The sequence below is a fragment of the Nomascus leucogenys genome, chromosome 22a (genome assembly GCF_006542625.1).
Source record: "Nomascus leucogenys isolate Asia chromosome 22a, Asia_NLE_v1, whole genome shotgun sequence".
Lineage (NCBI taxonomy): Eukaryota > Metazoa > Chordata > Mammalia > Primates > Hylobatidae > Nomascus > Nomascus leucogenys.
In genome coordinates, this window is record NC_044402.1 from 50,762,067 (window position 1) to 50,826,546 (window position 64,480).

The 64,480-nt window shown below is 45.6% G+C and overlaps 2 protein-coding genes across 3 annotated transcripts; one reads left to right on the top strand and one right to left on the bottom strand.

Moving 5' to 3' along the window:
• Window positions 1-11,909: 11,909 nt before the first annotated feature.
• Window positions 11,910-14,581, top strand: LOC100594394 (olfactory receptor 2H2). Its single transcript, XM_030803058.1, is given in 3 exon segments — window positions 11,910-13,927; window positions 13,929-13,994; window positions 13,996-14,581. Coding segments are annotated over 3 exon segments (933 nt in total). The 5' UTR covers window positions 11,910-13,304; the 3' UTR covers window positions 14,240-14,581.
• A 13,620-nt stretch (window positions 14,582-28,201) lies between these two features.
• Window positions 28,202-59,122, bottom strand: GABBR1 (gamma-aminobutyric acid type B receptor subunit 1). Of its 2 annotated transcripts, none has more exons than XM_030802338.1 (23): window positions 58,801-59,122; window positions 58,254-58,338; window positions 57,343-57,546; window positions 56,406-56,591; window positions 55,035-55,055; window positions 53,431-53,591; window positions 49,835-49,969; window positions 49,250-49,420; window positions 48,049-48,150; window positions 47,697-47,762; window positions 47,046-47,237; window positions 39,185-39,427; window positions 38,493-38,556; window positions 36,874-36,951; window positions 35,176-35,326; window positions 34,548-34,680; window positions 33,068-33,184; window positions 32,863-32,970; window positions 32,356-32,449; window positions 31,543-31,670; window positions 30,833-30,961; window positions 30,467-30,610; window positions 28,202-29,681 (listed from the first exon to the last, which is right to left on the bottom strand). In XM_030802338.1, the coding sequence occupies exons 2-23, from the start codon at window positions 58,336-58,338 to the stop codon at window positions 29,508-29,510; spliced, it is 2,886 nt and encodes a 961-aa protein (XP_030658198.1). In that variant the 5' UTR covers window positions 58,801-59,122; the 3' UTR covers window positions 28,202-29,507. The 2 variants fall into 2 exon arrangements, with proteins under 2 accessions (XP_030658198.1, XP_030658197.1); XM_030802337.1 differs by lacking the exon at window positions 58,801-59,122 and adding an exon at window positions 58,633-58,726.
• Window positions 59,123-64,480: the final 5,358 nt, after the last annotated feature.

A 64,480-nucleotide genomic window follows, 5' to 3' on the forward strand; every position in this document is an offset into this window, starting at 1 on the left:
CGTGTTTACTACTGAAGTGTGAAATATCTCATTTAAGTTATTAAATACTGTACTGAAAGTGAAAAGCACAATGATTTTATGGGAACTTGAAGTAGGTTTCTACTGAGTATGTATTGGTTTGGCATCACTATTAAATAAAAAATCATAAGTGGAATCATTGTAAGGAATCACCTGTATTAGTACCCCTGTTAATAAGTAAGAAGCTACCTCATCCACAATCATATTAGAAGTAGCTGGTAAGCAAGGGTTCAAATGCTAATCTGTATTTCTATAGTCCTTGTATTCTTCCTATATTATTATGTTATTTCAGTGGGAAAAGGCGGGGAGAAAAGTGCTACTGGAGTTGGGTATTTCCAGCATGGGGTTACTGTGAGGGCAAACCTAATATACTCTCAGAAAAAACTAATTCAGGGGATTCCCTACCCAGAGAGGACCTGGATTCTGGGAAATAGTGCCCTTTCAAGAAAACATATGAACAACCAACCTGGACTCTGACCTCTCTCTCTCTCTTTATTCTTCCCGTCCTATGGGAAATTCCCTCCCTGCCCAAAGCCAGGGCCAGGACTGTCCCAGACACCTTGGTGCCCCTTTGCTGACCACAGGCAGGATTTCATCTTGGGACCTGACCTCCTTGCTTCTTACCCAGTGTCAATCTGACTTTTTTTTCTCTCTCTCTATGTCACAATAAGTTCTTTCAGAGACAGATCTCTTTTCATTTGCTGTATTAGTCTCTTTTGCATACTATAAAGGAATACTTGAGGCTATGTAATTTATAAGAAGAAAAGTTTAATTGATTCATAGTTCTGCCAACTGTACAAGAAGTATGGCACCAGCATCTGCTTCTGGTGAGGCCTCAAGAAGCTTTTACTCATGGCGGAAGGTGAAGGAGAGCAGGTGTGTCACATGGCAAGAGAGGGAGGTAAGAGACAGTGGGAAAAATGCCAGGTTCTTTTAAACAACCAGCTCTCATGTGAGCTAATGGAGTGAGAACTCATTCATTACGATGATGACAGCCCCAAGCCATTCATGAGGGATCTGCCACCACACCCCAAACACCTCCCAGTAGGCCCATTTCCAACACTGGGGGTCACATTTCAACATGAGATCTGGAGAGTACAAACATCCAAACTACATCATTTACCCCTCTGACAAATTCAGAAAACCAGCTAAAGTGTCAGAGGTGTTTGAGCCAGAGCAACTCCATCTTGAATAGGGGCTGGGTAAAATAAGGTTGACACCTACTAGGCAGCATTCCCAGGAAGTTAGGCATTCTAAGTCACGGGATGAGAGAGGAGATCAGCACAAAGTGCAGGTTATAAAGACCTTGCAAATAAAAGGAAGCAGTAAAGAAGCCAGCCAAAACCCACCAAAACCAAGATGGCAACGAGAGTGACCTCTGGTCATTCTCACTGCTCATTATATGCTAAATAAAACATCAGCATGCTAAAAAATATTCCCACCAGGGCCATGGCAGTTTACAGATGCCATGGCAATGTCCAGAAGTTACTCTATATGGTCTAAAAAAAGGAGGAACCGTCAGTTCCAGGAATTGCCCACTTCTTTCCTGGAAAACTCGTGAATAAGCCACCCCTTGTTTAGTATGTAATCAAGAAATAACCATAAAAATAGTCAACCAGCAGCCCTCAGGGCTTCTCTGCCTGTAAAACAGCCATTCTTTTTTTCCTTTACTTTCTGAATATGCTTGCTTTCAGTTTACTCTATGGATTCACCCTGAATTCTTTCTTGTGCAAGATCCAATAACACTCTCTTGGGGGCTGGATCAGGATCCCTTTCCAGTAACAAAAGTAAAAGATGATGGTATGGAGATCTTGCCAAGTTATAAAACAATTGTTGCAGTTATCTGCGAGTGTCCCAATGTGGCCCTGGCTGACGGGATGCTCTTGGGCCTGTCACTGCCCCCATTGAGGCCTACTTGGAACAGATGTCTCTTTCTAGTCTCTTTAATAATGTCCATGAAAGAGTTTCTAAACTGCTTTGAGATTTAGAATATTGCTTCAAAAATGCCAACCAAACTCAGTCAGAAAGTTACTGTGAATTCTCATTTATTGGTGATTGGGAAAACAGTCTACACTCAAAGAACAGTTTGAAAATACCTATCAAAATTTAAAATGGACATACCAAACCAAGACAACCAAATACCTATCAGTATTAGGGAGATAGGTAATCAAATTGTAGAATATCATAAGTGGCATAAATAGAAGGATCATACCTGCAAACAACAATGCGGATGAATGTGCTAGAACCTATTAAGTGAAAACAGTGTTAGAAACAAATTCTTATTCCGTGGTGCTGCAAAGAAATAGCACTCAGACAAAAATTTAATTTTCTCAGCAAGGAATTTTTACTTCTATAGAAGGGTGCGATTCACGGATGGAGTAATGGCAAGAGCACACCTGGACAAGGGAGGGGAGGAGTTCTTATTCCTGAGGGAGGTAGCCCCTACTGCTGTGTCGTTCTGGTATTGGCTAGGTTTGGACCGCACAGTCTAAGCTAATTCCGTTTGGCTATTTTAAAGAGAGCAGGGGTATGAGCCGGAGTGGCAGGGTGGGTAGTCGGGCTGGAAGGGCAGTTACAGAACAGGTGACTCAGGATGATTCAAGTCAAAGCAGGTGGCCAGAGGTGACTCAGGATGGAGCAGGTGACCAGGGGAGCAGATATGAACTACTGATTAGAACTGACAGGAAAGCTGTTTACTGAAACTAGAGGCAAGAGGGTGAAGAGAACCCGGAAGCTCAACTTTCAAATGGAGAATCAAAGAATAAGAGAGATGAATATACTGACATACTGATTCTTTGAAGAGAAACTTGGAGTTCACTATATCTAACAAAAGCAAGATGAGTAAGACTACATAAAGTATGATACTCTCCATAAATCTCAAAAGCAAGCAAAACTACATAGTGAGACAGAGAAAAAGAGGAACTGGCCGGGCGCGGTGGCTCACGTCTATAATCCCAGTACTTTGGGAGGCCGAGGCGGACGGATCACAAGGTCAGGAGATCGAGACCATCCTGGCTAACACGGTGAAACCCCGTCTCTACTAAAAATACAAAAAGTTAGCCTGGCGCGGTGGCGGGCGCCTGTAGTCCCTGCTGCTCGGGAGGCTGAGGCAGGAGAATGGCGTGAACCCGGGAGGCGGAGCTTGCAGGGAGCCGAGATCGCGCCACTGCACTCCAGCCTGGGCGACAGAGTGAGACTCCATCTCAAAAAAAAAAAAAAAAAAAAAAAAGAGGAACTACTTTGAAATTCAGGATATGTCTGCTTTTTAACGAAAATGAAGCCCAATCTAAATGCTGATATAAGCTACTTGAAGGAGATTTTCAACAGGAAGAGGGCATTAGAAGCCCTCATATTATTTCATCTTGCCATATTCAGAATCTGAAGTTTAACCAAGAGAATTTAATGTTTGTTAAAGCAATTTATTTCTTGAGAGACACACTGTATATTCACTTTATTAAAGGTAAAGTAATATTATCTAAAACAAATGTCCCAAAGAAAAATAAACATAAGCAAAACTAAATATAGTATCTAGAACTACGTATGTAAGCAATAAGACTGTTATAAAAATGTAAAAACCATGAGTGTTCATTATGCTACTATTACGCTTTATAGTGTTACATTATATTATTCTATATGGGTTACATTTATTTGTCTGTAGTATCAAAGATTATAATAAAAATATAATTTAAAATTTTTCATGTTAATATCCTCTAGCTCAGCAATTCTGCTTCTAGGAACTTATCCTACTAGTACACTTTTTTTTTTTTTTTAAAGGAGTTTCACTCTTGCCTCCCAGCCTGGAGTGCAATGGCACAATCTGGGCTTGCTGTAACCTCCATCTCCTGGGTTCAAGCAATTCTCCTTCCTCAGCCTTCTGAGTAGCTGGGATTGCAGTCATGGGCCACCATGCCTGGCTATTATTTATTTATTTATTTATTATTTTTATTTTTAGTAGAGATGGGGTTTCAGCATGTTGGCCAGGCTGGTGTCGAACTCCTGACCTCAGGTGATCCGCCTGCCTCAGCCTCCCAAAGTGCTGGCATTACAGGTATGAGCCACCATGCCCGGCCCTATTAGTACACTTATATATGTGTGAAATAAGCCGTGTACAAGAATATTCATGTGAAATAATTATTTGCAACCGAAATAAATGGGAACAGCACTTATCAATAGACAACTAAATAAATGCTGGTGTATACAGTTGAATTAAATTTAAAAGCCAAGTTGCAATATATATGTATAATATTTTGTTATTTAGAAAGGAAGAAAATATACACATATGCTAAAATGTGCATGCAACATCTCTGTGAGGAGACACTGACTCTGCGAGTTGCCTGAGGAGCAGGAATGAGAGGTGGACTATTCATTATATGTCTTATCTTATTATTTTTGTTACTTTTTAGTTTTGCAACTGTGCGTGTTTTACACATTCAGATAGGCAGCTAGTATGGGAAGGGATAGTATATTTTTTATATAGTCACCAGCTCAGAATGGAGCTGGCTATAAGCTATGCACCAATGGGAACCAGTTTCAGTGCTCATCACTAGTTGACAGGCAAAGGGCCATGAAAAGTTGGTGGCTATAGTAGGTTAACTATTGTGATTCTGTGCCTTCCCTACTCCCCAAAATTTATTTTCCACTAATATTTTACATACTGCAAAACTTAGAAACATTGATAATATAGCCCATAATATATCTGAAAGCAAAGAAATTTATAATTAGCTAAAATCAGAGACCAAACTTAACCAAAAAAAAAAAAGTAATTCTGAGACAATTGCTGAACCTGATACTTGGGACTGATGTCAATGTGCAAAAATTGTCCGACCTGACAAAGCAACTGGAATAACTAATGCAGTCACAGGTGCAGGATGATGTGTTGACCAATGGCCCATTTCCACTTTGTAACAGTCAGGCCATCTTGGAGTGAATCCAGGCTCTGCCTCCTACTTCTCATGCAAGTTATTTGGTACTTTTTTCTGTCAGCTGGGGATTTCGGGTTTCACTTAGGATTGGGCTCTGCTACCATTAACAGACACCTGAAAATAATGTGGCTTTAACTGAAACCCCAGAAGGGCCAGACCTTAGAAGTCAAAATGACAACCAAGGCTTAAGGAGTTCACCCTAGAACCAAGAAAAAACTGCAATGATCCACTCCAGCAAAATGTAAAGCCAGTTTTTCAGAAGTTCAAAGTGATCAGTGGGTAATATATCTGCTTATTAAACAAGATTCAATACACTTCAGAGAAAGATAATAGAATACGAAATAGATAAAGATAATAGAATTCAAAATCTCTGTAACATATTACTCACATCATCAAGTTTAAAACAGGAAATTACCAATTATGTAAAGAAACAGAAATATTAGACAAATGGTTTTAAATCCTCAATAAAAACAAACCCAAACGCCACCCAAATGTTAGAATTATCAGATGGACACTTTAAAATCACTATAGTATTTTAAAGAATCCACAGGGAAAGATTTATACAATGGGTAAAGAAATGATGAATTTTAGGAGAGAGATGTAGAAACTGCCATTTTAAAAAGCCAAACGGAAATGCTGGAACTGAAAAATACAATATAGTTGACCCTTGAACAACAAGGGTTTGAACTGCATGGGTCCATTAAATGTAGATTTTTTTCAATAAATATACTGGAAAATTTGTTGTACATTTGTGACAATTTGAAAAAACTCGCAAACTTTATAGCTTAGAAACATCAAAATAATTAAGAAACAATTAGGTATATCATAAATGCATAAAATATATGTAGATACTAGCATACTTTATCATTTACTATAAAATATACACAAATCTATTATAAAAAGTTAAAACTTATTAAAGCACACAAATACGTATAAACAATCATAAAATACAGTATTAAATCATAACTGCATAAATTAGTCACAGTACATACTGTCCTACTATAATAATTGTGTAGCCACCTCCGATTACTATTGGGTGAGCTCAAGTGTTGGGAGTATGGGATTAAAATGCCATGTAATACTAATCATTCCCATGTAAACAGTTCATCTTCTCTTTAGGAAAAAGAGAAGTTCATGGTTCTTGCAGTTGTTCTGTTTTTGTTTTGCTTGTTTGTTTATTACAGAGTTTTGCTCTGTCATCCAGGCTGGAGTACAGTGGCACGATCTCAGCTCACTGCAACCTCTGCCTCCTGGGTCCGAGTGATTATCCTGCCTCAGCCTCCCAAGTAGCTGGGATTAGAGGCGTGCACCATCACTCCTGGCTAATTTTTTTATTTTTAGTAGAGACGGGGTTTCACGATGTTGGCCAGGCTGGTCCTGACCTCAAGTGATCCACCCCCCTCGGCCTCCCAAAGTGCTGGGATTACAGGTGTGAGCCACCGTGCCCAGGATCTTGTGTATTTTTAATTGTGTTTAGTGGAATTCCATAAAGCCTGAATAACACCATGAGACCCATATAGTGATGCTGGAAGTTTTCCCAGGAGACGGAGAAAAGCCATAACATTACAGGAAAAAGCTGAATTGCTTGATATGTGCTGTAGATTGAGGTCTGCTCCGGCAGTTTCCTGCCATTTCTGACTGATGATTCATCTTCTTAACAGATGGCACAAACTTACATAATCGATAAATACAGTATTATACTGTCAGTGTATTTTCTCTTCCTTATAATTTTCTTAATAACATTTTCTTTTCTCTGGCTCACGTTATTGTAAGAATACAGTATATAATACATACAACATACAAAATATGTGTTGGTCAACTGTTTATATGATCAGTAAGGCTTCTGGTCAACAGTAGGTTATTAGTAGTTAAGGTTTAGGGGAGTCAAAAGTTATTCATGGATTTCCAAATGTATGAGGAGGTCAGCACCTCTAACCCACGCATTGTTCAAGGGTCAACTGTATACAATTTTCTGGTAAAAAGAACCAGGAGTCCTTGGAGATATGGTTGATCCCAGAGAGAGGAAAGAGAACATACAAGATAACACTGGAATACTGTATGGTGCCAGAAACTAAAGAAGTGATTTTTAAAAAAAAATGAGGACATATCAAAAAACTCACAGTAATCAAGTTAAAGGATTTCCCCATAGCCAAATCTGGGAAAAGGTAAGCAGCAAAGCAAATAATGAGAATAACGAAGAAAGAATAAAATAAACATCCAGGAATCATTACTGGATATGAATAAAGAAAATAAACAGTAAACGAATAGGAGGAGAGGAACAGCTCTTACAGAATTCAAAATAACAAACAGAAGAGAAATGATGAAAGTTATCATTAGGCAAAGAGCCCAGTAGTAATTGTTACAGTCAAAACTCATTTGTGGATGCTAAAATTAGTAGGCAAAGCTATAATAAGAAAAAGATACTTGCATAATCTCAAAGTATTACCATAAATACTTATTATATTACTTTATTATATTATTATAAGATATGACTACAGTTTTAATAAGACAAATAACACAGTAAAAAAAATGAAAAATAATTTGAATAAAAGACATGTAAGGACCAATAAAGCACATGATAAGATGTTTAACACCATTAACCATCACAGAGCAAACTGAAACGACTTGAGGGAGCACTTCACAGCCGATAGAATGCCTAAAACCAAGAGATTGACAATTACCAAGGATGTGGAACATCTGGAACTCTCATTGCTGTAGGGAGTGTAAATTGCACAATCACTCTGGAAAGCAGTTTAGCAGTTTCTTATAAAGACATCAAATGACTCAGAAATTCCAATTCTAGGTATTTACCCAAAATAAAGAACGCATGTGTTCACACAAAGAACAAAGAACTATATACATCACAACTAACTGTTCACTTCTTCTTCTTCTTTTTTTGTGACCCAGGCTGTTGTGCAGTGGCAGGATCATGGCTCACTGTAGCCTCAACTTCCTGGGCTCAAGTGATCCTCCCACCTCAGCCCCCCAAGTAGCTGAGCCTACAGGATGCACCACCATGCCCGGCCAATATTTTCTATTTTTTTGTAGAGACAGGGTTATATCATGTTTCCCAGACTGGTCTCAAACTCCTGGGCTCAAGTGTCCTCCCACCTTGGCCTCCCAAAGTTCTGGGATTACAGGTGTGAGCCACCACACCCAACAATTGTGGCTTCTTTCATAGCAGCCCAAAACTAGAAACAACCCAAATGCCCATCAATGCATGAATGGATAAAGTGTGGTATATTTATACAGTGAAATAATAATAGCAATAAAAAGGAGCAAATTACTAATATATGAAACACTATGAATGAATTTTCATAACAAGCTGGATAACAGAAGCCAGAAATAAGGCATGAAGCCAGGCATGGTGGCTCATACCTGTAATTCTAGCATTTTGGGAGTCCAAGGTGGGTGAATCACTTGAGCCCAAGAGTTCGAGACCAGTCTGGGCAACACAGTGAGACCCTGTCTCTACAAAAAGTACAAAACTTAGCCGTGTGTGGTGGCCTGCACCTGTAGTCCCAGCTGCTTGGGGGGTTGAGCCCAGGAGCTTGAGGCTGCAGTGAACTGTGATCATACCACTGCACTCTAGCCTGGGTGACAGAGTAACACCTTGTCTCAAAAAACATAAAAAAAGTAAACTTCATTGAAGTACAAATTACAGGTAATAAAATGCACACATTTTAAGTATATTGTTCAATAAGTTTTGACAAGTGTATATACCTGGATAACCATTACTGCATTCAAGATATAGAGCATGCATTTTCATTATTCTAGAAAGTTATCCTATGCTCTGTGCCAGACAACCAATAATCTGATTCCTATCTTGCTAGATTTGTTTTTCCTGTTGTAGGAAAGTTATGTCAATGAAATCAGCTGGTATGAATGTATGAATGCTTGCTTGCTTGCTTGCTTCCTTCCTTTTTTTTTTTTTTTTTTTTTTTGAGACAGGGTCTCACTCTGTCACCCAGGCTGGAGTGCAGTAGTGCAGTGGTGCAATCGCGGCTCCCTACAGCCTTGACCTCCTAAGTATATTGAACAATATACTTAAAATGTGTGCATTTTATTACATGTAAATTGTACTTTAAAGAAGTTTATTTTATTTTATGTTTTTTTGAGACAAGGTCTGACTCTGTCACCCAGGCTAGAGTGCAGTGGCATGATCACAGCTCACTGCAGCCTCAACCTCCTAGGCTCAGGTTATCTTCCCAGCTCAGCCCCCCGAGGAGCTGGTACTACAGGTGCAGGCCACCACACCTGGCTAAGTTTTTGTACTTTTTATAGAGACAAGGTCTCACTGTGTTGCCCAGACTGGTCTCGAACTCCTGGGCTCAAGTGATCCATTCCTCTTGGCCTTTCAAAGTGCTGGGATTACAGATGTGAGCCACCATGCCCAGACTGAAGTTGATTTTAAAAGCAGAAATGAGCTACTGATACATGAAACAACATTAATAAATTGCAAAAGAATTACTCCTAGTGAAAGAGTTCTTACTCAAAGGAGTATATATTGTATTATTCCATTTGTATGAAGTCCTAGAAGAGGCAAAACTAAGTAACAAGGAAAGAGGCAAAGGGAAGGTTTGTAGGACAATGGAAATCTTCTGTTTCTTCATTGAAGTCATCAAAATTCATCAAAGCATATATTTCAAATCTGTGCATTTTATTGAATGTAAATTATATCCAAAGGTCAACAAGTAGAGAAGAAACAAGAAATAATGAAGTCTTACATGGGTTCAAATGAGACTTGAGAGAAAAGAATGGGACACACTCAGGAGAGGTGGCAATGAGAAAACATGACCTTGTGCTCCTCAATGATACAGAGGAGCACAAGTGACCTTTTTACTTACCACAGGGAGCACCAATGCTGGCACGTTTCCTCTGAATCATCTCCTTCTTTCTTAATCATCATTAGCACCAGAGGCTAATTAATTGTCTGTGGGCTGTGAGGCTCTGGAGTCTTGGGAGAATTAACAAGCTATTTCTCTCCATGGGATGGGAGTCTCGGGATCCCTCCCTCCATCACTTCACCACGTTTCCTTTTCTATCTCCACTACCACTAAAAGAGAGGTTAACTTACTAGGCTAAAGAGGAGAGGTTGTGGGCAAAGAGCAACCTTCAGCCTTACAGGTCCAGAAGAAGGATGGTGGTGGGGTATAGTTTGTGCTTGACTCTAGAGCCAGCCCACCTGGGTTCAAGTCTCAGCTCTGGCTATATAATTCTGAGCTAATAATTTAACCTGTCTATGTTTTTGTTTCTTCATCTGAGAATAAAGATAGAATATAGAAATAACATCTGTGTCATACAGAGGTTGTGAAGTGCTTTGAAAGATGTGGCAGAAGCATTAGAAGTCAACATTACTACCTGAGCCCTAATCCACCACCCTTTCAAAGATACCCAACACTCCTGACTTTGCTTGTAGATTTCACTGTGAGGATTAAGTAGAGGTTCATTCAGTCTAGAAGCTCGTTGTCAAGGAGAAGCTCTGGCAGCAGGCAATGGGGAGATTCTGACATGATTGAGGAAAAGTTATAAGTTTATTCTTCTCCTACTGCCCATTAATGTCCACATATCGTCAATGGTAGAGCTACCCCAGGAGCACCAGATTTGGAATCAAACAGGACTCAGACTCCAGGCCTGGTCTTTATTGGCTATGTAACCTTGGGCAAGCTACTTAACCTCTCTGCGACCGTTTCTTCTTCTGTAAAAGGAAGATGATACTAACTACCTCAAAGAGTTATGAAAACCAGGTATTCAGGAAATGTTTAGCACGGTGCTCGGTGTATAGGAAGCACACAACAGATGGTAGCTGCCAAAGTATTAACGTAGTTTTCACTAATGAATTAGAGAAAAGAATTGATATTTCATTCCCTTGTAGCACCTAATACACAACAAGGTCTTTGGTGATTAATAAAGAAATAAATACATCCGTGAATATGAAATTAATAGGAAGAGAGTAAAGTTGTAATGGACTTTGGTGTCCAAGAAAAAGTTGGTGTCCAAGAAAAATTAAAAACGCTAGAAGAAAGAGAGTGAGAATAAAGATATGTTGTGAAACACAGAACAAGAGAGAACAGAGAGTCAAAGAATTACGTAAATTAAAGAGACTGGAAAATGACATAGAGTTAAGCAATGAATTACCAAGAGTATAAGAGTGTAAGAGAGGGATGCAGAAAGTGTATTAGAATGATGGTTGACAGATAAATAAGGAGCAGTTGGCTGTTTTTTACCAATACAAAGGGTGTAATGTTATAAGACAATATAGGAATGATTTTGTAAAAGTAATAATCGAAACAGTCATTGCCTCTTCAGAAGTAGGTAGTGGGTATGATTAGGGAAGGGCATGCAGAAAGCTTTTAAGATTTAAACGATCTTTTGTTAAAATATTTAACAATATTTTAAAGGAAAAATTTTTCTCAGAGTAAAAAGAATATAGGAGGAAGGAAAAGAAAAAAGAGGCAAATATAAACAGATTGAACAAATAAAAAGATGAGATGGAGCTTTTAAACACACAAAAAAGAGACATTGCAATGGGGAGATGCTGCCAACCTATAGCCTCTCCAGCCACCTCCCCATCAACTTGCCCAGTTCCTGCCTCTCAACTGCCAGACTGGCTGCCACCGTCCACCCACATCTGAGTTGGCCCTGTGTGCTGCAACTCTCTTCACCTTCTCAAAAACACAGTCCTGTCCTCCAGGAAGCATTCCCTGATTCACTCAACCACCCTGCTCATTTTCTTTACAGATCTCTCTCTCACCTCTAGTCCCCTACCCCAATATTTTTGCCTTATTTGCCTGCAATGTTTCAAGTTTTCTGCTGATGTTGAATGAACTACCCAGGGTTTTTCAAAGCCATGAGACTACTCTTTCTTCCAGCCCATAAGCTCCTCCACCTTGAATGACCACATTGTTCAATAATTTGAAGTAAACTCCTTACTTCAGTGACTTAGGATAGGCTACTAAAGAGGACAAAGTCAGACCTGACATCTAAGTACAATATGTGACTCTCAACTGGATCCTACGTGAAAAAAAAAAAAAAATCCTACAAAGAACATTATTGGGCCATAGAGAAAATAAGAATATGGACTGTATGTTATATAACAATACTGTATCAATTTTAAGTTTATTGAATTTAATTGCTGTACAGTGTTAATTAAGATCATCTTGTTGTAGAAAACGAATACTAAGACAATAAGGAGAAAGAGGCATGATGTCCACAAGTTATTCCCAAGTGACTCAGAGTAAAAATGATAATACATAAACATATTGAGCACAATGATAGTGAAAATGAGTAAAAACACTAAAAATTGATGAATTTGATAAAGGTTATATGGAAGTTCTTGGAACTACACTTGTAACTTTTCTGTAAGTTTCAACTTATTTCAAAATCAAAGGTTTTTAACTTCATGTGAATAAAATTAACCGAGCATTTTCAAAAGCAAAATTCTACTTACATGTCCCAAACTCAACATGGTATGTTTTTACTACTATATTTTATCTTACATGAAAAGGAGAGGATATTGAAATCTATTTCAGCTTTCTATCACCAAACATCAATTCTTCAGGATTTTTTTGCAGTTATAGAACCAGAAAATAATCTTTCTAACTGACATTATATTTTTTCTTATTTTTATATATCACACATAATGGAAAATTTAGGCAGGACATTTCATTTGCAGGAGAAATGTTTGTTCTTAGTTTAATAAGTCATAATTTTTTCTGAAAGACCTAAATCACCTGACTGATCTTTCTAGCGGTTGAGTCATTTCACATACAGAAGAAATCTCCACAGTCCACATTTCTATCACTGGTCAAATCTCTTGCAAAAGTGTAAAGTAGATAGAATGTGAATGATTTGAGAAAATTTATGCCCACCACTAGAAAACATGATGAATTCTCTAGTAATGTTTACAATCAGGAAACTCACTGAACACACATTTCTTTGTATTTCCTTCCACACATAACAAAGGGAAAATTCAGTAGTAGCATAGCGATCAGAACTTAATAGGTACTTAATAAATTTTTGCAAAATTAATAGAAACTAACTAGTTAGCTGATCTATGCTTCACATCAGGCATTTTGCATTCAACCAGGAAGTCAGAGGCACCAGTGTGAGGCTCAATCCGTTGCTGAGCACATTAATGGTTTCCTCACTCCCACTAGACAATGTTTGATTAGAAGGAACAGGGGATGAAAAGGAGCTGCTGGATGGTGATGAGACTGGGAAAGGAAGGCTGGGCGAGCAGAGACAGAAGAGAAACACCCACCTACCGTGACCTCACAAACACCCAGGCTGAGTTTTAATAAGACAGGTTGAATCACACTGGGGTGACAGCCTCATCCTTCCAGATACAGACAGGAACAGGCCATGGTTAACCAAAGCGCCACACCAGGCTTCCTCCTTCTGGGCTTCTCTGAACACCCAGGGCTGGAAAGGACTCTTTTCATGGTTGTCTTCACTTCCTACCTCCTAACCCTAGTGGGCAACACACTCATCATCCTGCTGTCTGTGCTGGACCCCAGGCTCCACTCTCCAATGTACTTTTTCCTCTCCAACCTCTCCTTCTTGGACCTCTGTTTCACCATGAGTTGTGTTCCCCAGATGCTGGTCAACCTCTAGGAGCCAAAGAAGACCATCATTTTACTGGGCTGCTCTGTCCAGTTCTTCATCTTTCTGTCCCTGGGGACCACTGAGTGCAAACTCCTGACAGTGATGGCCTTTGACCACTACATGGCTATCTTCAAGCCCCTCCACCATGCCACCATCATCCACCTCTACCTGTGTTGGCAGCTGGCATCTGTGGCCTGGGTCATTGGGCTAGTGGAGTCAGTGGTCCAGACACCATCCACCCTGCGCCTGTCCTTCTGCCCCCATCGGCAGGTGGATGATTTTGTCTGTGAGGTCCCAGCTCTAATTTGACTCTCCTATGAAGACACCTCCTACAATGAGATCCAGATGGCTGTTGCCAGTGTCTTCATCTTGGCTGTGCCTCAGCCTCATCCTTGTCTCTTATGGAGTCATTGCCTGGGCAGTGCTAAGGACTAACTGCAAAAGGGCGGAGGAAAGCTTTTGGGACCTGCTCCTCCCATCTCACTGTGGTCACCCTGTTCTACAGCTCAGTCATTGCTGTCTACCTCCAGCCCAAAAATCTGTATGCCCAAGAGAGGAGCAAGTTCTTTGGTCTCTTCTATGCAGTGGGCACTCCTTCACTTAACCCTCTCATATATGCCCTGAGGAACAAGGAGGTAACCAGGGCATTCAGGAAATTGCTGGGGAAGGAAATGGGGCTCACACAAAGCTGAGGGAGAGCTGCTTAATGTGCTTTAAAAGAGAGGAGATTCTATGTGCTTTTATCAGAAAGTTTGAGTTCCCTGCCCCTCTGCCTTCCTCACACCCATTACATTGTGAGAATGGATGAAAGCCACATGTCTGTGTGTGTGCATGTATGTGTGCAAGAGACAGCGTCTGAAATGTAGTAAAGGGAGGTATCTTTATGCGAAAAATTATAGGCATCAAGTATAATATTTTACATTTTTTTCTATTTTAAGTCTTCGCCTCCATAGTCATGTTCCTACTTTTATCACTTCCATTTTTAATTCCCCTCCCTTGCCATATCCCCACTATTCTTTTTTTTTTTTTTTTTTTTTTTTGAGACGGAGTCTCGCTCTGTCACCCAGGCTGGAGTGCAGTGGCGCGATCTCGGCTCGCTGCAAGCTCCGCCTCCCGGGTTCACGCCATTCTCCTGCCTCAGCCTCTCCGAGTAGCTGGGACTACAGGCGCCCGCCACCACGCCCAGCTAATTTTTTTGTATTTTTAGTAGAGACGGGGTTTCACCGTGGTCTCGATCTCCTGACCTTGTGATCCGCCCCCCTCGGCCTCCCAAAGTGCTGGGATTACAAGCATGAGCCACCGCGCCCGGCCTTTCCCACTATTCCTTCACCTCCAATTCTAATTCCTACCATATCTTCTTTGCTTCTCCCTCATGTTTTTCCCACTTTGCTATATGTCTGTTTTGTATTCTTATTCTATTTTATTCTTCAAATAACAGCAAAAGAGAAGGGGAAGCTGAAGCCCAGATAAGTTCAGAAACTCACCCAGGAACACACAGTGTCCACAGCATCAGAACTAAAATCCAGGCCCCATAATTTTCAGTCAGGCAACTCTCAAATACACACTGTTGCTTTCACACTATAATCAAATATCCCAGTATTTCAGGCTTGAGCCTTACAAAGGAAACTTAGCTTCTTCAGTCCTATTTCTTCTTTTACAATGCCCACAAATCGCAGGTAAAGGAGCAGCCAAAAAGACACAAAAATATCTTCTTGTTTAGGCTGGCACATTGTGGACCTTGGTGTCATCTACCGGCCAAATATGGTATTGCATGTGACATCCCAGACTTCTGCTCAAGGGTTATCCGAACTGTACTTTGCTCAAAGACATAGATATTGTTATGATACTATAAAGCATTTATGTAATTGTTATGTTAACCCAAGTACCACTTAAACTACAGATGCTCCTTGACTCATGATGATGTTACCTCCCGAAAAACCTATCATATACTGAAAATATTGTAAGTTGAATATGCATTTCATACACCTAACCTACCAAACATCATAGCTTAGCCTAGCCTACCTTAAACATACTCAGAACACTTACATTAGCCTACAGTTCAGCAAAATCCTCAATACAAAGTCTATTTTATAATAGAGTTTTGAATATCTCATGTAATTTACTGAATACTGTACTGAAAGTGAAAAACAGAATGGTTATATTGGTACTCAAGGTACGGTTTCTACTGAATGTATCTCTTTTGCATTATCATAAAGTCAAAAAATGGTCAAAGTCAGGAACCCCCTGCAATTTACACATATTGACTCATTTAATCCTTATAACAACACTATGAAGCAGATAATATTATTCTTTTTCAAAAGTAAAAACTAAAACACAGAATTTATGTTACCACTTGAAAATGTGCAAGCCAGGATTTGAACGCAGGAAAACTGGCTCCAGACTCTATGCTCTTAACCTTGCCTTTTGGTAAAAATAATGCCTCCCGAGCCCAGGTGAAAAGCTTCAACTTCTCAACAAGCTTTGAAGAAATCATTTCAATCTAAAACTGTATCTAAATGATCCCCCAGCCAAAGGGGTTTTGCTTCCTTAAAATAAGAGTTTTACAAATACTTCAAAGCATAAGAAACAATAGTACAATAAAACTTTTGGAAAAAGTTGTGTTACAGTTCATTGTGTGTGTGTTTCTGGCTTAGTTCACCCACTAGATTTCAGGCTCTCAGAAGGCAAGGACCAGAATTTTGCAAAAAAATTGGCACCCAGTTTTATAAATGTATAAATGAACGAATGAATGAATGAATGAATCCTACTCTCCAAAGAGAATATATAAAAGGTTCTGGGGTTCCAATCCCACATATGCTGTTTCCCAGCTTTTCCCTGGCAAGGGCAGCAATACCAAATTCCCTTTTGAGTACACGCTGATAAAATAAGAAAAAGGAACTAGTTCCAACATAAAATGATTTTGATTCAACATTTATCCTGGCATCAGCACAGAACAGCAACATTAATTCTATTATAATCCTAATCTTTATCCTAGCCATCCTTGTGTTAATCTTATTGTCTCCTTGACCTCATTATTAGAGCATATCCTAATCTTAATGTGGAGCCCCCATTTTATATTTAATAATCCTAATCAGTCGGGCGCAGTGGCTCACACCTATAATCCCAGCACTTTGGGAGGCCAAGGCGGGCGGATCACGAGGTCAGGAGTTCGAGACCAGCCTGACCAACATGGTGAAACCCCGTCTCTACTAAAAATACAAAAAAAACTAGCCGGGCTTGGTGGCGCGCCTGTAATCCCAGCTACTTAGGAGGCTGAGGCAGGAGAACCTGGGAGGCGGAGGTTGCAGGGAGCCGAGATCATGCACTCCAGCCGGGGCGACACAGTGAGACTCTGTCTCAAATAATCATAATCATAATCATAATCTAAGCCCTATAGGTAAGGCTAAGCTTAATTCCACTTTTCTTTTTTTTTTTTTTTGAGATGGAGTTTTGCTCTGTCCCCCAGGCTGGAGTGCAGTGGCGTGATCTCGGCTCACTGCAAGCTCCGCCTCCCGGGTTCACGCCATTCTCCTGCCTCAGCCTCCTGAGTAGCTGGGACTACAGGCGCCAGCCAACACGCCCGGCTAATTTTTTGTATTTTTAGTAAAGACGGGGTTTCACCATGTTAGCCAGGATGGTCTCGATCTCCTGACCTCGTGATCCGCCCCCCTCGGCCTCCCAAAGTGCTGGGATTACAGGCTTGAGCCACCACGCCCGGCCTCCACTTTTCAAATCACTGTAGTAAGACCTTTTTTCATGACCCCCTCTATCTGCTTTCTCTTACTGTCACCTAGAAATGTCTACAATTTTCCCCTGTTTATCAGCTCCCTACAGCCAGAGGCTGTAATGTTTGTGTATAGTAAAATCGTTTCTAGGCAGACTCTAGGGGAAATGCAACAGAGAATTAAATAAAGCAGTCTAAAAGAATCTGCTTTGTTGAATAAATGGTTTAACATAGGACTTAGGACTAACATCTCTTATCCCAAATTCATTTAATTTCCATATGACAGTCATCTATTGGATACTCTGTGAGAAAATCCAATATAAAGTTACTCAATCGCAACCCCCACAATGTCCAATGAAAATAGGGATGGTCAGACACATAGTTCCAGCATACGTGACAGTTACACAACTGAATTGGAGCAAATAAGAGTCTACAGGAATACAGAATTAAAGAATAAAGCGTGTGAGTGCTTGGAGCGGCAGTGATCATGGAAGCTTCTTAGAGGTTTGAACCACAGAAGAGTAAACAAAATAAGAAATATTTGCTGTGTAGAAATGAGATGATGCAAAGACCCCCTTTTTAGGGGCTTGTGGACTCCCAAGCATGGAAATAAAGCAAAATCCTGAATTTCTTCAAGGAAAATTCCAGGCACCTAGCTAGCTCTGAGAAGTAAGTAGCAACTTGAAAAGCAAGAAGGTAATAGCAGCCTAAGACAATAGCCAAGGAAGTTAAGCGTTCTGAATAGGTTCGCTTTCCTCATAGAAACTAAAGATAACCTCTTAACATATGTCTCTGAGTTGTCTCTCAGAAACTCGGAACCCCGCCAAATGAATCTGCTGGCATAGACCTCAGAGGACAGGAAAATGACTGAACTTTAACCATCATTCTTTGTTCTAAGTTTCTTCCTGAGGATCCTGGAGAAAGTAACACCTCCTAGTCAGTTAACATTTTTCTACTGGACCCCAAATTTTTAAACAAAGTTTCTCTTCCTTAACTAATTGCAAATTTTGGGGTGTTTTTGTTTTTGTTTGAGACAAGCTTTTGCTCTGTTACCTAGGCCAGAATGCAGTTGCAATCGTAGTTCACTGCAGCTCAGCCTCCCAGGCTCAAGCAATTCTCCTACCTCAGCCTCTAATTAAAAAAAAAATTTGTGTGTGTAGATACAGAGTCTTGTTTTGTTTCCCAGGCTGGTCTCAAACTCTTGGCCTTAAGGGATCCTCTCTCCTTGGCCTCCCAAAGCGCTGGGATTACAAGCATGACCCACCACACCTGGCCAGAAAAATCTTTGAATCTACCTATAACCTGTAAGCCCCTGATTCAAGATATCCCACCCTTTTAGATCAAAACCAATGTGGAGGCTGGACGCGGTGGCTCACGGCTGTAATCCCAGCCCTTTGGGAGGCAATGTGGGCAGATCAAGAGGTCAGGAGATCAAGACCATCCTGGCTAACACGGTGAAACCCCATCTCTACAAAAAATACAAAAAAAAAAAAAAAAAATTAGCCAGGCGTGGTGGTGGGCGCCTGTAGTCCCAGCTACTCAGAAGGCTGAGGCAGGAGAATGGCGTGATCCTGGGAGGCAGAGCTTGCAGTGAGCCAAGATCACACCACTGCACTCCATCCTGGGCAACCGAGCAAGACTCCATCTCAAAAAAAAAAAAAAAAAATGTGGAACCTCCATGCACTGATTTCCAATGTTCCTTGTAGCTTCTACCTTTCTGAAATTTACCCCTGCCTTTTTTTGTTTCCTGTTTTTTGAGACAGAGTCTTGCCGTGTTGTCCAGGCTGGAGTGCAGTGGCATAATCATGGCTCAGTGAAGCCTCAACCTCCTGGGCTCAAGGGATCCTCTCACTTCAGCCTTCTGAGTGGCTGGGAGTACAGGCATATGCCACTAAATTTGGCTAATTTTTTGATTTCTTGTAGAGTTGGGGTCTCACTTTGTTGCCCAGGCTGTTCTTGAATTCCTAGGTTCAAGTGATCTTCCTGCCTCAGGCTCTCAAAGTGTTGGGATTACAGGTGTGAGCCACTGCACACTGCCTTACCCCTGCCTTAAAAAACCCATGTTACAACAGTCAGACACGAGCAGGGCAGGAAAGGGCCTCCTTCCCTACCAGGAATGTCAGGCAACCATCAGGTGATAGGTGGTTGTCAAGCTGTCACTCTAAAATAATCATTGGTCACAGCCTGTGCCAGGGAAAAACAGTCTCTCAATAAATAGAAAAACCTGAAACTGGTAAGATCTCAGGAGTTGGGCAAGTGTACTCATGCATGGGTACTAAGAGGGGAAATGGCAGCATTTAACTGGTTTATAACCTTATAGGAACACTCCCTGGTAAGGGAAGAATGCCTCAAGGGAGCATGCGTACTACTCCAGTAAACACACCGTGCATGTGGCCCCTCCCAAGCACTAGCAGGCCACTGTACATGCAGACAGCCCACGCCAAGGGAAGATTCAGGGGAGAAGGGACCCTGGAAGCACGACAACATATAAAACCCTAAGTCAAGGTCAAAACCATGCACTTGATCTCTCAAGTTGCCTGCTTGGCCCCCTTCCCAGTGGGCTTTATTTTGTTCCTGCTGTAAAGCTTTTTAATAAACTTTTACTCCTGTTCTAAAATTTGCATCAGTCTCTTACTCTGCCTTATGCCCCTCAGTCAGATTCTTTCTTCTGAGGAGGCAAAAATTGAGGTTGCTGCAGACCTGTACAGATTGGCAGCTGCTAACATATTTTTATGCCATGTAACTCTGATACATTCTGCCGCTAACACCCTTGACTGCAAGACATCAGGGAGGCCAGGACTTGACCATTTAGCTGCCTGGTCCTCCCTGCATGGTGTCCTGCAATCAATGCCTTTCTTTCTATTGGTGCAATCCTTGGTGTAGGTATCTGGTTTTATTGCACCAGGCAAGCAGACCCCAGTTTGGTTCTATAACAGAAAAGGCTAAAGACAGAAATAAGCATGTTGTGCATTAAGATAGGGAGATGTTGGGGAAGAGTTATACCGGGGAGCAAAATGATTAAGGAGGAAGGTAGAGATTATTTCAGAAAGATACAGAAGCTACTGAATTGAATACAACCAGAAAAAAAAAAAAAAGGATCCCTTACAGATGTTTCAAACCTACATGATTTAGGTCTCCTGAGGGCAGGCACTTAACTATTCATTCTAACATGACATGTGAGTTGGAAGCCTTAAAGGAACATTATTCAAGAAACTCGTCTCTACTGAAAGTATGAAGTCTCTAATAAAAATAAAAAAGCCTCTACTAAAAATAACAAATAATAATAATAATAGCCAGGGCTGGTGGCAGGTGCCTGTAATCCCCTTGCTTGGGAGGCTGAGGTAGGAGAACCACTTGAACCCAGGAGGTGGAGGTTTTGGTGAACCAAGATCACGCCACTGCATTCCAGCCTGGGAGTTAGAGTGAGACTGCATCTCAAAAAAAATAAATAAATAAATAAATAAACCTCAAACGTCTGAAGGCTCACTGAATCATGAATAGATACTTATGTGTAGCGCCCAGCCCTGTCTTATCCTTCTATCTCCCAGGGAAGGGGAAACCTTCTGGCTCCTCCTATGCAGAATTAATCGCTCACCCTTGAAGGGTACCAGTATATGCCACCTCAAACTATCTTTAGCATATGGATTATTTTGAGCTAACAATTGAAAATCATCAGACTAGGGAATGATGTAAAACAGGGTACAAGTTTTCCTTTTGTAAATAAATTTACATCTGTAAAGGTACAACTCTTACTAATGGAGAAGACATCAGTTTAAATCTACATAACAAACCTTTCCTATCTGTAAAGGTACAACTGTACTAATGGAGAAGACAGTTTAAATCCGCATAACAAACCTTACTAAACCACTTTGTTCCATATTTTCCTAGTCACTTTCCCATAACTTGCCTGCCCATCTACCACTCACCCAGAAGTCCCAAACTCCTTTTCCTTTACCTAGCCAAGATGGTATACAGTTGCTAAGAACAACACGATTTGAACTCCATGGATTCACTCACACAGATTTTTTTCAGTAAGTATACTGAAAATTTTTGGAGATTTGTGACAATTCGAAAAAACTCACAGACAAACCACATAGCTTAGAAGCACTGGAAAAATTAACAGGCCAGGTGCTGTGGCACATGCCTGTAATCCCAGAACTTTGGGAGGCCAAGATGGATGCATTGCTTGAGCTCAGGAGTTGGAGACCAGCCTGGGTAACATGGGAAACCCCATCTCTGCAAAAAAAAAAAAAAAAAAAAAAAAATTAACTGGGCATGGTGGCATGCACCTGTAGTCCCAGTTACTAGGGAGGCTGAGGTGGGAGGATCTCTTGAGCCCAGGTGGTTGAGGCTGCAGTGAGCTGTGACTGCACCACCTCACTCCAGCCTCAATTAAAAAAATAAATAGGGCTGGGCACGATGGCTCATGCCTGTAATCCCAGCACTTTGGGAGGCCGAGGCAGGTGGATCACAAGGTCAAGAGATCAAGACCATCCTGGCTAACATGGTGAAACCCCATCTCTACTTAAAAAATACAAAAAATTAGCCAGGCGTGGTGGCACACACCTGTAATCTCAGTTACTTGGGAGGCTGAGGCAGGAGAATCACTTAAACCCGGGAGGTGGAGGTTGCAGTGAGCCGAGATGGCACCACTGCACTGCAGCCTGGGTGATAAAGACTCCATCTCAAATAAATAAATAAAAGTATGTCACGTGTAAGCCAAAAATAAAATTCTAAGCCCCCTAACTGACAGGAAGGGAGGTAAGACATGCCAGTGATACCCTCCTTCCTCTGGAGTTTAGGGACAACTGACCAGCATTAAAATAGAGATCATAAGACTGACAAAAGATTCTCTGTAGCAATAAAATAGTCAACTCCAACCTGACTCTGGTATAGCATCACATCACAGATAGCAGGCCCTGAAGGAAATCAAAGTATTTTACCCCAAAATATATTTATTTGACATTTTGAAATGACTTTGCAAAGCCATTTCTTGTCATGAGGATTTGCATTTTGTAGAGAATCCCCTTCCCCTTCCAGGTCTTTTTCTGATCCAGGAGGGATTTTACTAATAAGAGTCTGACATCTTTTAAAGTGCGGTAAGAAACATTTACCATCTATTCTTTCTGAGGCCTGGAAGCTTCATCTACATAACAAGAATCTTTGCTTCCACAAACATCTCCCCCAACACCACCTCCACGCCCCCTTATCTTAACTCAAGCATTTCTTTCTGCTGACTTCAACTCTTTAGGCAGAGCTTAACTTTTTCAACCAATTGGCAATCAGAAAATCTGAATCCCCCTATGACCTGTGAGCTCCCTTGCTTCGAGATGTCCTGCCTTTCTGAGCTGAACCAATGTATACCTTACTTGTATTGATTTATGTCTTTGTCAGCAACTTCTGGTGCCCTAAAATGTATGAAACCAAGCTGTAACCCAACCACCTTGGGCACATGTTCTCAGGAACTCCTCAGGCTGTGTCACAGGCCATGGTCACTCATAAATAGCTCAGAATAAACCTCTTCAAATATTTTACAAATTTTACTTTTTTCATCAACAAATAAATGTATAAAATATATGTAGACACTACCAAAAAAATATACACAAATCTACTATAAAAAACAAAAATTTGACTAGGCACTTAGGGAGGCTGAGGTGGGCAAATTGCTTGAATCCAGGAGTTCATGACCAATCTGAGCGACATGGTAAAACCCCATCTCTACTAAAAATACAAAAAATTTGTCCAGCATGGTGGCATGTACCTGCAGTCCCAGCTACCCGGGAGGCTGAGGTAGGAGGATCACCTGAGCCTAGGAGGTTGAGGCTGAAGTGAGCCAAGATCATGCCACTGCACTCCAGCCTGGGCAACAGAGTGAGACCATGTCTCAAAAAATAAATAAAATTTATCAAAATTTATGCACACACTTACAGACCACACATAAGCCACTCAAAGTCAAGAGAAAGCTTAACAAAAGATGCAGAATTAAATCATAATAGCATAAAATTAACTGTAGTGTATACTGTTCTACTGTAGTTCGATAGCCACCTCCTCTTACTATTGCAATGAGCTCAATTGTTGCAAGTATCTGCCTAAAATGCCAAGTGACACTAATCATTTCTGCATGAGCAGTTCATCTATCCAGTAAATTGTGTATAGCAGTAAAGAGTGATCTCTCAAGATTCTTGCATATATTTCATCATGTCTAGAGAATACTGTGAACCTTAAATAACACCATAGGACCCATATGAAGTGCCAGTAGTGATGCTGGAAGTTCTCCCAAGAAGCAAAGTCATGACTCTATAAAAAGTTGAATTGCTTGATATACACCATAGATCAAGGTCTGTTGCTGGGGTTGCTGCCATTTCAGACAGACGATTCATCATGTAAATGATGTAAACTTAAGGTATCAATAAATACAGTATAGTACCCTATATGTATTTTCCTTACGATTTTTTTGATAACATTTCCTTTCTCTAGCTTACTTTATTGTAAGAATACATATGTAAGATGTACAGCATACAAAATATGTGTTGATCAACTGTTTACACTACTAGTAAGGCTTTCAGTCAACAGTAAGCTATTAGTAGCTAAGTTTGGAGAGAGTCAACAGTTATGTGCAGATTTTCGTTTGTGTGTGGGGTCGGCAACCCTATGCCCCAAGTTTGAGCAACTGTTTGAGCTCCAAATTCTTTTTTTTTTTTTGAGTCAGAGTCTCGCTCTGTCACCCAGGATGGAGTGCAATGGCGTGATCTCTGCTCACTGCAACCTCCGCCTCTCAGGTTCAAGCAATTCTCCTGCCTCACCCTACCGAGTAGCTGGAATTACAGGTGCCTGCCACCACACCCGGCTAATTTTTGTATTTTTAGTAGAGACAGGGTTTCACCATGTTGCCCAGGCTGGTGTCAAACTCTTGACCTCAAGTGATCCCCCGGCTTCGGCCTCCCAAAGTGCTGGCATTACAGGCGTGAGCCACCATGCCCAGCCATAAGCCCAAATTCTAACCACCCCTTTGCATTGTTCACCACTGGGTACTCCCATGTGTACATGCATGAAGCAAATGTTAATAAACCTCTATTTGTTTTTCTCTCATTAATCTGTCTTATGCCACTCTAATTTACACAGCCACAGCTGGAGAACCTAAGACAGGCAGAGGAAAAGGATTTTCTTTCCTACACTCCCTACACACACCTGGGGAATGCACTCTGCAGGCCACAAGATGTTGCTTCTGAATCCGTCTCTCTAGCTGGACAGTCCCAGTGTCCAGCCCACACAGGCCTCAGTACGTGTCCCTACCACAGCTGCTGCTGGTGCTGAACTCACCTTCCAGGAGAGTCTCCAGCATGTCCCTCCACACTCCAGGGAGCCATGTAAGTGGATGCCATACTGGTTAAGTATTTTAAGTAGCATCCCATTTGAGGGAAGCTGTCACTTGACATGAACCCACCATAAGGTGGCTAATGAATAGCACCTTTCCGCCTGCCTTCAAGTGACAGCCTCCCTTAACATAAACCTACCTTATGGTAAGCTTCATGTCAAGTGATAGCTTCCCTCAAGGGCAAAGTCACAGAATTATCTGCTTCAAAAGCCTGAGTGGATAACAAAATGTTGCCTATCCAGGATGTCCTAAAACTACCAAGGACTATGGGAGGAGCAATTGGCAGGACCATCTTCAACACTTCCCATTTTCTACTGGGGTGAGATCACAGCTGGCCCCAAAGCATCCAGAGGAATCCAGGGCCTGGTAAGAGGCTGTATGACAGCAAATATACAAGGCTAGGGTGCTCAGCTCAGAGGGCGGACAAAGAACGTGGTAAGGTGAAGTGAACACTGGCTTTGCAGCAGGCAGACCAGATGCAGCAGACTGCTTTTACCCAAGAAGCCTGCAACACACATTTGTCCCATTCCACATGTTCTCTTTACAGTGTGACTTATGCTCATCCCACCAACAGGTGAAGTGTTTCCTCTCCTGAACCTAGGCATGGCCTTGTGACTGCTTGGACCAGTGGAATATCTCAGAAGTGATGCTACGTGACTTTCAAGGCTTTGTCAGGAAAAAAAAAAAAAATACAGCTTAAACCTGGCTGGCTCTCTACAACTGCCTCCACTTGCCTTTGGAACTGTCATTAGGTCATGAGGAATACCAGGCCACATGGAAAGGTCATGTGTAGGGGTCTCAGCTGACAGCCAACACCCCCTTTAGACGCTGAGTGAAGGATCTTTTGGACAACAACTCTCAGATTTCACATCTTCCAGATGCTGTGGAGCAGGGTGAACCCTCCCCACTGTACCCTCTCTGAATTTCTAGCCCACAAAAACCATGATAGATAATAAATGATTATTCTTATCTGAAGCCATTTAGGGTAACAGGTTTTGTGGCAATAGATAATAATATATGCAGTTTGAATGCTGGCTTTGCTCCTTAGTAGTTTTGTGACCCCAGAAAATGAACACACAGTCCCCTTGCTTTTAGATTTGTCCACACCAGAGCTAATGGCTGTGAGACACCCAACACTCCTGGTTGCTCTCTTAAGTGATCTCGTTTGTTTTTCTGCTCACTGGTCATCTTCCCACATCGAGAAAGTACAACCCTTGAAAGCCATCTTACTTACCATTTTGCCTCAGTGCCAAGCAAAGCACCTGCCACAGCAACTCACCATCAACACTTGTTGAAGATCACCTAACTAATGTAGCAGCCAAGTGTGCACAAAGTGCTCTCTACTGGTAGACAACCAACAGGAGGGCAGGGAGGCAACGGGCTAAGTCAGGGAAAAGCAGGGGACATGGAAGCCTGCAGGCAGTCTACATTCTAGGACATTCCAAAGTTAGAAAGTGATCTGAACCCTACCCAAAGGCAGGGCTGAAAGGCAAAGCCTGCCTCACAGTGCCCAGGGAGCAAGTCCTCCCAGAACTGCCAAGTGGTGGCCTCTCCACCTGGCAACACATCTCCTTTACGCCCCTTGGGGTACAATTATATATTAATTATATATCATTGTGTGTGTGTATGTATATATGTGTGTGTATATATATATATCTCATTGTAATTATATATAATTAATGTACTAATAATTAGTATTAGTGCTCATCAATAGCACCTTTCTCCCTGAAAAGACACTTTCAAAAATGAATACATGAAGTCTCATTGTAGACAAGCATTGACAGATGAACATTTGCAACTGATCTTAATCATCAGGAACATTAACTGTGAACTCAAACAAGTAGTTATCTCAAAATTATTTTTCTTATTAGTAGGAGGCCTGTATGAAAAATAGTGCTCAGTCATGTTTTAAATTTGGCCAGTAAAAATCTTACAAGTTCTCTTCTAAGTACCTTTTTAATATCCTCAATCTCACTCCTTCCCACCCCTTTGCACCGGGCACTCTGCTAGTCCCAACGTTTGGCTCTCGACTCCTGCACTCCTGCTAGCAGAGTGTCTGGCTCACCTTTGGCCACAGTGGAACTTTTCACCCTTTGTTTATAATTTACAGTCCACTTAAGTGCAATGCAAGCTTGAGATGATAATTTGGGTCTTTTAGGTTCTACCCAGGGCTGTTCTATATCTCCTGCTGCTGTTGTTTCTTTTTTTTTCTTTTCTTTTCTTTTTCTTTTTTTTTTTTTTTTGAGACAGTCTCACTCTGTCGCCCAGGCTGGAGTGCACTGGCACAAACTCACTGCAACTTCCGTCTCCTGGGTTCAAGCAATTATCTGCCTCAGCCTCCCAAGTAGCTGAGATTACAGGCACCCAGCACCACGCCCAGCTAATTTTTGTACTTTTAGTAGAGACAGGGTTTCGCCATCTTGGCCAGGCTGTTCTTGAACTCCTGACCTCATGATCCACCCACCTCAGCCTCCCAAAATGCTGGGATTACAGGCATGAGCCACCACGCCCAGCCTCCTGCTGCTGTTCTGATGCCAACTATTCATTTTCCACACTGCAGGCTTATCTACTCCATAGACTTCTCTTTTCCTAGAGGATATTTCACTGTGGGAAAAAGAGAGACTCAAATTAAGTCCAACTGGTCCAAGGTGGATAATCACAGTGGAAAGTTTTTCAAGTACTGGTCTAAGATTCAACCAGCCCATGCTTTAGTGGAAGTTCAGAAATTGGCTCTTAACAGGTCAATGAATGACAGGGCCCATCCAACCCTTGCAGCTCTCTTAGAAAAATCTGAGAATCACTTTAAAAATCAGCGCCAAAGTAAAAGAAAAGTTGAGCTTCAAAAAAGCACTCTTCAAGATGATACAAAAATGTTTAAAGTCTCAGGCAAGTGTTTTTGCCCTTGTCCATTCAAGATTTTTTTTCATTTTGATAGCAAATTATTTCCAAGATGCTCAGAGTTCCTAAACAAAGATGTTTAAGGTTGGAAGCACTCAGCGGCCATCTCATCCATTACCTTCTAGCAGTCATGATTCTTTTACTCTTCTTAGTTCCTGGGAAGAAGCGTCCCTAGAGGGGACGCTTAGGCACTTGTTCCAGGCTCCCAGTACATGCCCACTACTGTCAAGGAACTCATTAAACAGCAGGGACAGAGGCTAACATTCACACAACATATACCATGGCCCAAGGGCCATCCTAGGCACCTGAATGCACAATTTATATAGTCTTTGTACTCAACCTATGGAGGAATGTATTACTGTTATTCTTATTTTCATAAATGAGGATATGGGGAATAGAGACTAAGAAAATGTTTGCATGTGGTTGGATCTGATACCCTGGCAGTCTGACTCCAGAGCCCACACTTTTAACCAGTAGTGTCCTCACTAATCTCAGACTTAATCATGTCCTGCTTCATTCTGCTGAGCCCTCAATGGATCAATAAAACACCTCTTTTCACCCTCCGCTTCAATGCCTTTTCATGAACTTGGAGTCCTCTGAGCCTCCCTTCTTGGGTTGAAGCCAATTCTGTTCACAGGAAGAGTGCAAGGTGCTGAGTCACACTGTTCACTGGTTTATTGAGATTCGGGGAGATCCTTCCCCAAGAGACACCACAGTGTGAAAGGGACACCACCTCCCACCCCATAGGTCCATCTGTCTATCCCAACAGTCAAGGGTGCCTTCCTTTGGTCAGGATTCTCATCAACTATCCACTGGAAGCAGCTCTCCAAACCTGCCCCCACTTATTTTTCCTTAATTCCCCTCAAAAAAACACAAAACAAAAGGGAGCAGTCTTGGGAGAAGATGATTGTGAGTGTAGACTGAGGGTGGTACATGAATGCAATGGAGATGGGGGAGTCTGGGCAGAAATGGAGATTCTGCGACGAGGAGAGGGTGTGGACGGCCCCACCAAACATGAATTGGGGAAAAGTGCTTAACAATGTGCAGGGTAGGGTACATATGGCTCTGTCAGAAGAATACCATGATTTAAGGGAAGAAGGTACACAAGGTACATGGAGGTTACACAGGGAAAGTACATGGATAAACATGGATGTGTGCAAATAGGAAAGACATGACTCAGCATGCTAGACAAATCGCACATGCCTACCCAAACACGCTCAAGGGCAGACCCATGACCATGAGAGGGGCACACGTAGCTGTGAATGCAGGGTGCCCAAGAGCACCTGTGACTGAACATGAAGAAAGCACATGGGAAAAGCGTGTGTACACATAAGCATGTTCAGTGGGCACACGCAGGAGAGGGGAGGATGCATGTGTGCTGAGCATGAGTGCACAAAGCAGAGGCAAGGAGCATGTGAGCCTTGGCGAAAAGAATGAGCCCCAAAGGAAGCAAAATTCAGGCGGAGCCAAATGTGAGAAAGTATGGAAGGGCAAGTAAGATGGAAAGAGATTATGACAGTGGAGAAAAGGAGAGGCCCCTTTGGGGTGGAAAGAGCACTTGTGGGGAGACCCCTGCTGGACAGGAACAGAGCACAAAGGCAGAGGAGCTGCAGGGGTTGCCATGGTAACTAGAAGAGGGTGTTGCATGGGAAGAGAAAGATGCAGTGAGGCTGCTGAGGAGGCAGCGCGTGAGCAGTGAGCAGCTTCAAGCCAGGTACGAACTAAATTGTGAAGAGGTGATACAAAATTACATGAAGCAGTAAGAGAGAAAAAGGTCTGTTTCCCAGAGGTATGAGAGACCCAAATCAGCCCAGGACTCACAGGGGGACATGTATTTACAAGAGATGAGATTGGATAGCATGTTCTTCCCAGCTGGGGATGGGGACCCCCTGCTTCCTGAGTCCCCTGCCCTTCCCCTCTCCCTTTCCCTCCCCCTACTGGCCTGTCCTCCCTCACCCTACCCTCACTTATAAAGCAAATGCACTCGACTCCCATCACAGCTAAGCCGGTCGGGGGGCTCAGGGGGTCCCCTGGGCAGGCCCCCAGAGGGGTCTGGGGGTGTCGGTGGGTGGCGCCGGGAGCGGAGCTGCTGCCGAGACTGGAGTTGATGGCGCAGTTCAGAGACACGTTCCTCTTTCTGGAGGAAGAAGCACAATTGGGATAGTAGGAGAAGAGGAGGTGATGGAAGGGTGGGGAGGAGGGAAAGAGAGGAAGGGCACAGGGAAAGAGAGGAAGGGCACAGAAAAATGTAGGGGGAGGACATAGGGTAAGTGGACAGAATAAATTAAAAGGAGAAATCAAAACAGAACAAGAAAAGCCGGAGAACATAATGGGGATAACAACAGAAAAAATGCGATCAGGGAAATAAGAGAGAATTTAAAAACAAAAGGAAAAAGTGGGGAAGGAGAGAAAAGTCAGTGTACAGAGCTTCCAATAAATCAGAGAGATGTGTCAACCCAGTTGGAACATCCCTCTCTTTGGCATTGCACCAGCCCCTAATGACAGCCTGGGGCACAGTGAACGCCTGCCCAGGTCCTTTATGCTAGGGCTGCATGCAACACCCAGCTGCTGTGAGTGTTGACTACTAGAGGCTCACAGCTGCCTCTCTCCAGTTGTCACCTACAGCCAACAGCCATCCTCTTGCCTTAAGGAGGCTGAGTCAACCACATAGCTCCCACTCCAGAGCCCCTCCACCTGCCAGGCCGACACTGGATTTTGCCTGAGATAGAATCTTGCTCAGCCCTTTCCCCTCCCCTATGCTGCTCCATTCACTCCTTACAGGTTGTCTCCTAGGACCCTCCCTCCATGAACCAAGAACATCTGACCCTGTATTTCAGGCTTGGCTTCAGACAACCCGAGCTAAGACACAAGCCTTCTGGACCCCGCCACTCCAACACTCTACCCTGACACCCACCCCCGCACCTCAGCAATGATCTTTTCCAGTTCGCGGTTCTCCTTCTCCAACAGCCGGGACTTCTCCTCCTCGTTGTTGTTGGTAGATGACCCTGTCTTCATGGTGTCCTGTGCCTCCGACTGCCATTCCCCTCGGGTGATCAGCCTGCGCATCTGGGGGCAAATGTTTGGGCGTGGGGTGGCCCAGCAAGGACTGTACTAGTGATTGGCTGATGGAAGGTTGGAGGTGGAAGGAATGCTGATAAGAGTTGGGCCCAAAACAAGGGGAGGAGTGAGAGGAGGGTGAACGGAAGGGCAGAGGAACTCAGTACTATAGGAAGGAGGGATGGAGGCAACATGGGAACAAAGAGGGTGGGAGAAAAGCCAGATCCTCACCTTGGGCACAAAGAGCACAACAAGAGTGATATAGGAGGAGAAAACTATGGCAAGAGAGGCAAAGGCAAAGGCTGCATCCTGCTGGCTGGACAGAATCATGGTGACAGGAGCAGTGATGAGGCACAGGACCTAGAGGGAAAGAAACATTGAGGGGGTCTCTCAGGTCTGCAGGCTCAGACAAGATCCAGAGTTTACTTCCCATGGGAGGGAGTCTATGCAGACAGTTTCCGGGTGAACTTTCCCATTGAAAAGGATCCAAATTCAGGATCATCCTCAAATATAGACTGAGAAAAATCTCAGATTGTCCCAAACCAGTTTTCACTCTTGGTTAACCCTCCCCTCAAGGCAGGAACTCCCAGGATCTCTATGCACACATTCCAGGTCCTCCAGAGTCGGTCCCTGGCAGGAAATGTCAATACAGTCCAGCCCATTAACCACAGACAAGCAATTTAACTTCTCTGTGTTTCTGTTTCCTCACCTATAAAGTGGGGATACTAATATCTACTTCATCGGGTAGTTGCAAGATAAATGATACAATGTCTGTAGTGAGCTTTGTAAACTGTAAAGTGCTTTATAAACCTGAAGAATTAACAAACTTTTTAAGACTTCTAAGCAACCGATGCCAGATCTAGCATTGATTCTTCCTAGTCCGCCACATCTGGGCTGCAGTGGTCAGCCTACAGGGTCAATGCCATGGGGTCAGTGCTCACTGCCACGTTGTAGATAGCCATGCCCACAGCCCGGTGATCATTGATCTTCTCAGTGGACACACTCTTGGTCTCATAAGCAAGGAAGATTCCCAGCAGCAGCAGCAGCCCCTTGTAACCATAGAAAATGCCTAGGATGGCAGGAGAGAGTCACTTGAGCAACAAGGACCACAATGCTCCTCACTCAATCCCCATCCCCTCTCTGCCCTTCACCTACTCTGCAATGGAAAGGGGGCCCTCCTCTCCAATCCAACCCCTCCGACCTAGCAAACCTCACCCTGTGTCCCCCATCCCCTATGTCCACCCAACTTGCCCAGAGCACATCACTTTTTCCTGGGATTCACACAGGAAAGCAATGGTGGCAAGCTGCTGTCAGTCAGGCAAGGGCTTGTTGAATATCTAGAAATAGGCCAGTCTGGGCCACACATGCCTCACCCTTACCCTACAGGTGGGAAGGTGGCTTTCCAGGCAGAGGGTAGGTTTGCAACTTGTGACCATGAATCAAACAATGTTAATAAGGCCAAGGGGGATCTAAAAGATAATGTCAAGTCTGGAGGTGGGGTTACCCCCACTTGTTGCTCTGCTGAACACAAGTTCTTCATCTGTGCTTTGGGCCCTAAGCTCCTCATAGCAAAAGAGCAACTCTCCCCTATTCTCAGAAAGGATTAGTGCAATAACAAAGAGTAGGGTGTTCAAACTGGGTTGACAAGCTCTCTATCTCCTCTTCCAAAGACCCCTCTCTCTCCAAGCCCTCTGTCCCTGCCTTCCCTCCTGCCTTTGTGCATCCCTGCCCTCCTTTGTCCACATCCCACAAACCAAGCCATGTATTCATCTTCCTGGAGCTGCAATGCTCCAGCTGGGGCAGAATAGAGACGTCAATATCTTCCTTTGGTTCCTCCTTGGCAAATGTCTAGGGGAGAAACAAGGTCACAAGAAAGATGGTTGCCAGCCTCCCCTCCTCTCCTCAATGCTTCTCAGTCTCTGGCTTCCAACTGTTTTCCTATGAGACCCTCAATGCTGATGCCAAATCTCATTCTAGGCCTAAGAATGTTTTCCTGAACCCTTGGAGGTGCTTGTTCCCCACTTTCCCTGACACCTGGAAGTTCTACACACCCTTCCCAGATCCTCACCCCTTCCTTTCTTCAGCTGAATCTGGAGGCCTATGAGGGGCTCCTTCTAGGAAGGAAAGGAAGAGCTTCCAATACGAGGAAGGCACTCTCTCCAAGTAGCTTCATCCCTCAAGACCACACACAGCCCCAGGGCCATGATGGCCATTGAGCCCTGCTCATTCTCCTGACCATAGCACCTCCTCTCCAGCGGTACCTCAATGGTCCGGTGCAAAGGGTCCACGATCTGCCAGATGGCGAGAGTGAGGACATCCATGCCCACCAGCAGGCCCACTGTGGCATACAGCTTCCAGGGTTCCAGAGTCTGGATAAATATGTGGGGAGAACAGGCATGCCAGGGGAAAATGCTCTGTGCCCCAGGAGCCAAGGATCTGGGGGATGAGGATTGGGCAGCAGCTCACCTTCCTCCACTCCTTCTTTTCTTCCTTCTTTGTGAAGACCGTGTGGACCCACCAAATCTTGGTGAACATGGAACCGTAGCCCAGACTAAAGCCCAGGCCCAGGAGCCAGAGGCGGGCCTGGAAAGGAAGAGAGGGCACAGGCAGAACGGGGTAGGGTAGTAGCCGGGACTGCAGTAGGGATAGGCAGAACCCTAAAGGAGTGTGGGCAGGGAGCACTGGTGACACAGGGAGGGTGGGAAAATGTGAACAGGATGGAGAGCGGCACGGGGAGGGCAGTCTCCCCACCTTGAACAATTCCTCCCATCCACCCTCTATTTCCACACCACCAGGGTGATCTTGCTAAAACCTCCTGGCTTTAGTGGACAAAAACCTCCAACCACTCCCCAGTATCTATAAGTTATAGCCTGAACACTTCTGGATGTGACACAGACCCTTCACAACATGCTCCCACCCACCTGTCCAGCTAGGCTCATCTCCCAGCCCCACACCTACCCCACGCTCCAGCCATGCTGAACTACTCACTTTCTCTTCATCTACTCTCTTTCATGTATTTTCTAGCCACACGATGCTCCCTATGCCTCTGAAGTGGCCTTCCTCTATTTCTCTAGCTGATAAAATCCTATTTGTTCTTCAGTATTCAAATGCCACCTCTTCAGTGAGGTCCACCCAATCACGCTAGCAGTGAGCTGTGTTCCCTTCTTTGCCCCCAAAGCACTTTGTGCAGATCCCTACTCTGGAACCTCTCCTATTGCACTACAGCTAATTGTCTGCTTCTCCAGCTGCACTCTGGCCTCACTGGGAACAGAGGATTCCTGATGAACTGCATGTGCATGTGCATGGAAATGCCATGTGCACAGATGTATGATCAGCACAGAGCAGAGGAAACAGAGAGAGCAACGACAGGCAGGCAGATTAGGAGAAAGAGTGGGTGTTTCTACCAGTGGAACAGAGAACCACTCGACTACCACTGTTGAAGCTGGCCTCTCCCCACGGCACTAGAACCTTCCATGTACCAACAGTCCCAGAGCCCCTCCTCCCTGTGTGGCAGTGGTCCCTTCCCCCCAACTCTCTGCTGTGTTTCGATCTCTGCTTCTATGCTTCCAAACCCAACAAAGGCTCCCAAGGAAAGTCCACAGTTCTGATTCTCAGCCCCCACACCACAGACAAGCCACCATTGTTCAGGAGACCTTTGAGCAGATCCCCTTCCTTTGCCTTCAATGGCTCCCTCCTCTTCCCTGCAAGGCCTGCCATAGCAACCTTGGAACTAACAAGTAAACTACAGAATGAAAATGCCCTGCAGGCACAGAAAGAAGGGACAGAGCCAAACAGAGACCAGAGGGGTGATGCTAGAAGGAAAGAACAGGGACAAGAGTCAGGGAAAGCTGAGGAGAAAGGGCACAGAATCATAAATCATGGGAGGCGTTCCTGAGACGGGTGGGAGAGCCACATCCTGTAAGGAATTTGCCCACCACCTCCTCACCTGGCAGACGAAAGGGAACTGGTTCCTCCCAATGTGGTAACCATCCAGCCCCAGGGGGAAGACAGCAGCTAAAGCCAGTGAGCAGCCCACAGCAGTCAGGTTGTTCAGGTTGGGCTGTGAGTTCTGGATATAACTAGGGCAGAGGTGGAGAGGGTGAGAGGGAGAGAGAATTACCCCTCTTCTCCCTGGAGGCTGAGCTCTCTAAATACCATGCAATGGCATGACCCTAATTTCAGGGCCAGGGGCTAAAGGAAGACAGGATTGGAGAAGACAGTGGAGCCTTGAGAGGCAAAGCAATGCAGTCATGGGGCTGAAGATGGAGTTGCAGAGGGCTTCCCAAGCACAGAACCCCACCAGAATACGGGCTATTTATGTAGAGTCCAAGACTGTGAGACCTGGCCCCAAAGGTTGTTTTTTTCTCTTCTTTTCTTTTTTCTTCCAGTTAGCTACTTTGGAGTAGGAGTGGGGGTTATATCTGGTTTCCCTGTTTTCATTCTCAACAAGTCAGAATGAAAAACTCCATGATACATGGCCATGGGAGTTACACAGGTTTCATTCTCATCCTGTCCAGGAACACGATCAGTATCTCAGAGAGGCAGACAAGGAAAATGTCAGAAGAGAAACTTACCGGACATGTGAGTTGTAGATGTTAAAGGACAGACAGACAACAGCTAGGACAATGCCCAGGCTGGAGAGAACGGAGACGGAGATAAAGAGTTTCTGTGACAAGAAGCGGAATGTCTTGATGACCAGGGTCTGGTCAGCTGGGGGGGACCCTCCTGCATGGCACAGGGGAGGAAGAGGGGAAGGGAAAAGAGAAGGGAAGGAGGACAAAGGAATGAAGACGGGATAGGAGAAAAGGGCAAAGAACTAGATTGCTGATGGACATTCAGTCATTGGCTGGGGACATGAGGCCCTAACTGTACTGAACAGAGGTTACTGCAGGCAGAATGCTCAGCGCCACTGGGGCCGTTAGGAAGCAACCAGAAATGAGATGAGAAGATGGAGTGAATGGTCTATCCATAGGTTGGGAAATGCTGAGGCATGTCACCAAAGTTGTAGTCTTTGTTTTTGTTTGTTCTTTAAGTTTTTCTGTCTTTCTTACAGCAAAGGAAAATGGGAGGAGAAAGAAGGGATAATTTAAAAATGTTATAAGGTCTCTTATAACCCAAATCAAAGTTTCAAATGACAATTATGGAATCATAAAGCTAAAATGGCCTTGAAGTATCTAGTGTGGACACCTAATCTTGAGACAAACAAAAAAAGGAAAGCTAATCTGAAATTTTAATCCTGGCAGGGTGATATTCCCAAATATATTTTCCAGTTATTATTAGGGGGAAGTTCAAATTTGTCAGAGTTCACCAAAAAAAACTAATTTCAATTTGCTTAGTTTTTTTTTTAAAGAATAATTTAGGCCATGCAGCATTTATAGCAATCCAGAACACTGTCCTAAATTCAAATTGTAAAAAAAAAAAAAAAAAAGGGCAAAACTCCAGCAGTGCTGGGAATGACTAGATTTCTGCTGGGCAGGGCAGATGGCAGCCTTCTTCAATGGCTGGGCCTCCCCTTCATTCTCAAGGAGCCTTTCTTTTATCAGTAGGTCCTTCCTTTTGTCTTTTGTCCACCTTCGGTTTCTCTCCTACGTCCTATCATTTAGGCCAAGTACGCAAAGAATAACTACTTGCTTTCTCTCTTTAAAAAGTATATTTCGAGGGATGTAATACTACCTATTAGGTACAAGGTACACTATTCAGGTGACAGGCGCATTAAATGCCCGGACTTCACCACTATGCAATATATTCATGTAACACAACTGCACGTCTACGTCTAACTTACATAAAAATAGGAAAATTTTAAAAAATACATATAAAAATAAAAAGCATATTTTGGCAGATGACAATTACATGAGGTTTTCCCTCCTCCTCCATAGTTTAAGCAACCGTTTTCCTGATAGACAGACAAAGAGACAGCTCTGGGCTTGAAGTAGCTGGTTCAAATATATCAAGACACCAGGACATCTGGGAAACCCAAATGGAGTTTCCATTTCCCGCCCTCTGCCCACCCCCTGCCTCTAATCCCCAGTTACCCCAGCAATGTACTATTAAAAATAGTGCTAACCACCGCCTATTCCCTCTCCAAATACACCAGTCTCCCCTACCCACGCCTTAGGGGTTGTATTCACTCTCACTTAACCCTTTCTCCTGGCCCAGCTGCCAGCCACATTACAACCTAACAGTCTCCACCATTCCATCCTCACTCAAAGGCATGACTTTTTCCCTTGACTGTCCAGAGGGGCTGAAGGAAAATACAAACAAGATCCACTCACCAATCCACTTATCTGTTTTGGACCAGGAAAGATCATCCTTGGTGCTGTCATAGTAGCCAATCTTCTTGTAGCTGCCACCTAGGCAGACGACAATAAAAGGAGTGACCACAGGGAGCCAAAGAGCTGATCCTAGGCATTTTCAACTTCCCACTTCCCTAGAGCTTTGCATGGTTGTATCTGATTTTATTTTCACCTGAGGCCCTAAAGGATGCTTGGAAGGACCTATGAGTCGCTTGAATCAGCAACATGACTTAAAAGCAATATAAGGTGGTTCCCAAGGCAACTCAGATAAATAAGACTATCTATGTTTAAAAGTCTTCAGTGAGGAGGCTCCACAATATGTCTGCCACCTATTCCATTCCTCACACCTCTCTCGGCGAGATGTCTCTCACTTTGATTTTGGCTTCTAAAGCTTTACACATATTTCTGCTTATTCTTCCTCTCATGATAGGCAGGCTCTATTTTCCCAGTGGCTTTCATTTTAATTTTAGAACATTCTCTTCCGTTGGCTTGGGTTTTAATTCCTTGGATAAGTTATATCTGCCTCTTAAAGCGCCATTGAGTAAAATTTGGTCATTTCTAAGATTTCTGTTCTAGAACTGTTTCCGTTACCATAACTTTTCCTTCAAAAGCCAACTCACACTCCTTTCACCATGGCTGAAGTCCATTTCCTCTTGTCCTGGATACAAAGAGGAGCTGAGAGGATGTGGAGGTGGGGAGAAAGGAAGAAAGAAACTTTTCACAGGAGGCCAAGAAATAGCTCTCTTGCCATGCCGTAAAAGACTGAGAGCCGAGTGGAGCAGAAAAATTAACTCCTAGAAGTTCTGCAGATACCTGTGTGCTAAGTTTCAAGAAAATACAATCTACAGAAGCCAAGCTATACACATTGAAGCTTTACACAGCAAGGAAATTTGGCAGATTGCCTTAAAAAAAAATAGCGGTTCTCCTAGATTCAGCTTTCTTGAGTCTAACTGACAGGTCATCAACCTCTCAACCCAAGCCACTCAAGGGGAAATTCCTGAAATTAATGGAAGCCACTGGGAAAGCGAGTAACTGTTTTTAATTTGCATGCCTCTTTTCTTTTTTCTTTGAGACAGAGTCTCACTCTATCACCCAGGCTGGAGTCCAGTGGCGTGATCTCGGCTCACTGCGACCTCTGCCTCCTGGGTTCAAGTGATTCTCCTGCCTCAGCCTCCCAAGTAGCTGGGACTACAGGCGCCTGCCACCACACCCAGCTAATTTTTTTTTTTTTTTTGTATTTTTGGTAGAGTCAGGGTTTCACCATGTTGGTCAGGCTGGTCTCAAACTCCTGACCATGATCATGACCTGCCTGCCTTGGCCTCCCAAAAGTGCTGGGATTACAGGGGTGAGCCACCACACCCAGCCTGCACACCTCTTTAAGAGCAAAACCAGTGCAACTCAAAGACATCAATCTTCTTGTAGCTAAGCTTCTTATTATTATTATTTACAAGCTTGATGAACAGAGCTAAAAGAGAAGGGCAGAAGTGGGGAGGTGCCAGGGCAATCTTGTGATGTCTCTGACATTCTTCCCCAGGTGGCATCCCAGCCCAGCCCCAGCCTAGCCCCCATGTCCGGTCCCCTCCTGCCCCTGTACTCACCCTGAAGCTGCTCGATAAGCGTCCATGCCATCCGAGAGCCGCTGGCATCAAACACCACATGGCCCTGAGGGAAGGAACATGTGGAGGAAGGCAAAGGAGACAAAAGCAGGAGTGAAAGAGAACATCAGGGACTCTTTAAATCCTTCTGTTTTTGATGTAATTGAGCCTCTGAATGAATGCTATTTATGGCATTTGCCTGCATATAGGACATACCCCAGATGCCCATACCCTAGATTTTAGAAACATTATTCTTTGGAGAAGGAGCTTCACTCATGAGATTTGAATGGGAAAAAATCCCCAGACAGAACACCAGCAGGCTTCTGGTTGTGTGGCCTAAGCAAGTCAGCAAATCTCTCTGGAAACTAATCTTTTCATTTTAAAAAGAATAAGAAGATGACCTTTCAGACTGTTTTGTCTTTCAAAATCCTACAGTTCTCATCTGACTCATGAATATTTGGACTAGTTTGAAAAGAAACGAGGGGAGGGGTTTAAAAAATGGAATACATCATTTTTTTTCCTCTAGTCTTTGATGGCTTCTTCTAATTTGAAGATCCCTACTTCTCTGGTTGGAGACTGATTATTGCAAAGAAGTAACTGAGAAAAACAGGGAATGCATGTTTGTAGAAGATGCCTCTTGAGAGTCTCTCTCAAGATTGGGAAGACAGGGGAGTATGAAGGAAGTTGTAACTCACAGAGACACCCTCAAAGGACGAGGAGTTCATTGCCCGGTAGATTTGGTCGGTAATGGTCTGGTTGTTGTAGTTGAAGTCCTCCAGGCGCACGCCGGAACGGCCGCCTCCTCCAGATGTCTTGTTCAGGGCCAGTGCCAAGGCCCAGATGGCATCATAGGCCAGCGGTGCCTCCTGGAAGCCTCCTGTCTCCTCCGGGTGTCTTTTCAGTCGCTTGGTTAGTTTCTCCACAAATTCCTGGGATGTCTTGGGAGGAAAAAATCATGAGGAAAGAACTGAAATGTGTGTGGGTGCGGGGGAAGGGGTGCAATCCAATTCTGACTCAAACACTTCTACTTGAATGGATGGTTTGTGTTACTGTTGTCAGATTGGACACATGTACATTCAAAATCTTTAACTATACCCATGTGTCTGCCTTAGATCGGAAGCTACTAGACTAGAGTAGGTATTAGCTGTGTCCGATGGTCTTAGTGTGTACAGTTGCTAGCTCAGAACTGCAAACAGAGAAGTTTGACAAATAAACACTCTGGATAATGAGTGGCAAAAGATGGAAGGTAGGGCAGAGTAAAGGAGGAGACATGGATGAAGAGCTGTGACATTGATGTTCTCTGATCCTTCTGACTTTCTTCATAGAGTTAACCCAGGATCTAACAGCTCCTACAATTCCAAAAGATTTTAGAAAAGGTGATAGCAGTCTTCTCACTCTGCTTGCCAGCCAGGAGGATTTTTCTTCAGCGTGCTAACTTCTTGCCACTCTTGTGTGCTTTCAGTTCACTGCCTCTTAGAGGGCTTTCAGAAGACTGAAAACTACAGAAATATCCTTCACGTTTTTGAAGTCCATTACTCAATCCTACCCACACCCCTCCCAACACTCAACCTTCTTTTTCCATGAAAGCTAAAAAGAATGATAGTTCCTTTAACTCTCTCATGAACTGGGTCAAGAGACCTGACTTCATATACCTTGCGATAACCTTGTTTGGCTAAATAACTGTAGGTAAATTACTTAACCTCTTGAAACTGCATTCTACATACTGGAGAAAATCACATCATTCCTTCCTTACCTCACAGAAACCATACAAGGAAAAGCTTAGCAACTACTTCTTCGGAAACCACAAGTAATACACAGGGGACCATACAAATAATTGTTTGGGTTTGGAATGTTTTAACACACACTGTAATGAAAGAATAAATAGATGAATGAAGAATAAATAAATAACTTTGTTCCTCATGCCTTGCTCACTTTTCTCTCCAACTTTCTAGAGAGATAGAGAAGTGAGATATGCAAACGGCACAGGCAATGTACAGCAGTCGCTACTACATTGGGCTTTGAAGGAGCCTGGGCTTTGAAGATGCAATGGGCCTGGGTTCTACCCTTGAGGACAAGACCAAATCCCATGCCCTCTCTTAATCATCAGCATCTAGCACTGTGCCCAACCATAATGAAGTAACAATAAATGTCCATTGGATTGGGCCAGTGAAAATACTCTGTAAAGTATTTAATAGTAGATACGTGTCATTATACATTTGTCCAAACCCATAGAAAATATAACACCAAGGGTGAACTCTAATGTAAACTATGGACTTTGGGTGATTATGATGTATCAATGTAGGTTCATCAGTTGTAACAAATGTACCACTCTGGCGGAGGATGTCGATAATGTAGAAGGCTATGCATGTGGGGAGTATATGGGAAGTTTCTGTACCTTCATCTCAATCCTGCTGGGAAACTAAAACTGCTCAAAAAAAAAAAAAAAAAAAAAAAAAAAAAAAAAAAAAAAAAAACAATGGCCAGGCACAGTGGCTCACACCTTTAATCCTAGCACTTTGGGAGGCCAAGGTAGGCAGACTGCCTGAGCTCGGGAGTTAAAGACCAGCTGGGCAACATGGTGAAACCCCATGTCTACTAAAATACAAAAAATTAGCTGGGCATGGTGGCGTGCACTTGCAGTCCCAACTACTCGGGAGGCTGAGGGCTGAGGCGAGAGAATCACTTCAACCCAGGAGGTGGAGGTTACAGTGAGCTGAGATGACGCCACTACACTCCAGCCTGGGCGACAGAGCAAGACTCCGCCTCAAAAAAAAAAAAAAAAAAAAAAAAAGGCTTTATAAAAAACAAGTCAGGCTGGGCACGGTGGCTCATGCTTGTAATCCCAGCTCTTTGGGAGGCCAAGGAGGGTGGATCACCTGAGGTCAGGAATTCCAGACAGCCTGGCCAAACTGGTGTAACCCCGCCTCTATTAAAAATACAAAAATTAGCTGGGTGTGTTGGTGGGCTCCCGTAATCCCAGCTACTTGGGAAGCTGAGGTAGGAGAATTGCTTGAACTCAAGAGGCAGAGGTTGCAGTGAGCGGAGATCACGCCACTGCACTTCAACCTGGGCAATGGAGTGAGACTCTGCCTTAAAAAAAAAAAAAAAAAAAAAGGCAGCCTGGCACAGGGGGCTCACACCTGTAATCCCAACATTTTCATTTTCAGAGGCGAAGGCAGGAGGATTCCTTGAGCCCAGGAGTTTGAGGTAAGACTGGGCAAAACAGAGAGGACCCAACTCTACAAAATTTTTTTAAAAATTAGCCAGACTTGGCCCGGGCACGGAGGCTCACATCTGTAATCTCAGGACTTTGGGAGGTCAAGGCGGGCAGATCATGAGGTCAGGAGTTCAAGACCAGCCTGGCCAACATGGTGAAACCCTGTCTCTACGAAAAATACAAAAATTAGCCAGGCATGGTGGCTCACGCCTGTAATCCCACCACTTTGGGAGGCTGAGGTGGGTGGATCACCTGAGGTCCGGAGTTCCAGACCAGCCTGACCAACATGGAGAAACCCTGTCTCTACTGAAAATACAAAATTAGCCAGGCGTGGTGGCGCATGCCTGTAATCCCAGCTACTCCAGAGGCTGAGGCAGGAGAATGGCTTGAACCTGGGAGGCGGAGGTTGCTGTGAGCCAAGATTGAGCCATTGCACTCAAGCCTGGGCAACAAGAGTGAAACTCCGTCTCAAAAAAAAAAAATACAAAAATTAGCTGGGTGTGATGGTGGGCTCCTGTAATCCCAGCTACTCAGGAGGCTGAGGCAGGAGAATCACTTGAACCCGGGAGGCGGAGGTTGCAGTGAGCCAAGATCATGCGATTGCACTCCAGCCTGGGCAACAGAGCGAGACTCCATCTTAGAAAAAAAAAAAAAATTAGCCGGACTTGGCTGGGCGCAGTGGCTCACACCTGTAATCCCACAGCACTTCGGGAGGCCAAGGAGGGTGAATCACGAGGTTAGGTGTTCGAGACCAACCTGACCAACATGGTGAAACCCCATGTCCACTAAAAATACAAAAAGTTATCTGGGCATGGTGGCACGCATCTGTAATCCCAGCTATTCAGAAGGCTGAGGCAGGAGAATCACTTGAACCCAGGAGGCAGAGGTTTTGCAGTGAGCCAAGATCACACCATTGTGCTCCAGCCTAGGCAACAGAGCAAGACTCTATCTCGAGGAAAAAAAAAAAAAAAAATTAGCCAGACTTGGTGGCATACGTCGTGATCCCAGCTTACTTGGGAGGGGCTGAGGTGGGTGGATGGCTTGAGCCCAGGAGGTCAAGGCTGCAGCAATTGCACCACTGCACTCCTGCCTGGGCAACAGAGGGATACTCTATCTCAAAAAAAAAAAAAAGGCTGGGCGCGGTGGCTCACACTGTAATCCCAGAACTTTGGGAGGCCAAGGTGGGCGGATCACGAGGTCAGGAGATAGAGACCATCCTGGCTAACACGGTGAAACCCCGTCTCTACTGAAAAAAAAAGTCTGTTGGATAGATAAATGGATGAATTCATATTCTAATCATTTTACCTGCTATGAAATCTCAAACTTTAAGTTATTAAACCTCACTAGTTGGTTATTCAGCTTTAAAATGAGAATAATACTATCTAAAATAGTATGAAATGAAATTAGAACATGTATAAAAATGCTGGGTATGAAGTAAGTTACATTTTCTCTGCGTGAATTTCCTTGACTCTCAACCTCATCTTTGTTATTGATACTCAGATCTATAATTTCAGCCCAATATTTCAAGTCCATATTTCTTTTCTTTCTTTCTTTTTTTTTTTTTGAGATGGAGTCTTGCTCTGTTGCCAGGCTGGAGTGCAGTAGTGCGATCTTGGCTCACTGCAACCTCTGCCTCCTGGGTTCAAGCGATTCTTATGTCTCAGCCTCCCGAGTAGCTGGGATTACAGGCACGTGACACCACACCCAGCTGATTTGTGTATTTTTAGCAGAGACGGGGTTTCATCATGTTAGCCAGGCTGGTCTTGAACTCCTGACCTTGTGATCCACCTGCCTCAGCCTCCCAAAGTGCTGGGATTATAGGCGTGTGCCACCGCGCCCAGCCTCAAGTCCATATTTCTAACTGACTCTGAGGCATTTATAAATATATGATGAATAACCTCAAAATCAAAATATCCAAGATGAAGCTCAATTTTTCCTTACTCCCAAACAGTTCCCAGTAAATGAGACTAAAGCCTTGGAATCACATTAGACCCTTTCAAATCACTGAGTCCTCTTAACTCTTTTGTTGAAATGTTTCATTGATATCGATCCCTCCTTACACAGGATGATGATGATGATTCTAATGATGATGATGGTTAACATGTATACAGTCCTTAGTACATACCGAGCATTTTCCTGAGGAAATTATATCACCTTATTTAATCCTCAAACAATCCAATGAGGTGTTATTATCCCCATTTTAGAGATAAGAAAACTGAGGCACAGAAAAGTTATATAACTTGCCTAAAAAAAGTTATACTATTAGTAAGTAGCAGAGCTAATCCATACTTTTACCAGCCACCCTACACAGTCTCTGTACATGAGACTGCCTCTCTCTAAGAGCACCTGCACAAATAGCAGCTAGGCTAATACTTTGAGTAGTCCTTTGGCTTCAAATTGAAAGATTGGTCTATCCAATCTTCAGTTCAAGGTAAATATGGCATCAAAAAAATCACCCGGATGGAAAGGGATTAATTTGCTCAGCATGATGCGGTCCCCTGCTCAGGTCGTCAGACCCTGTGCTCATGCCAGGTCACTACCACTAACATGCCTAACCACTGGGGGCACCACTGCTCCTGCCACCCCAAGAGTAAAGAAGAGTAGAATGCTTCCCCCTTGAGTCAGTAAAGATACAGTTATAGATTGTCAAACAGAAACTCCGCAGCTTAAGGAAATCTGAACAATAAAGACCCCTCAACCCATAGCAATTAGTTAATCAACCAAGTGCAAATTTATACCTAATTTTTTTAACAGCCTTGTCTGGCTCTCAAGAATGGATGCTTGACAGTGGGCTAAAATGTATATCTTGAGGTAGTTTTTTAGCTTTTTGTATCGGTCCTAGGTCTGATGGGATCTCTACCCCGATCAGGATTTCCTCACAATCTTATCTCCAGGATGCCACCTCCCACATTCCCCCCTAGCCCACAGCTACATTTCTCTAAAACCACTCTAACCCACTCTCCATTTCCACATATGGCCCCTAAAGATGTTTTCTCTAAACTAGGGTTTCTCAGTCTCTGCACTATTAACATTCTGAGCAAGATAATTCTTTGTTGTCGGAGGCTGTGCTTTGTAGGATATTTAGAATAATCTTTGGCTTCTACACATTAGACATCAGGAGCACGTATCCCTCCCCATCCCCACCCCCAACTGTAACAACCAAAAATGCCTCCAGATAGCGTAGCATCTGAAAGTGTAGGGTAGTAGTTGAAAACCACTACCCTGATAGTTCTCGAGGTGTGATCCCCAGACCAGTAGCATCTGCATCCCCAGGAACTTGCTAGAAATGTCAATTCTCAGGCCCTAGCCCAGATCTACTGAATCAGAATTTCCAGGGGAAGGGCCTGATAACCTGTGAACTAACTACCTTTCCAGGTGGTTCTGACGGACGTTAAAGTTTGAGAACTATTGATCTAAACATAAGGCCATCCTTAGGGAATAAAAGCAACTCTGCTTCTTTTCTAAGTCTCCATGGCTCTGGCCCCCTAGGTCCAACCCTTGCTTTGATCCACTTCTATTCATGCTGTTTGATTCATCTGTAATCTCTTTCACCCCTAACCTGTTGTTAAGACTGCTCTATCCTCTTCAGAAAATATTGGCTTCCCCACTGGCATTTTAGGCTGGTCCCACTGGAAGCCCTATGGCCTCAAAAGCAGGAACCATCTTTCTCTAGAGACAAAGTCAGAAAGGGATCTTCCAAGTCTTCCCGCCCCAATGCTCAGGTGTCCCTCTACGTCCCTAACCAATTCTCTGTTCTCTCTCTCTCTTTTTGTTTAGAGCTGGGGGTCTCACTATATTGCCCAGGCTGGTCTTGAATTCCTGGGCTCCAGTGATCCTCTGCCTTGGCCTCCCAAGGTGCTGGAGATTACGGGTGTGAGCCACTGGACCCAGCCAAATCCCTGTTTTCTGTCAGCCTCCTCTAGCTCCCTGCTATAAGACAGAAGCAACGATTGGCAAGTCCTGGGCTCAGGGCACCAACAAGTCTTTCCGGCTTTGGTAGCCAGTTCCAATACTTTCCCAGGTTTTATGGATGACTCACCTCTTGGGTACTCTACAGGAAAGTGATCTTCCAAAATTTTTTCATTGTATTTTTCAACTAACATACCTTAAAACATAGAGTCCATTTAGAATGTCCCAAAACAGTGTGTATCATCAGAGTCCATGTGGCAGCAGATCTTTCATCACAATGCACCACCAGAGTCAACTTCCTAAATCTTATTTCTCCTTTGCTCAGCAACTGCCAGTAGCTAAACAGTGTTAGCAGATAAAAGTACAAACTTTTTAGTCAGGCTTCATGGTTTTCCATGGGAAGTGATGAGGCAGAGCAGTTTGGAGTCAGATTTAACTAGGATTCAATTCCAGCTGGACTGCTGAGTAGCTGCATGACCTGGGACAAGTCATTAAACCACTCTGAGTCTCATTTTCCTGGTCTACAAAATGTAGATAAGTCCACATCAGTGTTTTGCTGTTAGGATCCCGGAAATCATGAATCTAAGTGCCACATAAATGCCACTGTTAGTAAAACTTTTTTAATCAAGCTATTTTGGGGCTTTACAACAATTAACTCACCCCTAACATGCTCTCCAAAGCAGGTACACACTTGGCGTAATAAGCAGACACACAGGTGGCTGTATCGAGCTTACCCAAAATTCCTGTACTCTTTACAGTGTAGTGCTGAGCAACAAAGAAGCCTCTTCCCTTACGCCCACACCCACACTCACTTCTGCCCCTCAGCTGCAGGGCTGCCCCAACCCTCCCAAATCAGAGAATGCGCCTCCTCGCTCCAAGTCTGTTATTAACCAGCTGTCTGGGGCTAAATGATTTCAAAAGCCCCTTCTCCACATAAAATTCTAAAAAAAGAATCATTAAAAAAAGCAACAGGATCCAAGCTAATTGCATATCAATCATGAGTGAATATTAAGCAACTCTAAAATACTAACATAAGTCACCAAGAAAATAAAATGCAATTCTGCCCAGACACAGTGCTCCTGTAAAGGTGTCCTTGCGTATACAAGCATCCATATTATCATTAACGCCAGTTCCTCCTGACTTCTCACCAACTGCTCCTCGTCTCCATGGTAACAGCCCTTCCACTCATCAGGAACCTACTGAACATACAACTCTATCGTTTTTTTTTTTCTCTCTCTCTCCTACCCAAGGAAGTCAGAGTAAAGGTAGGATCCACAGGAAACATAAGGCAGACAAGTTCAGGGTGGGCACAGCCCTCTCTTCTCCTTTATATCCAAATTCCGCACCCTCTCCCTGCCACTCTTTCCCCTGCAAGGCCCCCTCAGTCCCCTCCACCCTCCCAGGTGCCAGCCTGCAAGTCACACTCTTACCATGTTGGAAATGCTGCGGGTGTTGGCAGGATTCAGCATGACAATCTCAGTTGTGATGTGGCCCTCCACCGCCTCAGTCATCTCATCCACTGTGCAGTTGATAGAAGGGTCGTAGATCTTGAACCAATTGTCAGCATACCACCCAATGAGGAACCAGACATACTTCTTCCCAAAGAGACGCTCCTTGTACACCTGAATACGGAGGAGGATGGCTGAGTTTTTGTTTGCTCATTTGTTTGTTTTTGTCTTATCTCACTTGACACTATTTAGCCTCTTGGGAATCAGGGAAGAGCAGTAGAACTAAAAAGAGAAATCTACAAGTCTTGGGGATAGTAGGAAAGGCTGACAATTCTTCCTTCTAAGTTTCTCCCCAGCCCCTGTATTTCTGAGTGGCCTTTTCCAGCCAGTCAGGACAGATGGAATTCATGGGCTTCTCAGGAAACACAAGGCAGTAGAAAAATGAGATCTGAAGAAAGTATCATGTGTGTGCAGACAAGGGATGCAGTCAGAGCCAACAGACAGAGACATCCTATGAATCGTCACCTCAGATCATATGCTATCAACTCAGGCACAGAGGCAGAGAGGAGGCCCCACAAGAAAACCAAGGGAAACTCCCACCCAGTGCCCCGCCCTCTTCAGATCCAACTCCACCTCACAAAAAACTTTCCGGGCTTCAGTCTCATAGAAAAGTCCCACGATGATTCGGGCATCCTGGCGCTACAGAACAGAGAGAAACAGCTCCTGAGGGATGCCCGGGAATGCCTGAGGGGCTAAACCAGACGTCTTCACAGCTTTGATTTCCCATCCCAAAGTGCTTAGTGCAGGGTAACGCTCAATGTATAATGAATAAACATCAATTGGAAGATGGAGCTAAACTTCCCCAGGAGATGCTATTGCCTCAGAGAATCAAAACCTGCCCCCGCCTGGCTTTCCTCTCCAACCAGTCACTGTCCCCCAGCTTGGTCCCTCTGTAAACAGAGCCCACCACTCCCAGCCATCTGACCTTCAGGTTTTTGACGGGCACAGCTGGATCTGAGAAGAAACTCTGGCGGAAAGTAATCTCAATTCCAGCCTCCTTCACTCGTTCCTCCAGGTCGTCCAGAGTCTTGGGTGGGAATGAAAAACAAGTTGGAAAACACAGGGTGCATGAGGGAATAAAGACCAGAGAGGTTAACTGGGGATTTCAGAGCAATACTCAGATAGAGCAAAGAAGCAGCCATTCTGAACCTTCCTTCAACAGCTTCTGTCCCTGAAGTGAGGAGTTCGGGAAGGCATCTGGTCTTAGGATGTGGCTTCCAAGTGGGAAGGTGAATGGTGAGCCCCTGCTGAGGCTCTGTGTGGGGGAAGCCACTCCATTCATCCACTCCTACCACTGAAGGCAAAGATGGGGGAAAGAAACAGAGGAACCAGGGAAAGACAAGGCAAGGACTGGGACGGACAGCATGATGTCAACCTCAAGAGGCAAATGGGCAGACAGAAAAAGGATCAGAGAAGAATGGTCTGAATCAGAGTGAAAGTGGGGGAGGATTAAAGGGCCACTGAACACAGTGGATAGAAGACCCAAAGAACAGAATAAAAGGGAGGGAGCAGACTGCCTTCTTCAGATGTAGAGCCTGTATTTCCTCTCTACCTCCCCAAATCTCCCTCCTCCCCCTCAACCTCTCCTTGTCTGTCGGCTTCTCTCTTAGTACCAACTACCAGATCCATGCAGCTGTCTTTCTGCCCCTCTCTCTCCTCTCCCCCATTCCTCTCTCTCTCTCTTTCTCTCTCTCCTCTCCCTCTCTCCTCTGTAATCCACTGGCTCCATCCCCTCTGTTCCCATTCGCACCCACCCACCATCCCCCTTGAAAGCCTCTGGAATCTGCTGCCTTCCTGGATTCCTATCTCATCTTCCCTCCCATCTCTTGCCCCCACTTTGGATTGAACCTACTTTAACAGAACTGAGTCATTCTGGGTCTATATATCTGGGGAACAGGGCGTCAAACAGGGGAAAAAATCGTAAAATCATAAAGACAGAGAGAATCCCAAAAACTCAACTCATTCTTTCCCCTAGCTACAGAAAGAACGGCACTTAACCCACATGGAATGCGTTCTCTTTTAATGAAAAATCAAGCTCTTGCCCCTAAAAGTGAATCTCACGTCACATCTCCTGGCGCTGGAATTTGAGCTTATGTCCCTTTACCCCTTGCCCAACCCCTCCTCACCGAAGTGAAGACCTCAGTGGTCTGCTGGATGGTAGCAATCTTCTTCCAGCCCCACTTTTCAAAGAGTTTCACACGGGTAGGGTTGTGGAGTGTGGCTGATGGGTGTGTTCGGAAGAAAGTGGGGAAACGCTGCCGGTTTGACAGGGCTGGTGAGCTGGAGCCATAGGAAAGCTGTGGGGCAGGGAGAGTGAGTGCAGCAGGGTCTGTTCACTGAAGACACCAAGAGTGGTCAAGAGTTCCTTTAACCCTCTTCCTGCCTTTGGGTTTCTCTTCCTTACTCTCTCCAAACCTCCCCACCTCTGGTCTGCCTACGGAAAAGAGATTCTCAAAGGCCCACACACCCCTCACAACCGGGACGCTCTTTCACTGATCTAATTTCAATTCCTTCTGAAGAAGGAGGTCAGCGGCAGCACTGTCAGGCCACTGTTGCTGGGAGGCTGCCTAGCTCAGGTCTGCAGAGGACTCTGAATCTTAGTAGCAGGTCCTCCGCACTCCTTTGCAATACAAACCCGCAATCGCCATTGTCCCTCCAGTAGAGCTCAAAAGGGAATGACCCCATCTTCTGACCCCCATAGCCCTGCTTACCACAATGAGGTTCCACATCCTAGCAGCCTCAGCCACCAGCGTGGAGACAGAGCTGCAGCCAGGCATAAGGATGATCTTGATAGGGTCGTTGTAGAGTAGCTCATACAGGTACTTGGTGGCTTGGCCTGGATCACACTGAAAGACAAGAGAGGAGATGAGGGCAAGCTCTCCTGGGGCCCCTCCCCTGTCTGCAATTCCTACTCTTATCTTTCTCGAACAAATTAGTTCCTTTCTCAATTACTCCTTTCATCATTAATTACCATTTTCTTCTCCTTTCTAGCATCTCTTCCTGTCAAGTGCCTTTTTTCTCCTCTTTCATTAAACTTCCTTCTCTGTCTTCCATCTGGAGCCTTACCCATCACCTCTCTTGCACACCCCTCCTTTGGTATTAATGAACATACCACCTTACCTCCTTTCAGCTCACCCTCAGACATCCCCCTTCCCTCTGTCACCAGGCCCTTTACCCCATGTTTCTATGCTCCAAACACCAGTGGGTGGAATAAGAGTCAGTAGGAATATGGTAAACTCTTTCCACGTCCCCAGACAGCTTGCTCAAAGCCATATTATGAAAATTCCTTCCTCACCTCTGCAAACCCCTTCTCCCCACCTTCCATTTGTTTCCTCCCTCTTCTCTTTTCAGAGCTAGTGATAAGTAAAGAGAGAACAGGAACAAGACCAGTAGGGGGTCCCGCTCAGTGATCCATCCCTCCTGCTGGGCGCTGACATTTGACAGGTCCATTAGAAAAAAAGACACTGGGGGGTGGAAGTGGGGAAGAATGTAGGATGAGGAAAGAACAGAGAGAATGAATAGAATGGAACCCTCAAGAAACCAGACAATTTGAGAGGTGCCTTAAAGAGAGGCTTGGAGCTAGGGAAAGTAAACAAGCAGAAAGCTGGAGAAGAAAGGAAGCTTGGGAGGAGGGGAAATGGGGGAGGAAGAGCCAGCCTTGGGTCTCCCACTGCCTGTTCCCCTCCCACTGATATATGACATTTCAGAAGCTGCTGGAACCCCAATGCATGTGAAGACGAAATGGCAGCCAGTGGGGAGCCAGGGCAGAGGGGACACAGACAGGGAGCTCAGGGGACTAAGGAGGGTGAAATGTTGCTGGGAGGGGAGGATAAGTAGAAAGGAAATAAAGAAAGCACTCTGGAGCCTGCTTACCTCCCACTGAGGCCTGACATTTGGGACACGGTGGGAAGTTGGAGAAGGGGGAGCCAGGGGAAGCTGTTGGAATCTGAAGATTCTCAGCACTCACTGAGAATTCTCTGTTGCCCACCCTACCCTCACGCTGGCCAAGGGCAGTGTTCAACATTGGAAGGTTTTCTCTTTATGCCTCCCACTAGGGCAACTTTGTAAATCTTTACCATTCTCAGGACCCACCTTCCTGCACTCTCCCCACATCTATTACTCCAGATCCTGCTCCCAGCTTCTCCCACAGCCCCTCAGTGCCCCTCCACTTCTCCTCTAAAGACAGGGTTAATAGGAACAACAAGGACATAGGAGAACATATAAGATACATATGAACAGGGCAAGGCATGCCCCCCATTTTGTTTCCTGATTTCTTATCTACCTTTTCTTGCAACCCTTTCCCTCTTCCACACACTATTCATCACTGCAGATTCTCTCCACCACGTGATTCTCTCCCCCTCCCCAATAGACTTCCTTAGTTCTCCTCCCTCTCTTTGCTCTTGCAAGGATCTGGATTTGCAGGCAGGAAACCGACTCATTCCAGTTGACACATTCTGGTTCTTCTGCCTTCCCATCCCACCCCGCTTGATGCCTCTGATATGTTATCCTCCAGTTCCCTTCTCCCAGGTCCCGCGTCTGCTCCCCACCACCTCCAGGGAATCACCTGTCATGGTGGATGAGTTTGAGCTCACAGCCAGGCCTCCCCTATCTCCTGTGATCCCCTATCATAAAGCCTGCACCCATCTCTCCCTGTCATTTTCTTCACACTCCACTCCCCATAACCAATGATCTCTCTGTCCCAAGTCTGACCCTCTACCAGATCTGATCCTCTACTTCTCTTCCTGCCTCCAGGACCCTAATACCTAATTATTTTCCTGTACCCTGCTGCTCTTCCACAGGCATTCTGGGGTTAGCTTACAGCTCAGGAATCCACCAAGACAGGATGTCTATTAGTAAAAATACAGCTAAATACTTGGGATTCATCCCTGACCAAGGAGCTAGAATCTGTATTTTTAACAAACTCCTCTGGTGATTCTTATGTACACTGAAGGCTGAGAACCACGAGAAAGTAACAATCAAAAAGGATTTTAAGTTCTCTCGCCAAGCTCCTGATAATCCTTGTGCTCTCTTCTCCTCAAGCACCCTACCTTCAACCTCACTTCTGTCCCCTCACACACCTATCCCAGACACACACCTATTTCTAGGTGTATAGTGATGTTCTAAAAATGAATATAAATCCTTGGACCACCCCAAGGTTGATCTTTGGTAAGATCACCAAATTCTCACCTTCTGTACTCTATTTCACCCTAACCCAATTCCTTAAGTCTCTGGGGCCACATGTCAGTGAAGATAAATTTGAGGTCTTAAATCTCCTTCCCTGTGTCATATCCTTCCCCACACCCCCAATTATTCATGTAGGGGAGAGGGGTGGGGAAAGAACCTCATTATAAGCTGTCCCCTAATACCCCTGGACCCAAATTTGCTTACCTTCTCTCTCTCCCTCAACTCACCTCCCTAATCCCTACATCCCATTTCCCTTCTCACATCCTAGAGGCCACAATGCTATAAAGGAAGGGAAGGTCAGGACCCAAGTTCCATAGGGTGCCTCAAGATCTCTCATTATCCCCATGCTACCTCCTTGCCCCTCTCCCCTACTGCCATTCTTTTCTGTTCTCTTCTCCCATTCTTTTCTGTTCTCTTCATCCCCATGCTATTGTGGGGGTTCCCATGTGGATCCCCAATCCAATTCATTTTCCCAGTGCCTCTGCCCACCTCTTGATCATTAGCCTTCCCCAATCACCACATGCCATCTATCCCACAGTCTGGGAATGCTCAACAGGGTTGGGAATAGAGGGATGAGGAGTCAGGTAGGGCTCACCACTACCTTGCTGTTTGTTATGATAAATAAACTAGAGCTCTCAAGTCTCTCAAAATTTTCCTCATTCTGTCCCTATTCCTTCCAGCTCCAACCTACGCCAAGATTTTACCTTGTTACCATGGTAAATGTAAACCCCCAATCCAGCTCCCCACCTCTGACATTCCCTCCACCCCCAACCCATTCCAGGGTTAGTTTACTCCCTCATAGGATCGGTGTCTCCTAATACCTTAAATCCACCACCAGTTTCCCCAAACCCCGACACTTCTGCCAGACTCCCGCAGCGGGGCAGAAGGGTCTGCCTTGCAGCATGCTTAACCATCTTGAACCCCTAGACCCTCATCTTGGACTTCCAGCCCCTGCGACTCTCCCCAAGCTCCTGCACCCCCAGCCCATCTCCTGCCAGTCACACAAGGGAGGGGTCTGCCTCGCAATCCCAGAGACGACTCAGACAGATGGGGGCGCGTGCAGCTGGCTGGCCCCCTGCCCCGCAAGCCCCCACCTCCCACCCACCCCCATGTCCAGGGCTACCTTGCTGTCGTGGTGGATGAGCTTGAGCTCATAGTCCGGCAGGATGTCCCTGCGGCTATTCACGTCCTCCAGCGCCATCTCCACCGCGGGCTGGCAGGCCTGGCCCCCTGGCCAGCCCCCGCTCATGGGAAAGAGTGCCCCGATGTACACTGCGCGCCGTTCTGAGGAGGGGTGCGGGGGGACCCGTGGGTGAGGCCGCGGGAGATGGGGGGAGTGGGAGGCCCACACCGGAGCCACCCCTGCCGCCATCACAAACAGAAGCGGCAGTGGCCACCCCACCCGGGCAAAAGGGGCCCCGGGCCCCATGGCGTGGGGGGCAGGGGTAGCTGTTGGGGAGCGGAAGGAGCTCAGGGGGGACACTTTTCCTGGGGAGGGCTGCTGAGAGGGTGCCGGGGAGGCGCCTCCATCCCTGGTTTTGTGGGGAGGAGGGGGCGAGGGCCCCGGAGAAGCAGGGAAGGTTGGCTTCCTACGGCCCCCGCGGCTCTCGCCACCGTCGCCGCCACCGCGGACTCTCCTCGCGGACTGACTGACCGACGGAGGGGAGGAGGAGGAGCAGGAGGGAGATGTGGGGCTGGGAGGGGGCTCTGACGTCACGGGCGGCGCGCGGCAGCGGGGGTGGGGGGCGGGCGGGAGCTGGGGAGGCAGGAAGGGGGCGGGGAGGGAAGCGAGCGCCGAGGTGGGAGCGACAGTCGGAGGGGCGGGGAGGGGAGGAGAGGGGGGATGCAACCTCGAAGAGGAAAGGAACGAAAGAGGAAGGGAGAGATCTCACTTAAGGGGACCCGAGGGGAGGAGAAATGGGGACGGGGCGTGCCAGGAGGGCGGGGTGGGCGGAGGGAGCCGCGGGAGGCTGAAGCACGGAGGAACCAGGGTAGGACGGGAAGGATGCGAGTGGGACGGGAGAGAAACGGGGCTGGCGCCTGAGGTCTGAAGTGGGAGTATGAGTCGATACAGTGAAGCACTGAGGGTGTGGGGGGAGAGGAAACGGTTTTGGAGGGAACGAGTTGGGTACGGAAGGGAGGCTGGTTTGAGGGAGTGGTGGGGTCGTGGAAGGGAGCCTGGGGCTGGGTAGACAGAAGCCTGAGAAAGGGAGACGGGACGTGGAATTGAGAAAAGACAAGGGAAGGGGTACACGGAAGGAAAAGATATGGGGAAGAGCGCGAGAGGCCTGGCCAGGGTTGGGATGGGTGGGACAGGCTGAGGAAGTCCATTAGGTGAAATCCTAGGAGGCAGCAGGCTGGAAAAGGTTCCAGAGAAGGTCGCAAGGAACCCCACAGGGGAAAACGTGGTGGGAGCTCAGGGTCTCCCAGCACCCTGCCGCCCTCTGCTGGGCTCTGCCTGACGCCGGCGAGGCACAGTCTGGGAGGAGGTGGAGCCCAGGGAAGTGTAGCCAAGCAGGGACAAGGAGGGACCGCAGCCTCGTGGAAAACCAGGACTGGAGGCAGGAAACAGGTAGGGAGGGAAGGGGGTGGCCGCAAACTGGGGTGGGTTGGGGAAGGTGAGAAAGGACGACGCCCCGTAACCTAAGGGCAGAATTTCAGGGGGTGGAGGGTGCAGAGTGAAGGGGAGGGCATTGCAGTGCGCGCGGTAAGGGTTTCTCATCTCACCTGAGTGTGGCGTTCGATTCACTGGCAGCAGGAAAGACGGGGATCAGAGAAGAGTTACCACTGGCGCCCAGCTTCCCTGGCTTGATCCCCAGCCCCCTCCCACACCTGTCCATGCTGAAGACCGGGGAGAGCAGAAGTCTGCGTTTCTGAGGGGAGGGTGTCTGGGGATAAGAGCAAGGTGGGTCTGGGGGTCAGGGGGTCAGGACTTATTTTCTTCTTCGATTTTTCATAGGACAACAGAATTTGAGACGGGAATGCCAATAGCTAAGTTTGGGGCAGATCTTGGTTCTGTGGTGCCTGAATATTACAAAATTGGGAGTCTTTAAGAAAAAAATTACACATACAATTGGCTTTAAGCAATTGCTGTTAAAATCTTATTTCTGCAATTTTTACAAAAGCCTGTTACCATACGAACACATATCCATTGAGCCCTCTATATTATTAGAGCACAGTAAGAGGGCCCTGTAGGTGAGGAACCTTGAAGCCTAAGTTTCAGTAGTGTCATAAGTCCACCCCGGATGGGACTCTCAATTTCCAGAATAAAATGGTAAACTAGAAGCAGAATAACTGAGTTATGTGAGGAAAGTAAAGCCCAAGGATCTTGAAAGAATCTACCAGGGTAGAGGAAGTGTGAGGCATAGAAATGGGATGACTGCATCCCAGGAGAGAAGATGGCAGAGAGTTCGGGTGCCTAGAAAAGGGAGATTTTGTAAAATTACGTGGCAAAAAAAAAAAAAAAAAAAAAGTAGACAGACACAACACTGATTCCCTTAGGGAATAATGGAGGTTGTCTGGGAGGTATAGAAAAGGACTGTCTTCTTCCCACCCCATCCCTGAGTTGTTCTTCATCTTCTGATAATGCTGCCTCCAATTTTAAGTCTTTTACCCTAACATGTTTCCACCCCCAGAGCTCCCCTTCTCAATTTTTCTTAGTAGAATGTTTGATTTATTTCTGAGTCTTTACAATAAATCAATTATATAAGGAATGGTGAGGGATGAATTCTAGAAGAGGGTGATGCATGGAAATTTCTAAGTTTAGAGAAAGGGAAAATTGGAGTATTTAAACCTGAAGAAGGTGAGAGAGGTGAGATTCATAAAGGAAAAGAGAAAACGTGAGGCCTAAGAATTGGAAGCAGAAGATTTTTTTAAAAGATAAAGAAAGGAAGCCCCCAACCTACAGAGGATACTGGGGACTGCAAGAGGAAGTTTGAGGCAGGTAATGGAGGAAAAAGGGACTTTCATCTCCCCCTTTCCAATGTCCTCCCCCACATTTTTATAGCTCCCCATTCTTTCCCATTATCCATTCCCACCCCACTCCCATCCTCACACAAGCGTCCTCATCAGCTGCATGCAGGCAGCTGTTCCCCTCACCCTGGCAGTGGGGCTTGGGGGTGCTCCACTGGCCCTGACTACAGATGCTCCGGGAGCTGCCCACCAGATGGAAGTCGGGGTCACACCGGAAATCCACCCGGGCTCCGTCCAGAGCTGGGAGGTCCCCACCCGTCAGGAAAACCTTCCCATTTTCCAGGGTCAAATAAGACTTGGAGCAGATTCGGACTGTGGAGAGATAGGAAAATAAGAAGAGAGGCGGTTGAAGAAGGCTCTTTCCCTTTAAAGAGCAGGGGACTCAGGAGCGGGTTTGGGTCCACAAGCATCCTGCTCTAAAGAAAATCACATGTGAAAAGGATTTACCTACCTATCTTCCAATCCTCCCTTACCTCTGCAAGCATCCACACATTCCCGAAAGAAAAAAAAAATTACCATTGTAGGAACCCAAGATGGGGCTATAAGCACAGAAAATGGGATCTCTTCAAAGTCAGCCACAGTGGGCGGTTCTCTGGCTTTGAAATATGTAGATGTATATAACTTTGGATGCACAATCAGATTTGCTTTTCTTATTATAGTTGGCTTCTATTAATATTAAACTGGCTTTTGTTTCTTGGGCATATGGTCTCTGGATTGGTGACAGAGGTATTCAAAAATGTGATGAAATCATTTTAGAATTTTTTTGTCATCATCTGCCACTAATGATCCTCAAAGAGAATAACTCACAAGATGAATTATCAATGTTACAGGCCAATGATCAGTGGCCTAATGAAGGGAGGATGCAATGAACTGTGCAGGCTGCTAGCTCTACTACCTCCAACCGCACAGAGCAAAATTGCTCTTATGTAGTAGTCATTCAATAAATGTATTTGTGAATTTTGGTATACTGGATTTAAAGTGCTGACTTGCAGGCAGTAATGCTAAGTTTGAGGCAGGAAAAGGAATAGTCTTGAAGAGGGGAGGGGCTTCCGAGGCTACTCACCACAGCGGCTGGGTGTGTCCATATCTGTCCAGGAGCCGTTGGCCAGGCACTTGCGGACCTTGGGCCCCACCACCTCGCGCTCCCCCCGGCACACATACTCAATCTCATAGTCCACTGGCAGGAAGTTGATAGCCTTCACCTGGTCCCGAGTCAGGCCCCGGTACCTGATGCCCCCTTCCCAGGGCGGGTGTATGATCTGGCAACCTAAGGGGTGAGTCGGGGAGGCATACAGAGAGGAATGGTGGGAAAGAGGAAAAGGCAGGCTCCCCAGTGGGAGGCAGGGGAGAGTAGGGCGTGGTCTGTGGGCAGGCTGGGGACAGAGGAAGAGGGATGGGGCACTAGAGGGTGGGAGTGGGGACACGTACAGATCCCCTAGCTAAAGGACAGAGAGTAACGGGCCAGGGTCAAAGCTGATGAGAGAACCCACAAGTGGGGAGGAAAGGGTGCTGCTGGGTGGAGGTAAGAAAGAAAAGTAATTAAGAAATCATGAAGGGTATGATATGTGGGTGGAGCTTTTCTTTAAAAAAAAAGGCTAAATGAGGATATTAGAGTTGAATTAGGATAGGAGGATAAAGGGAGGCTTATAAGATCATCTGGACAGCAAAGTGGGACCAAGAAAAGGGAGTAATTGAGGTAGTAATGTGGGGCTGGGAAAGGGGATTGAGGCGGAGAAAATAACGCACAGAAAGGTGGTATAGTGTAGCAATGTGGGCAGAGAAAAGAGGTGCTGGATAGTAACGTGGGGTGACAGAAGGAGGTCAGCAGTAGTAAAGCGGGGCCGAGCAGAAGGGGTTGCCAGACCGGGATGATATGTGGGACTGATGGGATCGTGATGAGGACCAGAAATGAGGAGATGCAGGGAAAGGGAAGTAGGGCGAAGGAGGGCCCGAGGTCGTCGAAGAAGGATGCACCTTCTGAGGTGGCGTTGGGGGTCTGCGCCCCGCCCGCGCCCGGGGGGCGGAGGAAGAGTGGCGCCAGTAGCAGCAGCAGCAGCATCTAAGTGAGAGGCGGCCATGAGGACTGGACCGAGCCCCGCCGGCGCGGCCCGCACCCGGAGACTACTCGACCTCTTGCCGGTTGCCTCGCAGGCTCCGACCGGGCTCAGCCTGGGGACCAAGAGAGCGCCCCGCGGAGGAGGCGGGGGCGGAGCCCCGCGCGGGGTGGGGGGAGAGGAGGAGAGAAAGCCTGTTCCCACCCTCCTCCTGCCTCCCTCGGCCCCCAACCCTCCCGGGACTCCACCTCTCACCACCTCCTCTCCCGGCCCCCGCGGCTCGCAGGAGCCTGGCTTACCCACGCTCCCGGCATCGGCCGCCTCAGCGCTCCCCGATTCCATCCCCACGGTTCCTCCTCTCCCCCAGCCCTGCTTCCCCCAGCTGGGCCCTGCGCCCATTGCCCCCTCTCCTACCACACCGCGCGCCCCCTCTCCGAGCCCTGCTAACCCGGGGCCCTGGCTCTTACCTCGGCGCGCCGGCCCGGCTCCCCGGCTCTCCCCGGGCCTCAAGGCCCCAGGCCCGGCCGCTCCTCCCCGCTCCCCCCTCCCTTCTCCTCCACCTTTCTCCTCCTCCCGTCCCTCCTCCCCTCGAATCCAGGCTCCAGCCTGGCCAGGGTCTCTCCCCTCCTCTCTCGCTTCCCCCAAACCCCACCCCTGTCTCTTCTTCCCCGGGGCGGCGGCAGCCACGGGAGCGGGGAGCCGGGAGGGAAGGAGGCGGCGCCGGGGACCGGGGAGAGCTCCCGGGCGGAGGGAAGAAGGAGGGTGCAGGGGAAGGCAGGGCGGGGGGAAGAGAGGGGAAGACCGGGGAGAGGGCGCCTCCCACAACCCGAGCCCCGGGAGCCGCCCCGGATCCCAGCCCCGCCCTGGACCGCCCACAGCGCAGTGGGGCGGGCGGCGGAGAGGCGCGGGGCTGAGAGGTGGGGGAGAGGGAGGTGCACTGGTGCACACGCACTCGTCAGCGGGCACCGGTCACTGCCGAGGGACCTGCGGGCCGAACAACTGGAAGCTGGGGTAGGGGTGAGGGAACCCGAGCCAAAGGCAGAGGAGCTGGCGCTGAGACAGGGAGTCTGGGATGAAGGTGGAGAAGGACGGCTGCACAAAGAGAAGGCAGCCCTGGATCCGGGTGAGAGGAGAGAGGCAGAGACAGATGCCCAGGAGAACTGCTACCGGAGGGCGAGAAAGAAGCCTGGGTCAGAAGGAGGTGGGGGAGGGGGACTGAGGACCACCTAAGCGCAAGAAGGGTTGGGTGTAGAAGAGATTTCTGGGAGACTAGAGCAGCTCCATGGTCCAGCAGCATTGCTACTCGCCTGCTCTGCAGGGAACGCGCAGAACGGATTGGAGGCAAAAAACAAAACGGGGGGGGGGACATCAAGGAGAGAAATTGAGGTACGAAGGGAGTAAAAGGACAAGAGAAAAAAGAACCTCCGGGTGGTTTAGAAGCCAGTATTATCTAATGTACTCCAGCAGGGCCTAGCAAACTATTTCTTGACCAAGGGCAAACTGGAAGCTCTAAAGACAGCAGGTACAGACCTTTTTGACAGCTCCAGAAGCTCTTGGCTATACCTTGAAGTGGAGGAGTGTGTGTGTGTGTGCGTGTGTGTGTGTGTGTGTGTGTGTGTTGTGCTGTTGTTGTTCGTAGGCCTGAGTTTGGGCTGGGAGAGGAAACACTGGGCTCCTTGTTGGGGGGGACAAAAAAAAAAAGCTGCTTTCTGGCTGGTCCTAGGGGGAAAAAATGGTAGGAAGAAACCAAACACTGAGAGACTGACTAGAATTGAGATTCTAACCTCCAACCCTTTTTTACAATAAATATTTTGTAATGACACTTTTACTGTCCTAAATTGAGATTCATAGATGAGGCTCACGCCTGTAATCCCAGAACTTTGGGAGGCCAAGGCAGACCGATCACTTTAGCTCAGGAGTTTGAGACCAGCCTGGCCTGGCCAGCATGGCGAAACCCCATCTCTACTAAAAATAGAAAAATTAGCCTGGCGTGGTGGTGTGCGCCTGTAATCCCAGCTAAGACACCAGAATCGCTTGAACCTGGGAGGCAGAGGTTGCAGTGAGCCAAGATCGCACCACTGCACTCCAACCTGGGTGACAGAGCAAGACTCCATCTCAAAAAAAAGAAAGGGAAGGAGGGAGAGAAAGTCATAGATGATATAACCTACCTACATACACAACTTAAAAAAAAAAAAAGCAAAATGCTTCCCTTTCTGTAACGTAAAGGGGAAATGAAAGAAAAGTAACTTGCAATAAAATAACATAAACAGTATTTTAATGTGTGAGTGCCGAGGCCCAACTACCCTAGAAGTCTTGATGGAGTAAGCAGATGCTTCCACCTATTCACAGAACCACGGAGATGGAACTGCTACCAACACAGGCTGATCCAGGTGCTGAGTTGGTGACTCAACTACCTCCAGCATGTTGTCGTCAACGAAGTGATTTAACAAAATGTTGAACAACTCTTGGTAGCAAAGTTAATTTTCCCTAAATTTACACAGAACTATAATTGCATTCCTAGAAAGTTCATTGTATATTTAAAAAAAATTTTAAAAACTGTATTAAGTTCTGGGCTCAGATAATTAAACACAGGTTTTCACTACATGAATGTCCTAGGGGACTTTTGAGAATCTGGGTGAGGAACAATTCTTCAACATGTAGGTAGTGCTTTGAAGAATATCTTACACCTCTCCCCCACCCATAAATGTCAATAGTGCCCCTTCCCTTATCACCTAGGTCGGGAGTTCGAGACCAGCCTGACTAATGTAGAGAAGCCCCATCTCTACTAAAAATACAAAATTAGCCAGGCATGGTGGTGCATGCCTGTAATCCCAGCTACTCGGGAGGCTGAGGCAGGAGAATCACTTGAACCCGGGAGACGGAGGTTGCAGTGAGCCAAGATCGTGCCGTGCCATTGCACTTCAGCCTGGGTGACAAGTGAAACTCAGTCAAAAAAAAAAAAAAAAACAGCTAAAAGGTGCATCAAAATTTTAACAAGGATTGCCTCTGGGCCATTAATTATTGCATACTTTTCTTTTTTCTTTCTTTTTTTTTTTTTTTTGAGACGGAGTTTCACTCTTGACACCCAGGCTGGAGTGCAATGGTGTGATCTCGGCTCACTACGACTTCTGCCTCCCGGATTCAAGCGATTCTCCTGCCTCAGCCTCCTGAGTAGCTGAGACTACAGGTGCACACTACCATGCCTGGCTAAATTTTGTACTTTTAGTAGAGACACGGTTTCACAATATTGGTCAGGCTGGTCTCGAACTTCTGACCTCAGGTGATCCACCTGCCTCAGCCTCCCAAAGTGCTGGGATTACAGACGTGAGCCACTGTGCGGGGCCTGCACCCTTTTCTTTCGTCATATTTGTTGTTCAACTTTTATTCAAATGTTTTACAAGTGTCTCCTCTATAAATCATTTTTAATTGATTTATAAAGATTTAAAAGAAAACCTTCCTAAGCAAGTTGAATCAGTGTAGCTAAAATCTGTTACTTGTTTGGGAGGCAGAGGCATTTGAGGGTACAGACAGGGGCTACAATTATATTCATTATACAAACCACTCACCTTTTTCCACCAGTAGCTGCAACTTCCCCCTTTCACATCTTTTCATATTCCAATGTCACTGCCAGGATTCTTGGCCATATTTTTCAGGGTATTTGTAGAGGTCCTTCCAGAACCACTACTTGAGTATCCTAATTTCATCCTCCCCACAATCAGTCTACTTCCTTCTTTTCCTTTTACATCAAGCACAAAACTTCTTTCTTCTGGAAGGATCCCTGGGCTTGATCCCATCCTTCTCTCACTTCTGTACAATTTATGCCTTTGGCAATGCCATCTCCTTTTGTAGTTTTTGACTGTTTTTCATAGAGATAGTGGAGTTCCTACTCAGATTACTGGAAAATGATGAATCTTATTCATTTTAGTTCCCGTCTTTCTTTTTTTTAAATAATTTTTATTTTTTATTCTTATTTATTTATTTTTATTTTATTTATGTATTTATTTTTTGAGACAGAGTCTCACACTGTCGCCTGGGCGCGATCTCGCTCACTGCAACCTCTGCCTCCTGAGTTCAAGCAATTCTCTTGCCTCAGCCTCCTGAGTAGCTGGGAATTACAGGCGCCCACCACCACGCCCAGCTAATTTTTTGTATTTTTAGTAGAGACGGGGTTTCACCATGTTGGCCAGGCTGGTCTCAAACTCCTGACCCCATGATCCGCCCGCCTCGGCCTCCCAAAGTGCTGGGATTACAGGCGTGAGCCACCAGGATTACAGGCCTGGCCTCCCATACTTTCTTTCTACTTCATTTTCTCTCTTCTGCCTCATCTTCCACCCATCCCTGAGAGCATATAGCCCAGAATTTAACACTCTGGGAGCCCTGAAAACGTATTAACCAACGTAGTTCACTTTATTGATGATCAGGTAGATGCCAGGTGCATTTTGGGAGTATCTCATTAAATTCTCACCTAACCACACAGAGTGGATATTCATGTTCTATACTGAGCCTAGTAAACTACCATTTAAAGAAAGTAAGAAGCAAATCAGAGGTCACGCAGCTATAAAGATGACAGAGCCAACATTTGAACTTAAGCTCACTGCCCTATTTTCAAATTCTTTCTATTGCATTGAGAGGCTTAGTTCTGAGGCACTTCTCTCACGCACCTCCCACTCCAAGGCATTTTTTTTTTTTTTTTAATTGAGACGGAGTCTTGCTCTTTTGCCGAGGCTGGAGCGCAGTGGCGCGATCTCGGCTCACTGCAACCTCCGCCTCCCGGGTTCACACCATTCTCCTGCCTCAGCCTCCCAAGTAGCTGGGACTACAGGCGCCCGCCACCATGCTTGGCTAATTTTTTTGTATTCTTAGTAGAGTCGGGGTTTCACTGTGTTAGCCAGGATGGTCTCAATCTCCTGACCTCATAATCTGCCTGCCTTGGCCTCCCAAAGTGCTGGGATGACAGGTGTGAGCCACCACACCTGGTTCCAAGGCATTTTCTATCAAGGGTCAAACTGCAGTTCTATTCTCTCATCTAAAGTAGTGGTGATCACTGGGTGAATGGAAGATGTTCATTTCCTCTTGGGTTAGGATGAAAGACCTGTCTTCTGTCTTCTGGGGGAGTTTTCTGTCCTGTAACAGCTCTTGCTGTTTAGAAAAATGTATAGAGCAAAGGTTTATTATTCAAATGTGAAGTTATTTACACTCTGGGATTCACTCTGGCTTTTTAGTGAGGTTTTCAATCCTTTCCATCATATTTAATATCACTAAAATAGGATATTTTTGTGAAACTGTTTGATCCTTCCCCTCAGTTTCCATTTGTGTGTTCTCTTTCTTCCCGTCTTGATAGGCACAGGCACTCAGAATGACTGGGCCAGAAAGAAGTAAGAGAGTAGGCCGGGTGCAGTGGCTCACGTCTGTAATCCCAGCACTTTAGGAAGCCGAGGTGGGCGGATCATGAGGTTATGAGATCAAGACCATCCTGGCTAACATGGTGAAACCCCGTCTCTACTAAAAATACAAAAAAAAAAATTAGCCGGGCGTGATGGTGGGCACCTGTAATCCCAGCTACTTGGGAGGCTGAGGCAGGAGAATGGCGTGACCTGGGAGGCGGAGCTTGCAGTGAGCAGAGATCGAGCCACTGCACTCCAGCCTGGGCGACAGAGTGAGACTCCGTCTCAAAAAAAAAAAAGAGAGAGAGAGAGTAAGAGAACATCTTTCTTTAATAAACCCTCTCTATTGCTCCCCACACACAATCCTAGTTTGGTTGCTGTTTTCGTCTGTTTGGGCTGCTATAACAAAATCTCTTGCACCGGGTAACTTATGAGCAACAGAAATATATTTCTGACAGTTCTGGAGGCTGGGAAATCCAAGATTAAGGTACTGGCAGATTCAGCATCTGGTGAGGGCTGGCTTCCTCACAGACGGCCATCTGCCATCTGCCATCTAGCTGTGTCTTCACATGGTGGAAGGGCAAACAAGCTCCCTGGGGCCTCTTTTAGAAGGGCACTAATCTCATTTGCAAAAGTCCCCACCACTTAATACCACATTGCATTGGGGATTAGGTTTCAGAACATGAATTTTGGGGGAACACAAACATTCAGACCATAGCAGTTGTACATTCTTGGCAGTTCTGGCCTTGGTTCATTGTGCCAA

Bases quoted from the DNA above. Each gene is read 5' to 3' on its own strand.
- GABBR1 (XM_030802337.1), bottom strand. The intron at 47,763-48,048 runs GTCAGATGGCTG...TCTGTTCTGTAG, and splicing joins TGCCCGTCAAAAACCTGAAG to CGCCAGGATGCCCGAATCAT. The intron at 39,428-47,045 runs GTAAGAGTGTGA...TTTCCTCCCAAG, and splicing joins CCCGCAGCATTTCCAACATG to ACATCCCAGGAATTTGTGGA.